Raw genomic sequence first — 72089 nt, forward strand, 5'->3', positions numbered from 1 at the left:
CAAACAAGATAAAACCAAGGTGCTGGTCAGCAAGAATGCGGAAATTCAAAATCATGAGCCAGATGTGGACATAACCCATACCTAACCTAGACCTAAACGGTTTTATCCTCTAAAATATTGATCGAAACCAGGTTTAATTGTCTGTTTCAGTGTGGAACCACATTACTACGTGATTCAAACAAGATAAAACCAAGGATCTGGCAAACAAGAATGCGGAAAAGGCCAAATCATGAGGCAGATGCGGGCATAACTCAGACCTAACCCAGACCTAACCGGTGTTACCGACTAAAATACTGACCGAATCCAGGTTTATTGACTGCTACTGTGTGGTACCACATTACTACGTGATTCAAACCAGAGAAAACCAAGGATCTGGCCAACAAGTATGCGAAGAAGTCAAAATCATGAGCCAGATGCGGGCATAACCCAGACCTAACGCAGACCTAACCGGTTTTACCGACTAAAATACTGACCGAATCCAGGTTTAATTGGCTGTTTCAGTGTGGTACCACATTACTACGTGATTCAAACTCGAAAAAACCCAGGATCTGACCAACAAGTATGCGGAAAAGGCAAAATCATGAGCCAGATACGGGCATAACCCGGACCTAACCCAGACCTAACCGGTGTTATTCTCTAAAATATTGATCGAAACCAGGTTTAATTGTCTGTTTCACTGTGGTACCACATTATTACGTGATTCAAACCAGAGAAAACCAAGGATTTGGCCAACAAGTATGCGGAAAAGGCAAAATCATGAGCCAGATGCGGGCGTAACCCAGACCTAACCCAGACCTAATCGGTTTTATCCTCTAAAATATTTATCGAAAACAAGTTTAATTGTCTGTTTCAGTGTGGTACCACATTACTACCCGATTCAAACAAGATAAAACCAAGGTTCTGGTCAACAGGAATGCGGAAAGGCAAAATTATGAGCGAGATGCGGGCATAACCCAGACCTAACCCAGACCTAACCGGTTTTACCGACTAAAATACTGACCGAATCCAGGTTTAATTGGCTGTTTCAGTGTGGTACCACATTACTACGTGATTCAAACCAGAGAAAACCAAGGATATGGTCTACAAGTATGCGGAAAAGGCAAAATCATGAGCCAGATGCGGGCATAACCCGGACCTAACCCAGACCTAACCGGTGTTGTTCTCTAAAATATTGATCGAAACCAAGTTTAATGGACTGTTTCCGTGTGGTGCCACATTACTACGTGATTCGAACCCGAAAAACCCAGGATCGGGCCAACAAGAATGCGGACAAGGCAAAACCATGAGCCAGATGCGGGCATAACCCAGACCTAACCCAGACCTTACCGGTCTTACCGACTAAAATACTGACCGAATCCAGGTTTAATTGGCTGTTTCAGTGTGGTACCACATTACTACGTGATTCAAACCAGAGAAAACCAAGGATCTGGCCTACAAGTATGCCAAGAAGGCAAAATCATGAGCGAGATGCGGGCATAACCCAGACCTAACCCAGACCTAACCGGTTTTATCCTAGAAAATATTGATCGAAACCAAGTTTAATGAACTGTTTCGCTGTGGTACCACATTACTACGTGATTCAAACCAGAGAAAACCAAGGATCTGGCCAACAAGTATGCCAAGAAGGCAAAATCATGAGCCAGATGCGGGCATAACCCAGAACTAACCCAGACGTGACCGTTGTTATCCTCTAAAATATTGATCGAAACCAGGTTTAGTTGACTGTTTCGCTGTGGTACCACATTACTACGTGATTCCAACCAGAGAAAACGAAGGATCTGGCCTAGAAGTATGCGGAAAAGGCAAAATCATGAACCAGATGCGGGAATAACCTAGACCTAACCCAAACCTAACCGGTTTTATCCTGGAAAATATTGATCGAAACCAAGTTTAATGGACTGTTTCGCTGTGGTACCACATTACTGCGTGATTCAAACCAGAGAAAACCAAGGATCTGGCCAAAAAGTATGCCAAGAAGGCAAAATCATGAGCCAGATGCGGGCATAACCCAGACCTAACCCAGACGTGACCGTTGTTATCCTCTAAAATACTGACCGAATCCTGGCTTAATTGACTGTAACTGTTTGGTACCACGTTGCTACGTGATTCAAACCCGAAAAAACACAGGATCTGGCCAACAAGTATGCAAAGAAGGCAAAATCGTGGGCCAGATGTGGACATAACCCAGACCTAACCCAGACCTTACCGGTGTTACCGACTAAAATACTGACCGAATCCAGGTTTAATTGGCTGTCTCAGTGTGGTACCACATTACTACGTGATTCAAACCAGAGAAAACCAAGGATCTGGCCAACAAGTATGCGAAGAGGGCAAAATCATGAGCCAGATGCGGGCATAACCCGGACCTAACCCAGACCTAACCGGTTTTATCCTCTAAAATATTGACCGAAAACAAGTTTAATTGTCTGTTTCAGTGTGGTACCACATTACTACCTGATTCAAACAAGATAAAACCAAGGTTCTGGTCAACAGGAATGCGGAAAAGGCAAAATCATGAGCCAGATGCGGGCATAACCCAGACCTAACCCAGACCTTACCGGTGTTACCGACTAAAATACTGACCGAATCCAGGTTTAATTGGCTGTCTCAGTGTGGTACCACATTACTACGTGATTCAAACCAGAGAAAATCAAGGATCTGGCCAACAAGTATGCGAAGAGGGCAAAATCATGAGCCAGATGCGGGCATAACCCGGACCTAACCCAGACCTAATCGGTTTTATCCTCTAAAATATTGATCGAAAACAAGTTTAATTGTCTGTTTCAGTGTGGTACCACATTACTACCTGATTCAAACAAGATAAAACCAGGGTTCTGGTCAACAGGAATGCGGAAAAGGCAAAATCATGAGCGTGATGTGGACATAACCCGTACCTAACCCAGACCTAACCAGTGTTATCCTCTAAAATATTGATCGAAACCAGGTTTCATTGACTGTTTCAGTGTAGTACCACAGTACTACGTGATTCAAACCAGAGAAAACCAAGGATCTGGCCTACAAGTATGCGAAGAAGGCAAAATCATGAGCCAGATGCGGGCATAACCCAGACCTAACCCAGACCTTACCGGTGTTACCGACTAAAATACTGACCGAATCCAGGTTTAATTGGCTGTCTCAGTGTGGTACCACATTACTACGTGATTCAATCCAGAGAAAACCAAGGATCTGGCCAACAAGTATGCGGAAAAGGCAAAATCATGAGCCAGATGCGGGCATAACCCAGACCTAACCCAGACCTTACCGGTGTTACCGACTACAATACTGACCGAATCCAGGTTTAATTGGCTGTCTCAGTGTGGTACCACATTACTACGTGATTCAAACCAGAGAAGACCAAGGATCTGGCCAACAGGTATGCGGAAAAGGCAAAATCATGAGCCACATGCGGGCATAACCCAGACCTGACCCAGACCTAACCGGTGTTATCCTCTAAAATACTGACCGAATCCTGGCTTAATTGACTGTAACTGTTTGGTACCACGTTGCTACGTGATTCAAACCCGAAAAAACACAGGATCTGGCCAACAAGTATGCGAAGAAGGCAAAATCGTGGGCCAGATGTGGACATAACCCATTTCTAACCCAGACCTAACCGGTTTTATCCTCTAAAATATTGATTGAAACCAGGTTTAATTGACTGTTTCAATGTGGTACCACATTACTACGTGATTCAAACCAGAGAAAACCAAGGATCTGGCCAACAAATTTGCGAAGAGGGCAAAATCATGAGCCAGATACGGGCATAACCCAGACCTAACCCATACCTAACCGGAGTTATCCTCTAAAATACTGATCGAAACCAGGTTCAATAGTCTGTTTCAGTGTGGTACCACATTACTACGTGATTCAAACCAGAGAAAACCAAGGATCTGGTCAACAGGTATGCGGAAAAGGCAAAATCATGAGCCACATGCGGGCATAACCCAGACCTAACCCAGACCTAACCGGTGTTATCCTCTGAAATATTGATCGAAACCAGGTTTAATTGTCTGTTTCATTGTGGTACCACATTACTACGTGATTCAAACCAGAGAAAACCAAGGATCTGGCCAACAAGTATGCGAAGAAGGCAAAATCATGAGCCAGATGCTGGCATAACCCGGACCTAACCCAGACCTAACCGGTTTTATCCTCTAAAATATTGATCGAAAACAAGTTTAATTGTCTGTTTCAGTGTGGTACCACATTACTACCTGATTCAAACAAGATAAAACCAAGGTTCTGGTCAACAGGAATGCGGAAAAGGCAAAATCATGAGCCAGATGCGGGCATAACCCAGACCTAACCCAGACCTTACCGGTGTTACCGACTAAAATACTGACCGAATCCAGGTTTAATTGGCTGTTTCAGTGTGGTACCACATTACTACGTGATTCAAACCCGAAAAAACCCAGGATCTGGCCAACAAGTATGCGGAAAAGGCAAAATCATGAGCCAGATGCGGGCATAACCAAGACCTAACCCAGACCTAACCGGTGTTATCCTCTAAAATATTGATCGAAAACCAGGTTTAATTGACTGCTTCAGTGTGGTACCACATTACTACGTGATTCAAACCCGAAACAACCCAGGATCTGGCCAACAAGTATGCGAAGAAGGTAAAATCATGAGCCAGATGCGGGCATAAACCAGACCTAACCCAGACCTAACCGGTGTTACCGACTAAAATACTGACCGATTCCAGGTTTAATTGACTGTTTCAGTGTAGTACCACATTACTATATGATTCAAACCCGAAAAAACAAAAGATCTGACCAAGAAGTATATGAAAAAGGCGAAATCATGAGCGAGGTGTGGGCATAACACAGGCCTAAACTAGACCTAATCGGTGTTATCCTCTAAAATATTGATCGAAACCAGGTTTAATTGACTGTTTCACTGTGGTACCACATTACTACGTGATTCGAACCCGAAAAAACCCAGGATCTGGCCAACAAGAATGCGGACAAGGCAAAACCATGAGCCAGATGCGGGTATAACCCAGACTTAACCCAGACCTATCTGGTGTTACCGACTAAAATACTGACCGAATCCAGCTTTAATTGACTGTTACTGTGTGGCACCACATTACTACGTGATTCAAACCCGAAAAAACCCAGGTCCTGTCCAACAAGTATGCGAAGTAGGCTAAATCATGAGCCAGATGCGGGCATAACCCAGACCTAACCCAGACCTAACCGGTGTTATCCTCTAAAATATTGATCGAAACCAGGTTCAATAGTCTGTTTCAGTGTGGAACCACATTACTACGTGATTCAAACCAGAGAAAACCAAGGATCTGGCCAACAGGTATGCGGAAAGGCAAAATCATGAGCCACATGCGGGCATAAGCCAGACCTAACCCAGACCTAACCGGTTTTATCCTAGAAAATATTGATCGAAACCAAGTTTAATGGACTGTTTCGCTGTGGTACCACATTATAACGTGATTCAAACCAGAGAAAACCAAGGATCTGTGCAACAAGTATGCGAAGAAGGTAAAATCATGAGATAGATGAGGGCATAACCCAGACCTAACGCAGGCCTAACCGTTGTTACCGACTAAAATACTGACCGAATCCAGGTTTAATTTACTGCTATTTCGTGGTACCACATTCCTGTGTGATTCAAACCCGAAAAAACCAAGGATCTGGCCAACAAGTATGCGAAGAAGGCAAAATCATGAGCCAGATGCGGGCATAACCCAGACCTAACCCAGAGCTAACCGGTGTTATCCTCTAAAATATTGATCGAAACCAGGTTTAATTGACTGCTTCAGTGTGGTACCACATTACTACGTGATTCAAACCCGAAACAACCCAGGATCTGGCCAACAAGTATGCGAAGAAGGCAAAATCATGAGCCAGATGCGGGCATAACCCGGACCTAACCCAGACCTAACCGGTTTTATCCTCCAAAATATTGATCGAAAAAAAGTTTAATTGTCTGTTTCAGTGTGGTACCACATTACTACCTGATTAAAACAAGATAAAACCATGGTTCTGGTCAGCAAGAATGCGGAAATGCAAAATCATGAGCCAGATGTGGACATAACCCAGACCTAACCGTTGTTATCCCCTAAAATGTGGATCAAAACCAGGTTTAATTGACTGTTTCAGTGTGGTACCCCATTACTCCGTGATTGAAACCAGAGAAAACCAAGGATCTGGCCAACAAGTATGCGAAGAAGGTAAAATCATGAGCCAGATGCGGGCATAAACCAGACCTAACCCAGACCTAACCGGTGTTACCGACTAAAATACTGACCGATTCCAGGTTTAATTGACTGTTTCAGTGTAGTACCACATTACTATATGATTCAAACCCGAAAAAACACAAGATCTGACCAAGAAGTATATGAAAAAGGCGAAATCATGAGCGAGGTGTGGGCATAACACAGGCCTAAACTAGACCTAATCGGTGTTATCCTCTAAAATATTGATCGAAACCAGGTTTAATTGACTGTTTCACTGTGGTACCACATTACTACGTGATTCGAACCCGAAAAAACCCAGGATCTGGCCAACAAGAATGCGGACAAGGCAAAACCATGAGCCAGATGCGGGTATAACCCAGACTTAACCCAGACCTATCTGGTGTTACCGACTAAAATACTGACCGAATCCAGCTTTAATTGACTGTTACTGTGTGGCACCACATTACTACGTGATTCAAACCCGAAAAAACCCAGGTCCTGTCCAACAAGTATGCGAAGTAGGCTAAATCATGAGCCAGATGCGGGCATAACCCAGACCTAACCCAGACCTAACCGGTGTTATCCTCTAAAATATTGATCGAAACCAGGTTCAATAGTCTGTTTCAGTGTGGTACCACATTACTACGTGATTCAAACCAGGGAAAACCAAGGATCTGGCCAACAGGTATGCGGAAAGGCAAAATCATGAGCCACATGCGGGCATAAGCCAGACCTAACCCAGACCTAACCGGTTTTATCCTAGAAAATATTGATCGAAACCAAGTTTAATGGACTGTTTCGCTGTGGTACCACATTATAACGTGATTCAAACCAGAGAAAACCAAGGATCTGGCCAACAAGTATGCCAAGAAGGCAAAATCATGAGCCAGATGCGGGCATAACCCAGACCTAACCCAGACGTGACCGTTGTTATCCTCTAAAATATTGATCGAAACCAGGTTTAGTTGACTGTTTCACTGTGGTACCACATTACTACGTGATTCAAACCAGAGAAAACGAAGGATCTGGCCAACAAGTATGCGGAAAAGGCAAAGTCATGAGCCACATGCGGGCATAAGCCAGACCTAACCCAGACCGATCCGGTGTTATCCTCTAAAATATTGATCGAAACCAGGTCTAATTGTCTGTTTCAGTGTGGTACCACAATACTACGTGATTCAAACCCGAAAAAATCCAGGATCTGGCCAACAAATTTGCGAAGAAGGCAAAATCATGAGCCAGATGCGGGCATTACCCAGACCTAACCCAGACCTAACCGGTGTTATCCTCTAAAATATTGATCGAAACCAGGTTTAGTTGTCTGTTTCAGTGTGGTACCACAATACTACGTGATTCAAACCCGAAAAAATCCAGGATCTGGCCAACAAGTATGCCAAGAAGGCAAAATCATGAGCCAGATGCGGGCGTAACCCAGACCTAACCCAGACCTAACCGGTGTTACCGACTAAAATACTGACCGAATCCAGCTTTAATTGACTGTTACTGTGTGGCACCACATTACTACGTGATTCAAACCCGAAAAAACCCAGGTCCTGTCCAACAAGTATGCGAAGTAGGCTAAATCATGAGCCAGATGCGGGCATAACCCAGACCTAACCCAGACCTAACCGGTGTTATCCTCTAAAATATTGATCGAAACCAGGTTCAATAGTCTGTTTCAGTGTGGTACCACATTACTACGTGATTCAAACCAGAGAAAACCAAGGATCTGGCCAACAGGTATGCGGAAAGGCAAAATCATGAGCCACATGCGGGCATAACCAAGACCTAACCCAGACCTAACCGGTGTTATCCTCTAAAATATTGATCGAAAACCAGGTTTAATGGACTGTTTCAGTGTGGTACCACATTACTACGTGAATCAAACCCGAAAAACCCCAGGATCTGTGCAACAAGTATGCGAAGAAGGTAAAATCATGAGATAGATGAGGGCATAACCCAGACCTAACGCAGGCCTAACCGTTGTTACCGACTAAAATACTGACCGAATCCAAGTTTAATTTACTGCTATTTCGTGGTACCACATTCCTGTGTGATTCAAACCCGAAAAAACCAAGGATCTGGCCAACAAGTATGCGAAGAAGGCAAAATCATGAGCCAGATGCGGGCATAACCCAGACCTAACCCAGAGCTAACCGGTGTTATCCTCTAAAATATTGATCGAAACCAGGTTTAATTGACTGCTTCAGTGTGGTACCACATTACTACGTGATTCAAACCCGAAAAAACCCAGGATCTGGCCAACAAGTATGCGAAGAAGGCAAAATCATGAGCCAGATGCGGGCATAAACCAGACCTAACCCTGACCTAACCGGTGTTACCGACTAAAATACTGACCGATTCCAGCTTTAATTGACTGTTTCAGTGTAGTACCACATTACTATATGATTCAAACCCGAAAAAACTCAAGATCTGGCCTACAAGTACATGAAAAAGGCAAAATCATGAGCGAGATGTGGGCATAACACAGGCCTAAACTAGACCTAACCGGTGTTATCCTCTAAAATATTGATCGAAACCAGGTTTAATTGACTGTTTCACTGTGGTACCACATTATTACGTGATTCAAACCAGAGAAAACCAAGGATTTGGCCAACAAGTATGCGGAAAAGGCAAAATCATGAGCCAGATGCGGGCGTAACCCAGACCTAACCCAGACCTAACCGGTGTTACCGACTAAAATACTGACCGAATCCAGCTTTAATTGACTGTTACTGTGTGGCACCACATTACTACGTGATTCAAACCCGAAAAAACCCAGGTCCTGTCCAACAAGTATGCGAAGTAGGCTAAATCATGAGCCAGATGCGGGCATAACCCAGACCTAACCCAGACCTAACCGGTGTTATCCTCTAAAATATTGATCGAAACCAGGTTCAATAGTCTGTTTCAGTGTGGTACCACATTACTACGTGATTCAAACCAGAGAAAACCAAGGATCTGGCCAACAGGTATGCGGAAAGGCAAAATCATGAGCCACATGCGGGCATAAGCCAGACCTAACCCAGACCTAACCGGTTTTATCCTAGAAAATATTGATCGAAACCAGGTCTAATTGTCCGTTTCAGTGTGGAACCACAATACTACGTGATTCAAACCCGAAAAAATCCAGGATCTGGCCAACAAATTTGCGAAGAAGGCAAAATCATGAGCCAGATGCGGGCATAACCAAGACCTAACCCAGACCTAACCGGTGTTATCCTCTAAAATATTGATCGAAACCAGGTTCAATAGTCTGTTTCAGTGTGGTACCACATTACTACGTGATTCAAACCAGAGAAAACCAAGGATCTGGCCAACAGGTATGCGGAAAGGCAAAATCATGAGCCACATGCGGGCATAACCCAGACCTAACCCAGACCTAACCGGTGTTATCCTCTAAAATATTGATCGAAAACAAGTTTAATTTCTGTTTCAGTGTGGTACCACATTACTACCTGATACAAACAAGATAAAACCAAGGTGCTGGTCAGCAAGAATGCGGAAATGCAAAATCATGAGCCAGATGTGGACATAACCCATACCTAACCCAGACCTAAACGGTTTTATCCTGTAAAATATTGATCGAAACCAGGTTTAATAGACTGTTTCAATGTGGTACCACATTACTACGTGATTCAAACCAGAGAAAACCAAGGATCTGGCCAACAAGTATGCGCAGAAGGCAAAATCATGAGCCAGATGCGGGCATAACCCAGACCTAACCCAGACCTTACCGGTGTTACCGACTAAAATACTGACCGAATCCAGGTTTAATTGACTGTCACTGTGTGGCACCGCATTACTGCGTGATTCAAACCCGAAAAAACCCAGGACCTGTACAACATGTATGCGAAGTAGGCAAAATCATGAGCCAGATGCGGACATAACCCAGACCTAACCCAGACGTGACCGGTTTTATCCTACATAATATTGATCGAAACCAAGTTTAATAGACTGTTTCGCTGTGGTACCACATTACTACGTGATTCAAACCTGAGAAAACCAAGGATCTGGCCAAAAAGTATGCCAAGCAGGCAAAATCATGAGCCAGATGCGGGCATAACCCAGACCTAACCCAGACGTGACCGTTGTTATCCTCTAAAATATTGATCGAAACCAGGTTTAGTTGACTGTTTCGCTGTGGTACCACATTACTACGTGATTCAAACCAGAGAAAACCATGGATCTGGCCTACAAGAATGCGGAAAAGGCAAAATCATGAGCCAGATGCGGGCATAACCCTGACCTAACCCAGACCTTACCGGTGTTACCGACTACAATACTGACCGAATCCAGGTTTAATTGGCTGTCTCAGTGTGGTACCACATTACTACGTGATTCAAACCAGAGAAGACCAAGGATCTGGCCAACAGGTATGCGGAAAAGGCAAAATCAAGAGCCACATGCGGGCATAACCCAGACCTGACCCAGACCTAACCGGTGTTATCCTCTAAAATACTGACCGAATCCTGGCTTAATTGACTGTAACTGTTTGGTACCACATTACTACGTGATTCAAACCAGAGAAAACCAAGGATCTGGCCAACAGGTATGCGGAAAGGCAAAATCATGAGCCACATGCGGGCATAACCCAGACCTCACCCAGACCTAACCGGTGTTATCCTCTGAAATATTGATCGAAACCAGGTTTAATTGTCTGTTTCATTGTGGTACCACATTACTACGTGATTCAAACCAGAGAAAACCAAGGATCTGGCCAACAAGAATGCGGAATAGGCAAAATCGTGAGCCAGATGCGGGCATAACCCAGACCTAACCCAGTCCTAACCGGTGTTACCGACTAAAATAGTGACCGAATCCAGGTATAATAGACTGTTACTGTGTGGTTCCACATTACTACGTGATTCAAACCCGAAAAAACCCAGAATATGGCCAACAAGTATGCGCAGAAGGCAAAATCATGAGCCAGATGCGGGCATAATCCAGACCTAACCCAGACCTAACCGGTGTCATCCTCTATGATATTGATCGAAAACCAGGTTTAATGGACTGTTTCAGTGTGGAACCACATTACTACGTGATTCAAACCAGAGAAAACCAAGGATCTGGCCTATATGTATGCGGAAAAGGCAAAATCATGAGCCAGATGCGGGCATAACCCAGACCTAACCCAGACCTTACCGGTGTTACCGACTACAATACTGACCGAATCCAAGTTTAATTGGCTGTCTCAGTGTGGTACCACATTACTACGTGATTGAAACCAGAGAAAACCAAGGATCTGGCCAACAGGTATGCGGAAAAGGCAAAATCATGAGCCACATGAGGGCATAACCCAGACGTGACCCAGACCTAACCGGGGTTATCTTCTAAAATACTGACTGAATCCAGGCTTAATTTACTGTAACTGTTTGCTACCACGTTACTACGTGATTCATACCCGAAAAAACACAGGATCTGGCCAACATGAATGCGAAGAAGGCAAAATCATGAGCGAGATGCAGGCATAACCCAGACCTAACCCAGACCTAACCGGTGTTATCCTCTGAAATATTGATCGAAACCAGGTTTAATTGTCTGTTTCAGTGTGGTACCACATTACTACATGATTCAAACGAGAGAAAACAAAGGATCTGGCCAACAAGAATGCGGAATAGGCAAAATCGTGAGCCAGATGCGGGCATAACCCAGACCTAACCCAGCCCTAACCGGTATTACCGACTAAAATACTGACCGAATCCAGGTATAATTGACTGTTACTGTGTGGTTCCACATTACTACGTGATTCAAACCCGAAAAAACACAGGATCTGGCCAACAAGTATGCGGAAAAGGCAAAATCATGAGCCAGATGCGGGCATAAACCAGACCTAACCCAGATCTAACCGGTGTTACCCTGTAAAATATTGATCGAACCAGGTTTAGTAGACTATTTCGCTGTGGTACCACATTACTACGTGATTCAAACCAGAGAAAACCAAGGATCTGGCCTATATGTATGCGGAAAAGGCAAAATCATGAGCCAGATGCGGGCATAACCCAGACCTAACCCAGACCTTACCGGTGTTACCGACTACAATACTGACCGAATCCAAGTTTAATTGGCTGTCTCAGTGTGGTACCACATTACTACGTGATTCAAACCAGAGAAAACCAAGGATCTGGCCAACAGGTATGCGGAAAAGGCAAAATCATGAGCCACATGAGGGCATAACCCAGACCTGACCCAGACCTAACCGGGGTTATCCTCTAAAATACTGACTGAATCCAGGCTTAATTTACTGTAACTGTTTGCTACCACGTTACTACGTGATTCATACCCGAAAAAACACAGGATCTGACCAACAAGTATGCGAAGAAGGCAAAGTCATGAGCCAGATGCGGGCATAACCCAGACCTAACCCAGACCTAACCGGTGTTATCCTCTAAAATATTGATCGAAACCAGGTTTAATTGTCTGTTTCGGTGTGATACCACAATACTACGTGATTCAAACCCGAAAAAATCCAGGATCTGGCCAACAAATTTGCGATGAAGGCAAAATCATGAGCCAGATGCGGGCATAACCCAGACCTAACCCAGATCTAATCGGTGTTATCCTCTAAAATATTGATCGAAACCAGGTTCAATTGTCTGCTTCAGTGTGGTACCACATTACTACGTGATTCAAACCAGAGAAAACCAAGAATCTGGCCAACATGAATGCGAAGAAGGCAAAATCATGAGCGAGATGCGGGCAAAACCCAGACCTAACCCAGACCTAACCGGTGTTATCCTCTGAAATATTGATCGAAACCAGGTTTAATTGTCTGTTTCAGTGTGGTACCACATTACTACGTGATTCAAACGAGAGAAAACAAAGGATCTGGCCAACAAGAATGCGGAATAGGCAAAATCGTGAGCCAGATGCGGGCATAACCCAGACCTAACCCAGCCCTAACCGGTATTACCGACTAAAATACTGACCGAATCCAGGTATAATTGACTGTTACTGTGTGGTTCCACATTACTACGTGATTCAAACCCGAAAAAACACAGGATCTGGCCAACAAGTATGCGGAAAAGGCAAAATCATGAGCCAGATGCGGGCATAAACCAGACCTAACCCAGATCTAACCGGTGTTACCCTGTAAAATATTGATCGAACCAGGTTTAGTAGACTATTTCGCTGTGGTACCACATTACTACGTGATTCAAACCAGAGAAAACCAAGGATCTGGCCTATATGTATGCGGAAAAGGCAAAATCATGAGCCAGATGCGGGCATAACCCAGACCTAACCCAGACCTTACCGGTGTTACCGACTACAATACTGACCGAATCCAAGTTTAATTGGCTGTCTCAGTGTGGTACCACATTACTACGTGATTCAAACCAGAGAAAACCAAGGATCTGGCCAACAGGTATGCGGAAAAGGCAAAATCATGAGCCACATGAGGGCATAACCCAGACCTGACCCAGACCTAACCGGGGTTATCCTCTAAAATACTGACTGAATCCAGGCTTAATTTACTGTAACTGTTTGCTACCACGTTACTACGTGATTCATACCCGAAAAAACACAGGATCTGACCAACAAGTATGCGAAGAAGGCAAAGTCATGAGCCAGATGCGGGCATAACCCAGACCTAACCCAGACCTAACCGGTGTTATCCTCTAAAATATTGATCGAAACCAGGTTTAATTGTCTGTTTCGGTGTGATACCACAATACTACGTGATTCAAACCCGAAAAAATCCAGGATCTGGCCAACAAATTTGCGATGAAGGCAAAATCATGAGCCAGATGCGGGCATAACCCAGACCTAACCCAGATCTAATCGGTGTTATCCTCTAAAATATTGATCGAAACCAGGTTCAATTGTCTGCTTCAGTGTGGTACCACATTACTACGTGATTCAAACCAGAGAAAACCAAGAATCTGGCCAACATGAATGCGAAGAAGGCAAAATCATGAGCGAGATGCGGGCAAAACCCAGACCTAACCCAGACCTAACCGGTGTTATCCTCTGAAATATTGATCGAAACCAGGTTTAATTGTCTGTTTCAGTGTGGTACCACATTACTACGTGATTCAAACGAGAGAAAACAAAGGATCTGGCCAACAAGAATGCGGAATAGGCAAAATCGTGAGCCAGATGCGGGCATAACCCAGACCTAACCCAGCCCTAACCGGTATTACCGACTAAAATACTGACCGAATCCAGGTATAATTGACTGTTACTGTGTGGTTCCACATTACTACGTGATTCAAACCCGAAAAAACACAGGATCTGGCCAACAAGTGTGCGGAAAAGGCAAAATCATGAGCCAGATGCGGGCATAAACCAGACCTAACCCAGATCTAACCGGTGTTACCCTGTAAAATATTGATCGAACCAGGTTTAGTAGACTGTTTCGCTGTGGTACCACATTACTACGTGATTCAAACCCGAAAAAACACAGGATCTGGCCAACAAGTATGCGGAAAAGGCAAAATCATGAGCCAGATGCAGGCATAACCCAGACCTAACCCAGATCTAACCGGTGTTACCCTGTAAAATATTGATCGAACCAGGTTTAGTAGACTGTTTCGCTGTGGTACCACATTACTACGTGTTTCAAACAGGAAAAAACCCAGGATCTGGCCAACAAGTATGCGTAGAAGGCAAAATCATGAGCGAGATGCGGGTGTAACCCAGACCTAACCCAGACCTAACCGGTGTTACCGACTAAAACACCGACCGAATCCAGATTTAATTGACTGTTTCAGTGTGGTACCACATTACTATATGATTCAAACCCGAAAAAACTAAAGATCTGGCCTACAAGTATGCGAAGAAGTCAAAATCATGAGCCAGATGCGGGCATAACCCAGACCTAACCCAGACCTAACCGGTGTCATCCTCTATGATATTGATCGAAAACCAGGTTTAATGGACTGTTTCAGTGTGGAACCACATTACTACGTGATTCAAACCAGAGAAAACCAAGGATCTGGCCCAGATGTATGCGGAAAAGGCAAAATCATGAGCGAGATGCGGGTGTAACCCAGACCTAACCCAGACCTAACCGGTGTTACCGACTAAAACACCGACCGAATCCAGATTTAATTGACTGTTTCAGTGTGGTACCACATTACTATATGATTCAAACCCGAAAAAACTAAAGATCTGGCCTTCAAGTACATGAAAAAGGCGAAATCATGAGCGAGGTGTGGGCATAACACAGGCCTAAACTAGACCTAACCGGTGTTATCCTCTAAAATATTGATCGAAACCAGGTTTAATTGACTGTTCCACTGTGGTAACACATTACTACGTGATTCAAACCAGAGAAAACCAAGGATCTGGCCTACAAGTATGCGAAGAAGTCAAAATCATGAGCCAGATGCGGGCATAACCCAGACCTAACCCAGACCTTACCGGTTTTACCGACTAAAATACTGACCGAATCCAGGTTTAGTTGACTGTTTCGCTGTGGTACCACATTACTACGTGATTCAAACCAGAGAAAACCAAGGATCTGGCCAACAAGTATGCGGAAAACGCAAAATCATGCGCCAGATGCGGGCATACCCCAGACCTAACCGTTGTTATCCTCTATAATGTGGATCGAAACCAAGTTTAATGGACTGTTTCAGTGTGGTGCCACATTACTACGTGATTCAAACCCTAAAAAACCCAGGATCTGGCCAACAAGTTTGCGAAGAGGGTAAAATCATGAGCCAGATGCGGGAATAACCTAGAACTAACCCAGGCCTAACCGGTTTTATCCTCCAAAATATTGATCGAAACCAAGTTTAATGGACTGTTTCTCTGTGGTACCACATTACTACGTGATTCAAACCAGATAAAACCAAGGATCTGGCCAACAAGTATGCCAAGAAGGCAAAATCATGAGCCAGATGCGGGAATAACCCAGACCTAACCCAGACGTAACCGTTGTTATCCTCTAAAATATTGATCGAAACCAGGTATAGTTGACTGTTTCGCTGTGGTACCACATTACTACGTGATTCAAACCAGAGAAAACCATGGATCTGGCCTACAAGTATGCGGAAAAGGCAAAATCAAGAGCCACATGCGGGCATAACCCAGACCTGACCCAGACCTAACCGGTGTTGTCCTCTGAAATATTGATCGAAACCAGGTTTAATTGTCTGTTTCATTGTGGTACCACATTACTACGTGATTCAAACCAGAGAAAACCAAGGATCTGGCCAACAAGAATGCGGAATAGGCAAAATCGTGAGCCAGATGCGTGCATAACCCAGACCTAACCCAGTCCTATCCGGTGTTACCGACTAAAATAGTGACCGAATCCAGGTATAATTGACTGTTACTGTGTGGTTCCACATTACTACGTGATTCAAACCCGAAAAAACCCAGGATATGGCCAAATAGTATGCGCAGAAGGCAAAATCATGAGCCAGATGCGGGCATAATCCAGACCTAACCCAGACCTAACCGGTGTCATCCTCTATGATATTGATCGAAAACCAGGTTTAATGGACTGTTTCAGTGTGGAACCACATTACTACGTGATTCAAACCAGAGAAAACCAAGGATCTGGCCCAGATGTATGCGGAAAAGGCAACATCATGAGCCAGATGCGGGCATAACCCAGACCTAACCCAGACCTAACCGGTGTTATCCTCTAAAATATTGATCGAAACCAGGTTCAATTGTCTGCTTCAGTGTGGTACCACATCACTACGTGATTCAAACCCGAAAAAATCCAGGATCTGGCCAACAAATTTGCGAAGAAGGCAAAATCATGAGCCAGATGCGGGCATAACCCAGACCTAACCCAGACCTAACCGGTGTTATCCTCTAAAATATTGATCGAAACCAGGTTCAATTGTCTGCTTCAGTGTGGTACCACATTACTAAGTGATTCAAACCAGAGAAAACCAAGAATCTGGCCAACATGAATGCGAAGAAGGCAAAATCATGAGCGAGATGCGGGCAAAACCCAGACCTAACCCAGACCTAACCGGTGTTATCCTCTGAAATATTGATCGAAACCAGGTTTAATTGTCTGTTTCAGTGTGGTACCACATTACTACGTGATTCAAACCAGAGAAAACAAAGGATCTGGCCAACAAGAATGCGGAATAGGCAAAATCGTGAGCCAGATGCGGGCATAACCCAGACCTAACCCAGCCCTAACCGGTATTACCGACTAAAACACTGACCGAATCCAGGTATAATTGACTGTTACTGTGTGGTTCCACATTACTACGTGATTCAAACCCGAAAAAACACAGGATCTGGCCAACAAGTATGCCGAAAAGGCAAAATCATGAGCCAGATGCGGGTATAACCCAGACTTAACCCAGACCTATCCGGTGTTACCGACTAAAATACTGACCGAATCCAGCTTTAATTGACTGTTACTGTGTGGCACCACATTACTACGTGATTCAAACCCGAAAAAACCCAGGTCCTGTCCAAGAAGTATGCGGAGAAGGCAAAATCATCCACCAGATGCGGGCATAACCCAGACCTAACCCAGACATAACCGGTTTTATCGTCTAAAATATTGATCGAAAGCAGGTTTAATTGTCTGTTTCAGTGTGGTACCACATTTCTCCGTGATTCAAACCCGAAAAAACCAAGGATCTGGCCTACAAGTATGCCAAGAAGGCAAAATCATGAGCGAGATGCGGGCATAACCCAGACCTAACCCAGACCTAACCGGTTTTATCCTAGAAAATATTGATCGAAACCCAGTTTAATGGACTGTTTCGCTGTGGTACCACATTACTACGTGATTCAAAGCAGAGAAAACCAAGGATCTGGCCAACAAGTATGCCAAGAAGGCAAAATCATGAGCCAGATGCGGACATAACCCAGACCTAACCCAGACGTGACCGGTTTTATCCTACAAAATATTGATCGAAACCAAGTTTAATGGACTGTTTCGCTGTGGTACCACATTACTGCGTGATTCAAACCTGAGAAAACCAAGGATCTGGCCAAAAAGTATGCCAAGCAGGCAAAATCATGAGCCAGATGCGGGCATAACCCAGACCTAACCCAGACGTGACCGTTGTTATCCTCTATAATATTGATCGAAACCAGGTTTAGTTGACTGTTTCGCTGTGGTACCACATTACTACGTGATTCAAACCAGAGAAAACCATGGATCTGGCCTACAAGTATGCGGAAAAGGCAAAATCATGAGCCAGATGCGGGCATAACCCTGACCTAACCCAGACCTAACCGGTGTTACCGACTACAATACTGACCGAATCCAGGTTTAATTGGCTGTCTCAGTGTGGTACCACATTACTACGTGATTCAAACCAGAGAAAACCAAGAATCTGGCCAACATGAATGCGAAGAAGGCAAAATCATGAGCGAGATGCGGGCAAAACCCAGACCTAACCCAGACCTAACCGGTTTTATCCTCGAAAATATTGATTGAAACCAGGTTTAATTGTCTGTTTCAGTGTGGTACCACATTACTACGTGATTCAAACCCGAGAAAACACAGGATCTGGCCAACAAGAGTGCGAATTAGGCAAAATCATGACCCAGATGCGGGAATAACCTAGACCTAACCCAGACCTAACCGGTTTTATCCTCCAAAATATTGATCGAAACCAAGTTTAATTGACTGTTTCTCTGTGGTACCACATTACTAAGTGATTCAAACCAGATAAAACCAAGGATCTGCCCAACAAGTATGTCCAGAAGGCCAAATCATGAGCCAGATGCGGGAATAACCCAGATCTAACCCAGACGTAACCGTTGTCATCCTCTAAAATATTGATCGAAACCAGGTATAGTTGACTGTTTCGCTGTGGTACCACATTACTACGTGATTCAAACCAGAGAAAACCACGGATCTGGCCTACAAGTATGCGGAAAAGGCAAAATCATGAGCCAGATGCGGGCATACCCCAGACCTAACCGTTGTTATCCTCTAAAATGTGGATCGAAACCAAGTTTAATGGACTGTTTCAGTGTGGTGCCACATTACTACGTGATTCAAACCCTAAAAAACCCAGGATCTGGCCAACAAGTTTGCGAAGAGGGCAAAATCATGAGCCTGATGCGGGCACTAACCCAGACCTAACCGGTGTTATCCTCTAAAATGTGGATCGAAACCAAGTTTAATGGATTGTTTCAGTGTGGTGCCACATTACTACGTGATTCAAACCCGAAAAAACCAAGGATCTTTCCAACAAGAATGCGAAGAATATAAAATCATGAGTCAGATGGGGGCATAACCCAGATCTAACCCAGGCCTAACCGGTGTCACCGACTAAAATACTGACCGAATCCAGGTTTAATTCACTGTTACTTCGTCGTACCACATTACTACGTGATTCAAACCAGAAAAAACCAAGGATCTGGCCAACAAGTATGCGAAGGAGGCAAAATCATGAGCCACATGCGGGCATAACCCAGACCTGACCCAGACCTACCGGTGTTATTCTCTAAAATACTGACCGAATCCAGGCTTAATTGTCTGTTTCAGTGTGGTACCACATTACTACGTGATTCAAACTCGAAAAAACACAGGATCTGGCCAACAAGTATGCGAATTAGGCAAATTCCTGACCCAGATGCGGGAATAACCTAGACCTAACACAGACCTAACCGGTTTTATCCTCCAAAATATTGATCGAAACCAAGTTTAATGGACTGTTTCTCTGTGGTACCACATTACTACATGATTCAAACCAGATAAAACCAAGGATCTGGCCAACAAGTATGCCAAGAAGGCAAAATCATGAGCCAGATGCAGGAATAACCCAGACCTAACCGTTGTTATCCTCTAAAATGTGGATCGAAACCAAGTTTAATGGACTGTTTCAGTGTGGTGCCACATTACTACGTGATTCAAATCCTAAAAAACCCAGGATCTGGCCAACAAGTTTGCGAAGAGGGCAAAATCATGAGCCCGATGCGGGCACAACCCAGAGCTAACTCAGACCTAACCGGTGTTATCCTCTGAAATATTGATCGAAACCAGGTTTAATTGTCTGTTTCAGTGTGGTACCACATTACTACGTGATTCAAACCAGAGAAAACCCAAGATCTGTCCAACAAGTATGCGAAGAAGGTAAAATCATGAGCCAGATGCGGGCATAATCCAGGCTTAACCCAGACCTAACCGGTTTTATCCTCTAAAATATTCATCGAAACAAGGTTTAATTGTCTGTTTCAGTGTGGTACCACATTACTACGTGATTCAAACCCGAAATAACCAAGTATCTTTCCAACAAGAATGCGAAGAATGTAAAATCATGAGTCAGATGAGGGCAAAACCCAGACCTAACCCAGGCCTAACCGGTGTTACCGACTAAAATACTGACCGAATCCAGGTTTAATTCACTGTTACTTCGTGGTACCACATTACTACGTGATTCAAACCAGAAAAAACCAAGGATCTGGCCAACAGGTATGCGGAAAGTGCAATATCATGAGCCATATGCGGGCATTACCCAGACCTGACCCAGACCTAACCGGTGTTATCCTCTAAAATACTGACCGAATCCAGGCTTAATTGACTGTAACTGTTTGGTACCACGTTACTACGAGTTTCAAACCCGAAAATACACAGGATCTGGCTAACAAGTAGGCGAAGAAGGCAAAATCATGAGCCAGTTGTGGACATAACCCATTTCTAACCCAGACCTAACCAGTTTTATCCTCTAAAATATTAATCGAAACCAGGTTTAATTGACTGTTTCAATGTGGTGCCACATTACTACGTGATTCAATCCCGAAGACACCCAGGATCTGGCCAACAAGTATGCGAAGAAGGCAATATCATGAGCCAGATGCGGGCATAACCCAGGCCTAACCCAGACCTAACCGGTTTTATCCTCTATAATATTCAGCGAAACCAGGTTTAATTGTCTGTTTCAGTGTGGTACCCCATTACTACGTGATTCAAACCAGAGAGAACCAAGGATCTGGCCTACAGGTATGCGGAAAAGGCAAAATCATGAGCCACATGCGGGCATAACCCAGACCTGACCCGGACCTAACCGGTGTTATCCTCTAAAATACTGTCCGAATCCAGGCTTAATTGACTGTAACTGTTTGGTACCACGTTTCTACGTGATTCAAACCCGAAAAAATCCAGGATCTGGCCAACAAATTTGCGAAGAAGGCAAAATCATGAGCCAGATGCGGGCATAACCCAGACCTAACCCAGACCTAGCCGGTGTTATCCTCTAAAATATTGATCGAAACCAGGTTCAATTGTCTGTTTCAGTGTGGTACCACATTACTACGTGATTCAAACCAGAGAAAACCAAGGATCTGGCCAACAAGAATGCGAAGAAGGCAAAATCATGAGCGAGATGCGGGCTTAACCCAGACCTAACCCGGACCTAACCGATGTTATCCTCTGAAATATTGATCGAAACCAGGTTTAATTGTCTGTTTCAGTGTGGTACCACATTACTACGTGATTCAAACCGGAGAAAACCAAGGATCTGGCCAACAAGAATGCGGAATATGCAAAATCGTGAGCCAGATGCGGGCATAACCCAGACCTAACCCAGACCTAACCGGTTTTATCCTCTATAATATTCATCGAAACCAGGTTTAATTGACTGTTTCAGTGTGGTACCCCATTACTCCGTGATTCAAACCAGAGAAAACCAAGGATCTGGCCAACAAGAATGCGGACAAGGCAAAATCATGAGCCAGATGCGGGTATAACTCAGACGTAACCCAGACCTATCCGGTGTTACCGACTAAAATACTGACCGAATCCAGATTTAATTGACTGTTACTGTGTGGCACCACATTACTACGTGATTCAAACCCGAAGAAACCCAGGACCTGTCCAACAAGTATGCGAAGTAGGCAAAATCATGAGCCAGATGCGGGCATAACCCAGACCTAACCCAGACCTAACCGGTTTTATCCTCTAAAATATTGATCGAAACCAGGTTTTATTGACTGTTTCAATGTGGTGCCACATTACTACGTGATTCAAACCCGAAAAAACCCAGGATCTGGCCAACAAGTATGCGCAGAAGGCAAAATCATGAGCCAGATGCGGGCATAATCCAGACCTAACCCAGACCTAACCGGTGTTATCCTCTGAAATATTGATCGAAACCAGGTTTAATTGTCTGTTTCAGTGTGGTACCACATTACTACGTGATTCAAACCAGAGAAAACCAAGGATCTGGCCAACATGAATGCGGAATATGCAAAATCGTGAGCCAGATGCGGGCATAACCCAGACCTGACCCAGTCCTAACCGGTGTTATCCTCTAAAATACTGTCCGTATCCAGGCTTAATTGACTGTAACTGTTTGGTACCACGTTTCTACGTGATTCAAACCCGAAAGAATCCAGGATCTGGCCAACAAATTTGCGAAGAAGGCAAAATCATGAGCCAGATGCGGGCATAACCCAGACCTAACCCAGACCTAACCGGTGTTATCCTCTAAAATATTGATCGAAACCAGGTTCAATTGTCGGTTTCAGTGTGGTACCACATTACTACGTGATTGAAACCAGAGAAAACCAAGGATCTGGCCAACAAGAATGGGAGAAGGCAAAATCATGAGCCAGATGCGGGCATAACCCAGACCTAACCCAGAACTAACCGGTGTTATCCTCTAAAATATTGATCGAAACCAGGTTTAATTGTCTGTTTCAGTGTGGTACCACATTACTACCTGATTCAAACAAGATAAAACCAAGGTTCTGGTCAACATGTATGCGGAAAAGGCAAAATCATGAGGCAGATGCGGGCATTACCCAGACCTAACCCAGACCTATCTGGTGTTACCGACTAAAACACTGACCGAATCCAGCTTTAATTGACTGTTACTGTGTGGCACCACATTACTACGTGATTCAAACCCGAAGATACCAAGGACCTGTCCAACAAGTATGCGAAGTAGGCAAAATCATGAGCCAGATGCGGGCATATCCCAGACCTAACCCAGACCTAACCGGTTTTATCCTCTAAAATATTGATCGAAACCAGGTTTAATTGACTGTTTCAATGTGGTGCCACATTACTACGTGATTCAAACCCGAAAAAAAACAAGGATCTGGCCAACAAGTATGCGAAGAAGGCAAAATCATGAGTCAGATGGGGGCATAACCCAGACCTTACCCAGGCCTAACCGGTGTTACCGACTAAAATACTGACCGAATCCAGGTTTAATTCACTGTTACTTCGTGGTACCACATTACCACGTGATTCAAACCAGAAAAAACCAAGGATCTGGCCAACAAGTATGCGAAGAAGGCAAAATCATGAGCCAGATGCGGCATAACCCAGACCTAACCGGTGTTATCCTCTAGAATATTGATCGAAACCATGTTTAATGGACTGTTTCAGTGTGGTACCACATTACTACGTGATTCAAACTAGAGAAAACCAAGGATCTGGCCAAAAAGAATGCGGAATAGGCAAAATCGTGAGCCAGATGCGGGCATAACCCAGACCTAACCCAGTCCTAACCGGTGTTACCGACTAAAATACTGACCGAATCCAGGTTTAATTCACTGTTACTTCGTGGTACCACATTACTACGTGATTCAAACCAGAAAAAACCAAGGATCTGGCCAACAGGTATGCGGAAAGTGCAATATCATGAGCCATATGCGGGCATTACCCAGACCTGACCCAGACCTAACCGGTGTTATCCTCTAAAATACTGACCGAATCCAGGCTTAATTGACTGTAACTGTTTGGTACCACGTTACTACGTGTTTCAAACCCGAAAATACACAGGATCTGGCTAACAAGTAGGCGAAGAAGGCAAAATCATGAGCCAGTTGTGGACATAACCCATTTCTAACCCAGACCTAACCAGTTTTATCCTCTAAAATATTAATCGAAACCAGGTTTAATTGACTGTTTCAATGTGGTGCCACATTACTACGTGATTCAATCCCGAAAACACCCAGGATCTGGCCAACAAGTATGCGAAGAAGGCAATATCATGAGCCAGATGCGGGCATAACCCAGGCCTAACCCAGACCTAACCGGTTTTATCCTCTATAATATTCAGCGAAACCAGGTTTAATTGTCTGTTTCAGTGTGGTACCCCATTACTACGTGATTCAAACCAGAGAAAACCAAGGATCTGGCCAACAAGAATGCGAAGAAGGCAAAATCATGAGCGAGATGCGGGCTTAACCCAGACCTAACCCGGACCTAACCGATGTTATCCTCTGAAATATTGATCGAAACCAGGTTTAATTGTCTGTTTCAGTGTGGTACCACATTACTACGTGATTCAAACCGGAGAAAACCAAGGATCTGGCCAACAAGAATGCGGAATATGCAAAATCGTGAGCCAGATGCGGGCATAACCCAGACCTAACCCAGACCTAACCGGTTTTATCCTCTATAACATTCATCGAAACCAGGTTTAATTGACTGTTTCAGTGTGGTACCCCATTACTACGTGATTCAAACCAGAGAAAACCAAGGATCTGGCCAACAAGTATGCGGAAAAGGCAAAATCATGAGGCAGATGCGGGCATTACCCAGACCTAACCCAGACCTAACCGGTGTTACCGACTAAAATGCTGGCCGAATCCAGGTTTAGTTGACTGTTACTGTGTGGTACTACAAGATTCAAATCCGAAAAAACCCATAATCAGGCCAACAAGTATGCGAAGAAGGCAAAATCATGCGCCAGATGCGGGCATAACCCAGACCTAACCGTTGTTATCCTCTAAAATGTGGATCGAAACCAGGTTTAATTGACTGTTTCAGTGTGGTACCCCATTACTCCGTGATTCAAACCAGAGAAAACCAAGGATCTGGCCAACAAGAATGCGGACAAGGCAAAATCATGAGCCAGATGCGGGTATAACTCAGACGTAACCCAGACCTATCCGGTGTTACCGACTAAAATACTGACCGAATCCAGATTTAATTGACTGTTACTGTGTGGCACCACATTACTACGTGATTCAAACCCGAAGAAACCCAGGACCTGTCCAACAAGTATGCGAAGTAGGCAAAATCATGAGCCAGATGCGGGCATAACCCAGACCTAACCCAGACCTAACCGGTTTTATCCTCTAAAATATTGATCGAAACCAGGTTTTATTGACTGTTTCAATGTGGTGCCACATTACTACGTGATTCAAACCCGAAAAAACCCAGGATCTGGCCAACAAGTATGCGCAGAAGGCAAAATCATGAGCCAGATGCGGGCATAATCCAGACCTAACCCAGACCTAACCGGTGTTATCCTCTGAAATATAGATCGAAACCAGGTTTAATTGTCTGTTTCAGTGTGGTACCACATTACTACGTGATTCAAACCAGAGAAAACCAAGGATCTGGCCAACATGAATGCGGAATATGCAAAATCGTGAGCCAGATGCGGGCATAACCCAGACCTGACCCAGTCCTAACCGGTGTTATCCTCTAAAATACTGTCCGTATCCAGGCTTAATTGACTGTAACTGTTTGGTACCACGTTTCTACGTGATTCAAACCCGAAAGAATCCAGGATCTGGCCAACAAATTTGCGAAGAAGGCAAAATCATGAGCCAGATGCGGGCATAACCCAGACCTAACCCAGACCTAACCGGTGTTATCCTCTAAAATATTGATCGAAACCAGGTTCAATTGTCTGTTTCAGTGTGGTACCACATTACTACGTGATTGAAACCAGAGAAAACCAAGGATCTGGCCAACAAGAATGCGAAGAAGGCAAAATCATGAGCCAGATGCGGGCATAACCCAGACCTAACCCAGAACTAACCGGTGTTATCCTCTAAAATATTGATCGAAACCAGGTTTAATTGTCTGTTTCAGTGTGGTACCACATTACTACCTGATTCAAACAAGATAAAACCAAGGTTCTGGTCAACATGTATGCGGAAAAGGCAAAATCATGAGGCAGATGCGGGCATTACCCTGACCTAACCCAGACCTATCTGGTGTTACCGACTAAAATACTGACCGAATCCAGCTTTAATTGACTGTTACTGTGTGGCACCACATTACTACGTGATTCAAACCCGAAGATACCAAGGACCTGTCCAACAAGTATGCGAAGTAGGCAAAATCATGAGCCAGATGCGGGCATATCCCAGACCTAACCCAGACCTAACCGGTTTTATCCTCTAAAATATTGATCGAAACCAGGTTTAATTGACTGTTTCAATGTGGTGCCACATTACTACGTGATTCAAACCCGAAAAAAAACAAGGATCTGGCCAACAAGTATGCGAAGAAGGCAAAATCATGAGTCAGATGGGGGCATAACCCAGACCTTACCCAGGCCTAACCGGTGTTACCGACTAAAATACTGACCGAATCCAGGTTTAATTCACTGTTACTTCGTGGTACCACATTACCACGTGATTCAAACCAGAAAAAACCAAGGATCTGGCCAACAAGTATGCGAAGAAGGCAAAATCATGAGCCAGATGCGGCATAACCCAGACCTAACCGGTGTTATCCTCTAGAATATTGATCGAAACCATGTTTAATGGACTGTTTCAGTGTGGTACCACATTACTACGTGATTCAAACTAGAGAAAACCAAGGATCTGGCCAAAAAGAATGCGGAATAGGCAAAATCGTGAGCCAGATGCGGGCATAACCCAGACCTAACCCAGTCCTAACCGGTGTTACCGACTAAAATACTGACCGAATCCAGGTATAATTGACTGTTACTGTGTGGTTCTAAATTACTACGTGAATCAAACCCGAAGAAACCCAGGATCTGACCAACAAGTATGCGAAGAAGGCAAAATCATGAGCCAGATGCGGGCATAACCCAGGCCTAACCCAGACCTAACCGGTCTTATCCTCTAAAATATTCTTCGAAACTAGGTTTAATTGTCTGGTTGAGTGTGGTACCCCATTACTACGTGATTCAAACCAGAGAAAACCAAGGATCTGGCAAACAAGAATGCGGAAAAGGCAAAATCATGAGGCAGATGCTGGCAAAACCCAGACCTAACCCAGACCTAACCGGTGTTACCGACTAAAATACTGACCGAATCCTGGTTTAATTGACTGCTACTGTGTGGTACCACATTACTACGTGATTCAAATCCGGAAAAACCCAGGATCTGGCCAACAATTATGCGAAGAAGGCAAAATCATGCGCCAGATGCGGGCATAACCCAGACCTAACCCAGACCTAACCGGTTTTATCCTCTAAAATATGTATCGAACCCGGTTTAGTTGACTGCTTCGCTGTGGTACCACATTACTACGTGATTCAAACAGGAAAAAACCCAGGATCTGGCCAACAAGTGTGCAAATTAGGCAAAATCATGACCCAGATGCGGGAATAACCTAGACCTAACCCAGACCTAGCCGGTTTTATCCTCGAAAATATCGATCGAAACCAAGTTTAATGGTCTGTTTCGCTGAGGTACCACATTACTACGTGATTCAAACCAGAGAAAACCAAGGATCTGGCCAACAAGTGTGCAAATTAGGCAAAATCATGACCCAGATGCGGGCATAACCCTGACCTAACCCAGACCTAACCGGAGTTATCCTCTAAAATATTGATTGAAAGCAGGTTTAATGGACTGCTTCAGCGTGGTGCCACATTACTACGTGATTCAAACCCGAAAAAACCCAGGATCTGTCCAACAAGTATGCGAAGAAGGTAAAATCATGAGCCAGATGCGGGCATAACCCAGGCCTAACCCAGACCTAACCGGTTTTATCCTCTAAAATATGTATCGAACCCGGTTTAGTTGACTGCTTCGCTGTGGTACCACATTACTACGTGATTCAAACAGGAAAAAACCCAGGATCTGGCCAAAAAGTGTGCAAATTAGGCAAAATCATGACCCAGATGCGGGAATAACCTAGACCTAACCCAGACCTAGCCGGTTTTATCCTCGAAAATATCGATCGAAACCAAGTTTAATGGACTGTTTCGCTGAGGTACCACATTACTACGTGATTCAAACCAGAGAAAACCAAGGATCTGGCCAACAAGTAGGCCAAGAAGGCAAAACCATGAGCCAGATGCGGGCATAACCCAGACCTAACCCAGACGTAACCGTTGTTATCCTCTAAAACATTGATCGAAACCAGGTTTTGTTGACTGTTTCGCTGTGGTACCACATTACTACGTGATTCAAACCAGAGAAAACCAAGGATCTGGCCAACAAGTATGCCAAGAAGGCAAAATCATGAGCCAGATGCGGGCATAACCCAGACCTAACCCAGACCTTACCGGTGTTACCGACTAAAATACTGACCGAATCCAGGTTTAATTGGCTGTCTCAGTGAGGTACCACATTACTACGTGATTCAAACCAGAGAAAACCAAGGATCTGGCAAACAAGTATGCGAAGAAGGCAAAATCATGTGCCAGATGCGGGCATAACCCAGACCTAACCGTTGTTATCCTCTAAAATGTGGATCGAAACCAGGTTTAATTGACTGTTTCAATGTGGTACCCCATTACTCCGTGATTTAAACCTGAGAAAACCATTGATATGGCAAACAAGAATGCGGAAAAGGCAAAATCATGAGTCACATGCGGGCATAACCCAGACCTAACCCAGACCTAACCGGTGTTACCGACTAAAATACTGACCGAATCCAGGTTTAATTGACTGTTTCAGTGTGGTACCACTTTACTATATGATTCAAACCAGAGAAAACCTAGGATCTGGCCAACAAGTTTGCGAAGAAGGCAAAATCATGAGCCAGATGCGGGCATAACCCAGACCTAACACAGACCTAACCGGTGTTAACCTCAAAAATATTGATCGAAACCAAGTTTAATGGACTCTTTCAGTGTGGTACCACATTACTACGTGATACAAACCCGAAAAAACACTGGATCTGGCCAACAAGTATGCGAATTAGGCAAAATCATGACCCAGATGCGGGAATAACCGAGACCTAACCCAGACCTAACCGGTTTTATCCTCGAAAATAATGATCGAAACCAAGTTTAATAGACTGTTTGAGTGTGGTACCACATTACTACGTGATTCAAACCAGAGAAAACCAAGGATCTGGCCATCAAGTATGCGAAGAAGTAAAAAATCATCAGCCAGATGCGGGCATAACCCAGACCTGACCCAGACCTAACCGGTGTTATCCTCTAAAATATTGATCGAAACCAGGTTTTATTGTCTGCTTCAGTGTGGTACCACATTACTACGTGATTCAAACGAGAGAAAACCAAGGATCTGGCCAACAAGAATGCGGAATAGGCAAAATCGTGAGCCAGATGCTGGCATAACCCAGACCTAACGCAGACATAACCGGTTTTATCCTCTAAAATATTAATCGAAACCAGGTTTAATTGACTGCTTCAGTGTGGTACCACATTACTACGTGATTCAAACCAGAGAAAACCAAGGACCTGGCCAACGATAATGCGGAATAGGCAAAATCGTGAGCCAGATGCGGGCATAACCCAGACCTAACCCAGCCCTAACCGGTGTTACCGACTAAAATACTGACCGAAACCAGGTTTAATTCACTGTTACTTCGTGGTACCACAATACTACGTGATTCAAACCCGAAAAAACCCAGGTTCTGGCCAACAAGTATCCGAAGAAGGCAAAATCATGAGCCAGATGTGGACATAACCCAGGCCTAACCCAGACCTAACCCGTTTTATCCTCTGAAATATTGATCGAAACCAGGTTTAATTGTCTGTTTCAGTGTGGGACCCCATTACTACGTGATTCAAACCAGAGAAAACCAAGGATCTGGCAAACAAGAATGCGGAAAAGGCAAAATCATGACGCAAATGCGGGCATAACCCAGACCTAACCCAGACCCAACCGGTGTTACCGACTAAAATACTGACCGCATCCTGGTTTAACTGACTGTTACTGTGTGGTACCACATTACTACGTGATTCATATCCGGAAAACCCCAGGATCTGGCCAACAAGTATGCGAAAAAGGCAAAATCATGCGCCAGATGCGGGCATAACCCAGACCTAACCCAGACCTAACCGGTTTTATCCTCTAAAATATTGATCGAAACCAGGTTTAATTGTCTGTTTCAGTGTGGTACCACATTACTACGTGATACAAACCCGAAAAACACTGGATCTGGCCAACAAGTATGCGAATTAGGCAAAATCATGACCCAGATGTGGGAATAACCGAGACCTAACCCAGACCTAACCGGTTTTATCCTCGAAAATAGTGATCGAAACCAAGTTTAATAGACTGTTTGAGTGTGGTACCACATTACCACGTGATTCAAACCAGAGAGAACCAAGGATCTGGCCAACAAGTATGCGAAGAAGGCAAAATCATCAGCCAGATGCGGGCATAACCCAGACCTAACCCAGACCTTACCGGTGTTACCGACTAAAATACTGACCGAATCCAGGTTTAATTGTCTGTTTCAGTGTGGTACCACAATACTACGTGATTCAAACCCGAAAAAACACAGGATCTGGCCAACAAGTATGCGGAATATGCAAAATCATGAGGCAGATGCGGGCATTACCCAGACCTAACCCAGACCTAACCGGTGTTACCGACCAAAACGCTGGCCGAATCCAGGTTTAAATGACTGATACTGTGTGGTACCACATTACTACATGATTCAAACCCGAAAAAACCCACAATCAGGCCAACAAGTATGCGAAGAAGACAAAATCATGCGCCAGATGCGGGCATAACCCAGACCTAACCGTTGTTATCCTCTAAAATGTGGATCGAAAACAGGTTTAATTGACTGTTTCAGTGTGGTACCCCATTACTCCGTGATTCAAACCAGAGAAAACCAAGGATCTGGCCAACAAGAATGCGGACAAGGCAAAATCATGAGCCAGATGCGGGTATAACCCAGACGTAACCCAGACCTATCCGGTGTTACCGACTAAAATACTGACCGAATCCAGCTTTAATTGTTGTTACTGTGTGGCACCACATTACTACGTGATCCAAACCCGAAGAAACCCAGGACCTGTCCAACAAGTATGCGAAGTAGGCAAAATCATGAGCCAGATGCGGGCATAACCCAGACCTAACCCAGACCTAACCGGTGTTATCCTCTGAAATATTGATCGAAACCAGGTTTAATTGACTGTTTCAATGTGGTGCCACATTACTACGTGATTCAAACCCGAAAAAACCCAGGAACTGGCCAACAAGTATGCGCAGAAGGCAAAATCATGAGCCAGATGCGGGCATAACCCAGACCTAACCCAGACCTAACCGGTGTTATCCTCTAAAATATTGATCGAAACCAGGTACAATTGTCTGTTTCAGTGTGGTTCCACATTACTACGTGATTCAAACCAGAGAAAACCAAGGATCTGGACAACAAGAATGCGGAATAGGCAAAATCGTGAGCCAGATGCGGGCATAACCCAGACCTAACCCAGTCCTAACCGGTGTTACCGACTAAAATACTGACCGAATCCAGCTTTAATTGACTGTTACAGTGTGGCGCCACATTACTACGTGATTCAAACCCGAAAAAACCCAGGACCTCTCCAACAAGTATGCGAAGTAGGCAAAATCATGAGTCAGATGCGGGCATAAACCAGACCTAACCCAGACCTAACCGGTTTTATCCTGTAAGATATTGATCGAAACCAGGTTTAATTGTCTGTTTCAGTGTGGTACCACATTACTACGTGATTCAAACCAGAGAAAACCAAGGATCTGGCCAACAAGAATGCGGAAAGGGCAAAATCATGAGCCAGATACGGGCATAACCCAGACCTATCCCAGACCTAACCGGTGTTATCCTCTAAAATATTGATCGAAACCAGGTACAATTGTCTGTTTCAGTGTGGTACCACATTACTACGTGATTCAAACCAGAGAAAACCAAGGATCTGGCCAACAAGAATGCGGACAAGGTAAAATCATGAGCCAGATGCTGGCATAACCCGGACCTAACCCAGAGCTAACCGGTTTTATGCTCTAAAATATTGATCGAAAACAAGTTTAATTGTCTGTTTCAGTGTGGTACCACATTACTACGTGATTCAAACCAGAGAAAACCATGGATCTGGTCAACAGGAATGCGGAAAATGCTAAATCATGAGCCAGATGTGGACATAACCCATACCTAACGCAGACCTAACCGGTTTTATCCTCTAAAATATTGATCGAAACCAGGTTTAACTGACTGTTTCGGTGTGGTGCCACATTACTACGTGATTCAAACCAGAGAAAACGAAGGATCTGGACAACAAGAATGCGGAATATGCAAAATCGTGAGCCAGATGCGGGCATAACCCAGACCTAACCCAGTCCTAACCGGTGTTACCGACTAAAATACTGACCGAATCCAGGTATAATTGACTGTTACTGGGAGGTTCCAAATTACTACGTGATTCAAACAGGAAAAACCCCAGGATCTGGCCAACAAGTATGCGAAGAAGGCAAAATCATGAGCGAGATGCGGGCATAACCCAGACCTAACCCAGACCAAACCGGTGTTATCCTCTAAAATATTGATCGAAACCAGGTTTAATTAGCTGTTTCAGTGTGGTACCACATTACTACGTGATTCAAACCCGAAAAAACACGCGATCTGGCCAACAAGTATGGGAAGAAGGCAAAATCATGAGTCAGATGCGGGCATAAGCCAGACCTAACCCAGACCTATCCGTTGTTACAGACTGAAATACTGACCGAGTCCAGCTTTAATTGACTGTTACTGTGTGGCACCACATTCCAACGTGATTCAAACCCGAAAAAACCCAGGACCTGTCCAACAAGTATGCGAAGTAGGCAAAATAATGACCCAGATGCGGGAATAACCTAGACCTAGCCCAGGCCTAACCGGTTTTATCCTCGAAAATATTGATCGAAACCAAGTTTAATGGACTGTTTCGCTGTGGTACCACATTACTACGTGATTCAAACCAGAGAAAACCAAGGATCTGGCCAACAAGTATGCGAAGAAGGCAAAATCATCAGCCAGATGAGGGCATAACCCAGACCTAACCCAGACCTTACCGGTGTTACCGACTAAAATACTGACCGAATCCAGGTTTAATTGGCTGTCTCAGTGTGGTACCACATTACTACGTGATTCAAACCACAGAAAACCAAGGATCTGGCCAACAAGTATGCGGAAAAGTCAAAATCATGAGCCAGATGCGGGCATAACCCAGACCTGACCCAGACCTAACCGGTGTTATCCTCTAAAATACTAACCGAATCCAGGCTTAATTGACTGTAACTGTTTGGTACCACGTTACTACGTGGTTCAAACCAGAAAAAACACGGGATCTTGCCAACAAGCATGCGAAAAAGGCAAAATCATGCGCCAGATGCGGGCATAACCCAGACCTAACCGTTGTTATCCTCTAAAATGTGGATCGAAACCAGGTTTAATTGTCTGTTTCAGGGTGGTACCACATTACTACGTGATACAAACCCGAAAAAACACTGGATCTGGCCAACAAGTATGCGAATTAGGCAAAATCATGACCCAGATGCGGGAATAACCGAGACCTAACCCAGACCTAACCGGTTTTATCCTCGAAAATAATGATCGAAACCAAGTTTAATAGACTGTTTGAGTGTGGTACCGTATTACTACGTGATTCAAACCAGAGAAAACCAAGGATCTGGCCAACAAGTATGCGAAGAAGGCAAAATCATCAGCCAGATGCGGGCATAACCCAGACCTAACCCAGACCTAACCGGTGTTATCCTCTAAAATATTGATCGAAACCAGGTTTTATTGTCTGTTACTGTGTGGCACCACATTCCAACGTGATTCAAACCCGAAAAAACCCAGGACCTGTCCAACAAGTATGCGAAGTAGGCAAAATAATGACCCAGATGCGGGAATAACCTAGACCTAGCCCGGGCCTAACCGGTTTTATCCTCGAAAATATTAATCGAAACCAGGTTTAATTGACTGTTTCAGTGTGGTACCACATTACTACGTGATTCAAACCAGAGAAAACCAAGGATCTGGCCAACAATAATGCGGAATATGCAAACTCGTGAGCCAGATGCGGGCATAACCCAGACCTAACCCAGCCCTAACCGGTGTTACCGACTAAAATACTGACCGAAACCAGATTTAATTCACTGTTACTTCGTGATAGCACATTACTACGTGATTCAAACCCGAAAAAACCCAGGTTCTGGCCAACAAGTAACCGTAGAAGGCAAAATCATGAGCCAGATGTGGACATAACCCAGGCCTAACCCAGACCTAACAGGTTTTATCCTCTGAAATATTGATCGAAACCAGGTTTAATTGTCTGTTTCAGTGTCGGACCCCATTACTACGTGATTCAAACCAGAGAAAACCAAGGATCTGGCAAACAAGAATGCGGAAAAGGCAAAATCATGAGGCAGATGCGGGCATAACCCAGACCTAACCCAGGCCCAACCGGTGTTACCGACTAAAATACTGACCGAATCCTGGTTTAACTGACTGTTACTGTGTGGTACCACATTACTACGTGATTCAAATCCGGAAAAACCCAGGATCTGGCCATCAAGTATGCGAAAAAGGCAAAATCATGCGCCAGATGCGGGCATAACCCAGACCTAACCCAGACCTAACCGGTTTTATCCTCTAAAATATTGGTCGAAACCAGGTTTAATTGTCTGTTTCAGTGCGGTACCACATTACTACGTGATACAAACCCGAAAAAACACTGGATCTGGCCAACAAGTATGCGAATTAGGCAAAATCATGACCCAGATGCGGGAATAACCGAGACCTAACCCAGACCTAACCGGTTTTATCCTCGAAAATAATGATCGAAACCAAGTTTAATAGACTGTTTGAGTGTGGTACCACATTACTACGTGATTCAAACCAGAGAAAACCAAGGATCTGGCCAACAAGTATGCGAAGAAGGCAAAATCATCAGCCAGATGCGGGCATAACCCAGACCTAACCCAGACATTACCGGTGTTACCGACTAAAATACTGACCGAATCCAGGTTTAATTGGCTGTCTCAGTGTGGTACCACATTACTACGAGATTTAAACCAGAGAAAACCAAGGATCTGGCCAACAAGTGTGCGGAAAAGGCAAAATCATGAGCCAGATGCGGGCATAACCCAGACCTGACCCAGACCTAACCGGTGTTATCCTCTAAAATACTAACCGAATCCAGGCTTAATTGACTGTAACTGTTTGGTACCACGTTTGGTACTACGTGATCCAAACCCGAAGAAACCCAGGCCCTGTCCAACAAGTATGCGAAGTAGGCAAAATCATGAGCCAGATGTGGGCATAACCCAGACCTTTTCCAGACGTAACCGCTGTTATCCTCTATAATAGTGATCGAAACCAGGTTTAGTTGACTGTTTCGCTGTGGTAGCACATTACTACCTGATTCAAACCGGAAAAACCCCAGGATCTGTCCAACAAGTATGCGAAGGAGGTAAAATCATGAGTCAGAGGGGGGCATATCCCAGACCTAACCCAGGCCTAACCGGTGTTACCGTCTGAAATACTGACCGAATCCAGGTATAATTGACTGTTACTGGGTGGTTCCAAATTACTACGTGATTCAAACCCGAAAAAACCCACAATCAGGCCAACAAGTATGCGAAGAAGGCAAAATCATGCGCCAGATGCGGGCATAACCCAGACCTAACCGTTGTTATCCTCTAAAATGTGGATCGAAACCAGGTTTAATTGACTGTTTCAGTGTGGTACCCCATTACTCCGTGATTCAAACCAGAGAAAACCAAGGATCTGGCCAACAAGAATGCGGACAAGGCAAAATCATGAGCCAGATGCGGGTATAACCCAGACCTAACCCAGATCTAACCGGTGTTACCCTGTAAAATATTGATCCAACCAGTTTTAGTAGACTGTTTCGCTGTGGTACCCCATTACTACGTGATTCGAACCAGAGACAACCATTGATCTGGCAAACAAGAATGCGGAAAAGGCAAAATCATGAGGCAGATGCGGGCATTACCAAGACCTAACCGGTGTTACCGACCAAAATGCTGGCCGAATCCAGGTTTAATTGACTGATACTGTGTGGTCCCACATTACTACATGATTCAAATCCGAAAAAACCCTCAATCAGGCCAACAAGTATGCGAAGAAGGCAAAATCATGCGCCAGATGCGGGCATAACCCAGACCTAACCGTTGTTATCCCCTAAAATGTGGATCGAAACCAGGTTTAATTGACTGTTTCAGTGTGGTACCCCATTACTCCGTGATTCAAACCAGAGAAAACCAAGGATCTGGCCAACAAGAATGCGGACAAGGCAAAATCATGAGCCAGATGCGGGTATAACCCAGACGTAACCCAGACCTATCCGGTGTTACCGACTAAAATACTGACCGAATCCAGCTTTAATTGACTGTTACTGTGTGGCACCACATTACTACGTGATCCAAACCCGAGGAAACCCAGGACCTGTCCAACAAGTATGCGAAGTAGGCAAAATCATGAGCCAGATGCGGGCATAACCCAGACCTAACCCAGACCTAACCGGTTTTATCCTCTAAAATATTGATCGAAACCAGGTTTAATTGACTGTTTCAATGTGGTGCCACATTACTACGTGATTCAAACCCGAAAAAACCCAGGAACTGGCCAACAAGTATGCGCAGAAGGCAAAGTCATGAGCCAGATGCGGGCATAACCCAGACATAACCCAGACCTAACCGGTGTTATCCTCTAAAATATTGATCGAAACCAGGTTCAATTGTCTGTTTCAGTGTGGTACCACATTACTACGTGATTCAAACCAGAGAAAACCAAGGATCTGGTCAACAAGAATGCGGAATATGCAAAATCGCGAGCCAGATGCGGGCATAACCCAGACCTGACCCAGACCTAGCCGGTGTTACCGACTAAAATACTGACCGAATCCAGGTATAATGGACTGTTACTGTGTGGTTCCACATTGCTACGTGATTCAAACCCGAAAAAACCCAGGATTTGGCCAACAAGTATGCGAAGAAGGCAAAATCATGAGCCAGATGCGGGCATAACCCAGGCCTAACCGAGACCTAACCGGTTTTATCCTGTAAAATATTCATCGAAACCAGGTTTAATTGTCTGTTTCAGTGTGGTACCACATTACTACGTGATTCAAACCCTAAAAAACACAGGATCTGGCCAACAAGTATGCGAAGAAGGCAAAATCATGAGCGAGATGCGGGCATAACCCAGACCTAACCCAGACCTAACCGGTGTTATGCTATGAAATATTGATCGAACCCAGGTTTAATTGTCTGTTTCAGTGTGGTACCACATTATTACGTGATTCAAACCAGAGAAAACCAAGGATCTGGCCAACAAGTATGCGGAAAAGGCAAAATCATGAGCCAGATGCGGGCATAACCCAGACCTATCCCAGATCTAACCGGTGTTACCCTGTAAAATATTGATCGAACCCGGTTAAGTTGACTGCTTCGCTGTGGTACAACATTACTACGTGATTCAAACCCTAAAAAACACAGGATCTGGCCAACAAGTATGCGAAGAAGGTAAAATCATGAGCCAGATGCGGGCATAACCCAGGCCTAACCCAGACCTAACCGGTTTTATCCTCTAAAATACTCATCGAAACCAGGTTTAATTGACTGTTTCACTGTGGTACCACATTATTACGTGATTCAAACCAGAGAAAACCAAGGATCTGGCCAACAAGTATGCGGAAAAGGCAAAATCATGAGCCAGATGCGGGCATAACCCAGACCTATCCCAGATCTAACCGGTGTTACCCTGTAAAATATTGATCGAACCCGGTTTAGTTAACTGCTTCGCTGTGGTACCACATTACTACGTGATTCAAACAGGAAAAAACCCAGGATCTGGCCAACAAGTGTGCGAATTAGGCAAAATCATGACCCACATGCGGGAATAACCTAGACCTAACCCAGACCTAACCGGTTTTATCCTCGAAAATATCGATCGAAACCAAGTTTACTGGACTGTTTCGCTGTGGTACCACATTACTACGTGATTCAAACCAGAGAAAACCAAGGATCTGGCCAACAAGTATGCCAAGAAGGCAAAATCATGAGCCGGATGCGGGCATAACACAGACCTAACCAAGACCTAACCGGTGTTATCCTCTAAAATATTGATCAAAACCAGGTTTTATTGTCTGTTTCAGTGTGGTACCACATTACTACGTGATTCAACCAGAGAAAACCAAGGATCTGGCCAACAAGAATGCGGAAAAGGCAAAATCATGAGCCAGATGCGGGCATAACCCAGACCTATCCCAGACCTAACCGGTTTTATCATCTGAAATATTGATCGAAATCAGGTTTAATTGACTGTTTCAGTGTGGTACCACATTACTACGTGATTCAAACCCGAAAAAACCCAGGATCTGGCCAACAATTATCCGAAGAAGGCAAAATCATGAGCCAGATGCGGGCATGAACCAGACCTAACCCAGACCTAACCGGTTTTATCCTCTAAAATATTGATCGAAACCAGGTTTAATTGTCTGTTTCAGTGTGGTAACACATTACTACGTGATTCAAACCCCAAAAACACAGGATCTGGCCAACAAGTGTGCGAATTGGGCAAAATCATGACCCAGATGCGGGAATAACCTAGAACTAACCCAGACCTAAACGGTTTTATCCTCGAAAATATTGATCGAAACCAAGTTTACTGGACTGTTTCGCTGTGGTACCACATTACTACGTGATTCAAACCAGAGAAAACCAAGGATCTGGCCAACAAGTATGCCAAGAAGGCAAAATCATGAGCCAGATGCGGGCATAACCCAGATCTAACCCAGACCTTACCGGTGTTTCCAACTAAAATACTGACCGAATCCAGGTTTAATTGGCTGTCTCAGTGTGGTACCACATTACTACGTGATTCAAACCAGAGAAAACCAAGGATCTGGCCTACAAGTATGCGGAAAAGGCAAAATCATGAGCCAGATGCGGGCATAACCCAGACCTAACCAAGACCTAACCGGTGTTATCCACTAAAATATTGATCGAAACCAGGTTTTATTGTCTGTTTCAGTGTGGTACCACATTACTACCTGATTCAAACAAGAGAAAACCGAGGTTCTGACCAACAGGAATGCGAAAAAGGCAAAATCATGAGCCAGATGCGGGCATAACCCAGACCTAACCCAGACCTAACCGGTGTTATCCTCTAAAGTATTGATCGAAACCAGGTTTAATTGACTGTTTCAGCGTGGTACCACATTACTACGTGATACAATCCAGAAACAGCCCAGGATCTAGCCATGAAGGATGAGAAATATGGGAAAGTATGAGCCTGATGAGGGCAAATCCTAGTTCTAACCCAGACCTAACATGCGTTATCCTGTAAAATATTGATCGAAACCTGGTTTAATCGACTGTCTCAGAGTGGTACCACATTACTATGTGATCCAAACCAGAAAATATCCCAGGATCTGTTCAACGAGTATGTGAAGTGTGCGAAAGTATGAGTCTGATGAGGTCAAATCCCAGACCTATCCCAGACCTAACTTGCGTTATCCTCTAAAATATTGATCGAAACCAGGTTTAGTCGACTGTTTCAGTGTGGTACCACATTACTACGTGATCCAAACCAGAAAAAACCCAGGATTCGTTCAACAAGTATGTGAAGAATGCGAAAGTATGTGTCTGTTGAGTGAAAATCCCAGACCTAACCTAGACCTAACATGCGTTATCCTCTAAAATATTGATCCAAACCAGGTTTAATGGACTCTTTCAGTGTGGTACCACACTACTACGTGATCCAAACCAGAAAAAACCCAGGATCTGTTCAACAAGTATGTGAAAAACGCGAAATTATGAGCCTGATGAGGGCAAATCCCAGACCTAACTTGCGTTGTCCTCTAAGATATTGATGGAAACCAGGTTTAATTGACTGTTTCAGTGTTGTACTTCAATACTACGTGATGCGATCCAGAAAAAGCCCAGGATCTAGCCATCAAGTATGAGAAATATGCGAAAGAATGAGCCTGATGAGAGCAAATCCAAGACCTAACCTAGACCTAACATGAATTATTCTCTAAAATATTGATCGAAACCAGGTTTAATTGACTGTTTCAGTGTTGTACTTCATTACTACGTGATGCAATCCAGAAAAAGCTCAGGATCTAGCCATCCAGTATGGGAAATATGCGAAAGTATGAGCCTGATGAGGGCAAATCCTAGACCTAACCCAGACCTAACATGCGTTATCCTCTAAAATATTTATCAATACCAGGTTTAATTGAATGTTTCAGTGTGGTACCACATTACTACGTGACCCAAACCAGAAAAAACCCAGGATCTGTTCAACAAGTATGTGAAAAACGCGAAAGTATGAGCCTGATGAGGGCAAATCCCAGACCTATCCCAGACGTAACTTGCGTTATCCTCTAATATATTGATCGAAACCAGGTTTAATTAACTGTTTCAGCGTGGTACCACATTACTACGTGATAAAATCCAGAAACAGTCCAGGATCTAGCCATGAAGTATGAGCAATATGCGAAAGTATGAGCCTGATGAGGGCAAATCCTAGACCTAACCCAGACCTAACATGCGTTATCCTCTAAAATATTTATCAAGACCAGGTTTAATTGATTGTTTCAGCGTGGTACCACATTACTACGTGATAAAATCCAGAAACAGCCCAGGATCTAGCCATGAAGTATGAGTAATATGCGAAAGAATGAGCCTGATGAGAGTAAATCCCAGACCTAACCTAGACCTAACATGAATCATTCTCTAAAATATTGGTCGAAACCAGGTTTAATTGACTGTTTCAGTGTGGTCCCACATTACAACGTGATCCAAACCAGAAAAAACCCAGGATCCGTTTAACAAGTATGTGGAGAATGCGAAAGTATGAGTCTGATGAGTGAAAATCCCAGACCTAACCTAGACCTAACATGCGTTATCCTCTAAAATATTGATGGAAACCTGGTTTAATTGACTGTTTCAGTGTTGTACTTCATTACTACGTGATGCGATCCAGAAAAAGCCCAGGATCTAGCCATAAAGTATGAGAAATATGCGAAAGAATGAGCCTGATGAGAGCAAATCCCAGACCTAAACCAGACCTAACATGCGTTATCCTCAAAAATATTGATCGAAACCTGGCTTAATCGACTGTTTCAGTGTGGTACCACATTACTATGTGATCCAAACCAGAAAATAACCCAGGATCAGTTCAACGAGTATGTGAAGTGTGCGAAAGTATGAGTCTGATTAGGGCAAATCCCAGACCTACCCCAGACCTAACATGCGCTATCCTCTAAAATATTTATCAAGACCCGGTGTAATTGATTGTTTCAGTGTGGTCCCACATTACTACGTGATCCTATCCAGAAAATGCCCAGGATCTAGCCATCAAGTATGAGTAATATGCGAAAGAATGAGCCTGATGTGAGTAAATCCCAGACCTAACCTAGACCTAACATGAATCATTCTCTAAAATATTGATCGAAACCAGGTTTAATTGACTGTTTCAGTGTGGTCCCACATTACTACGTGATCCAAACCAGAAAAAACCCAGGATCCGTTCAACAAGTATGTGAAGAATGCGAAAGTATGAGTCTGATGAGGGCAAATCTTAGACCTAACCTTGACCTAACATGCGCTATCCTCTAAAATATTTATCCAGACCAGGTTTCATTGAATGTTTCAGTGTGGTACCACTTTACTATGTGATCCAATCCAGAAATAGCCCAGCATCTAGCCATGAAGTATGACAAATATGCGAAAGTAAGAGCCTGATGAGGGCAAATCCTAGACCTATCCCAGACCTAACTTGCGTTATCCTCTAAAGTATTGATCGAAACCAGGTTTAATTGACTGTTTCAGCGTGGTACCACATCACTACGTGATACAATCCAGAAACAGCCCAGGATCTAGCCATGAAGGATGAGAAATATGGGAAAGTATGAGCCTGATGAGGGCAAATCCTAGACCTAACCCAGACCTAACATGCGTTATCCTCTAATATATTTATCAAGACCAGGTTTAATTGATTGTTTCAGTGTGGTCCCGCATTACTACGTGATACAATCCTGAAACAGCCCAGGATCTAGCCATGAAGTATGAGAAATATGCGAAAGTATGAGCCTGATGAGGGCAAATCCTAGACCTATCCCAGACCTAACTTGCGTTATCCTCTAATATATTGATCGAAACCAGGTTTAATTGACTGTTTCAGCGTGGTACCACATTACTACGTGATAAAATCCAGAAACAGTCCAGGATCTAGCCATGAAGTATGAGCAATATGCGAAAGTATGAGCCTGATGAGGGCAAATCCTAGACCTAACCCAGACCTAACATGCGTTATCCTCTAAAATATTTATCAAGACCAGGTTTAATTGATTGTTTCAGTGTGGTCCCACATTACTACGTGATCCAGAACAGAAAAAACCCAGGGTCTGTTCTACATGTATGAGAAATATGCGAAAGAATGAGCCTGATGAGAGCAAATCCCAGACCTAACCTAGACCTAACATGAATTATTCTCTAAAATATTGATCGAAACCAGGTTTAATTGACTGTTTCAGTGTGGTCCCACATTACTACGTGATCCAAACCGGAAAAACCCCAGGATCCGTTCAAGAAGTATGTGAAGAATGCGAAAGTATGAGTCTGATGAGTGAAAATCCCAGGCCTAACCTAGACCTAACATGAACTTTTCTCTAAAATATTGTTCAAAACCAGATTTAATTGACTGTTTCAGTGTGGTCCCACATTACTACGTGATCCAAACCAGAAAAAACCCAGGGTCCGTTCAACAAGTATGTGAAGAATGCGAAAGTATGAGTCTGATGAGTGAAAATCCCAGGCCTAACCTAGACCTAACATGCGTTATCCTCTAAAATATTGATCCAAACCAGGTTTAATGGACTCTTTCAGTGTGGTACCACACTACTACGTGATCCAAACCAGAAAAAACCCAGGATCTGTTCAACAAGTATGTGAAAAACGCGAAATTATGAGCCTGATGAGGGCAAATCCCAGACCTAACTTGCGTTGTCCTCTAAGATATTGATGGAAAGCAGGTTTAATTGACTGTTTCAGTGTTGTACTTCAATACTACGTGATGCGATCCAGAAAAAGCCCAGGATCTAGCCATCAAGTATGAGAAATATGCGAAAGAATGAGCCTGATGAGAGCAAATCCCAGACCTAACCTAGACCTAACATGAATTATTCTCTAAAATATTGATCGAAACCAGGTTTAATTGACTGTTTCAGTGTTGTACTTCATTACTACGTGATGCAATCCAGAAAAAGCCCAGGATCTAGCCATCCAGTATGGGAAATATGCGAAAGTATGAGCCTGATGAGGGCAAATCCTAGACCTAACCCAGACCTAACATGCGTTATCCTCTAAAATATTTATCAATACCAGGTTTAATTGAATGTTTCAGTGTGGTACCACATTACTACGTGACCCAAACCAGAAAAAACCCAGGATCTGTTCAACAAGTATGTGAAAAACGCGAAAGTATGAGCCTGATGAGGGCAAATCCCAGACCTATCCCAGACGTAACTTGCGTTATCCTCTAAAATATTGATCGAAACCAGGTTTAATTGACTGTTTCAGCGTGGTACCACATTACAACGTGATACAATCCAGAAACAGCCCAGGATCTAGCCATGAAGTATGAGCAATATGCGAAAGTATGAGCCTGATGAGGGCAAATCCTAGACCTAACCCAGACCTAACATGCGTTATCCTCTAATATATTTATCAAGACCAGGTTTAATTGATTGTTTCAGTGTGGTCCCGCATTACTACGTGATACAATCCAGAAACAGCCCAGGATCTAGCCATGAAGTATGAGCAATATGCGAAAGTATGAGCCTGATGAGGGCAAATCCTAGACCTAACCCAGACCTAACATGCGTTATCCTCTAAAATATTTATCAAGACCAGGTTTAATTGATTGTTTCAGTGTGGTCCCACATTACTACGTGATCCAGAACAGAAAAAACCCAGGGTCTGTTCTACATGTATGAGAAATATGCGAAAGAATGAGCCTGATGAGAGCAAATCCCAGACCTATCCTAGACCTAACATGAATTATTCTCTAAAATATTGATCGAAACCAGGTTTAATTGACTGTTTCAGTGTGGTCCCACATTACTACGTGATCCAAACCGGAAAAACCCCAGGATCCGTTCAAGAAGTATGTGAAGAATGCGAAAGTATGAGTCTGACGAGTGAAAATCCCAGGCCTAACCTAGACCTAACATGAACTATTCTCTAAAATATTCATCAAAACCAGATTTAATTGACTGTTTCAGTGTGGTCCCACATTACTACGTGATCGAAACCAGAAAAAACCCAGGGTCCGTTCAACAAGTATGTGAAGAATGCGAAAGTATGAGTCTGATGAGTGAAAATCCCAGGCTTTACCTAGACCTAACATGCGTTACCCTCAAAAATATTGATCGAAACCTGTTTTAATCGACTGTTTCAGTGTGGTACCATATTACTATGTGATCCAAACCAGAAAATAACCCAGGATCTGTTTAACGAGTATGTGAAGGGTGCGAAAGTATGAGTCTGACGAGGTCAAATCCCAGACCTATCCCAGACCTAACTTGCGTTATCCTCTAAAATATTGATCGAAACCAGGTTTTATCGACTGTTTCAGTGTGGTACCACATTACTACGTGATCCAAACCAGAAAAAACCCAGGATCAGTTCAACAAGTATGTGAAAAACGCGAAAGTATGAGCCTGATTAGGGCGATTCCCAGACCTATCCCAGACCTAACTTGCGTTGTCCTCTAAAATACTGATCCAAAGCAGGTTTAATGGACTGTTTCAGTGTGGCACCACTTTACTACGTGATCCAAAGCAGAAAAAACCCTCGATCAGGTTAACATGTATGTTAAAACTGCGAAAGTATGACCCTGATGAGGGCAAATCCCAGGCCTAACCCAGACCTATCATGCGTTATCCTCTAAAATATTTATCAAGACCAGGCTTAATTGAATGTTTCAGTGTGGCACCACATTACTACGTGATGCAATCCAGAAAAAGCGCAGGATCTAGCCATCAAGTTTGAGAAATATGCGAAAGAATGAGCCTGATGAGAGCAAATCCTAGACCTAACCCAGACCTAACATGCGCTATCCTCTAGAATATTGATCGCAACCAAGTTTAATGGGCTGTTTCAGTGTGGTACCACATTACTACGTGATCCAAACCAGAAAAAACCCAGGATCAGTTCAACAAGTATGTGAAAAACGCGAAAGTATGAGCCTGATGAGGGCAAATCCTAGACCTAACCCAGACCTAACATGCGTTATCCTCTAAAATATTTATCAAGACCAGGTTTAATTGATTGTTTCAGTGTGGTCCCACATTACTACGTGATCCAAACCAGAAAAAACCCAGGATCTAGCCATCAAGTATGAGAAATATGCGAAAGAATGAGCCTGATGAGAGCAAATCCCAGACCTAACTCAGACCTAACATGCGTTATCCTCTAAAATATTTATCAAGACCAGGTTTAATTGAATGTTTCAGTGTGGTCCCACATTACTACGTGATCCAAACCAGAAAAAACCCAGGATCTGTTCAACAAGTATGTTAAAACTGCGACAGTATGAGTCTGATGAGTGAAAATCCCAGACCTAACCTAGACCTAACATGCGTTATCCTCTAAAATATTGATGGAAACCTGGTTTAATTGACTGTTTCAGTGTTGTACTTCATTACTACGTGATGCGATCCAGAAAAAGCCCAGGATCTAGCCATCAAGTATGAGAAATATGCGAAAGAATGAGCCTGATGAGAGCAAATCCCAGACCTATCCCAGACCTAACTTGCGTTATCCTCTAAAATATTGATCGAAACCAGGTTTAATTGACTGTTTCAGCGTGGTACCACATTACTACCTGATACAATCCAGAAACAGCCCAGGATCTAGCCATGAAGTATGAGAAATATGCGAAAGTATGAGCCTGATGAGGGCAAATCCTAGACCTAACCCAGACCTAACATGCGTTATCCTCTAATATATTTATCAAGACCAGGTTTAATTGATTGTTTCAGTGTGGTCCCGCATTACTACGTGATACAATCCAGAAACAGCCCAGGATCTAGCCATGAAGTATCAGAAATATGCGAAAGTATGAGCCTGATGAGGGCAAATCCTAGACCTAACCCAAACCTAACATGCGCTATCCTCTAAAATAATTATCAAGACCAGGTTTAATTGAATGTTTCAGTGTGGTACCACATTACTACGTGATCCAAACCAGAAAAAACCCAGGATCAGTTCAACAAGTATGTGAAAAACGCGAAAGTATGAGCCTGATTAGGGCGAATCCCAGACCTATCCCAGACCTAACTTGCGTTATCCTCTAAAATATTGATCGAAACCAGGTTTAATTGACTGTTTCAGCGTGGTACCACATTACTACCTGATACAATCCAGAAACAGCCCAGGATCTAGCCATGAAGTATGAGAAATATGCGAAAGTATGAGCCTGATGAGGGCAAATCCTAGACCTAACCCAAACCTAACATGCGCTATCCTCTAAAATAATTATCAAGACCAGGTTTAATTGAATGTTTCAGTGTGGTACCACATTACTACGTGATCCAAACCAGAAAAAACCCAGGATCCGTTCAACAAGTATGTGAAGAATGCGAAAGTATGAGTCTGATGAGTGAAAATCCCAGACCTAACCTAGACCTAACATGCGTTATCTTCTAAAATATTGATGGAAACCTGGTTTAATTGACTGTTTCAGTGTTGTACTTCATTACTACGTGATGCGATCCAGAAAAAGCCCAGGATCTAGCCATCAAGTATGAGAAATATGCGAAAGAATGAGCCTGATGAGAGCAAATCCCAGACCTAACCCAGACCTAACATGCGTTATCCTCAAAAATATTGATCGAAACCTGGTTTAATCGACTGTTTCAGTGTGGTACCACATTACTATGTGATCCAAACCAGAAAATAACCCAGGATCAGTTCAACGAGTATGTGAAGTGTGCGAAAGTATGAGTCTGATGAGTGAAAATCCCAGACCTAACCTAGACCTAACATGCGTTATCCTCTAAAATATTGATGGAAACCTGGTTTAATTGACTGTTTCAGTGTTGTACTTCATTACTACGTGATCCAAACCAGAAAAAACCCAGGATCAGTTCAACAAGTATGTGAAAAACGCGAAAGTATGAGCCTGATTAGGGCGAATCCCAGACCTATCCCAGACCTAACTTGCGTTATCCTCTAAAATATTGATCGAAACCAGGTTTAATTGACTGTTTCAGCGTGGTACCACATTACTACCTGATACAATCCAGAAACAGCCCAGGATCTAGCCATGAAGTATGAGAAATATGCGAAAGTATGACCCTGATGAGGGCAAATCCTAGACCTAACCCAAACCTAACATGCGCTATCCTCTAAAATAATTATCAAGACCAGGTTTAATTGAATGTTTCAGTGTGGTACCACATTACTACGTGATCCAAACCAGAAAAAACCCAGGATCCGTTCAACAAGTATGTGAAGAATGCGAAAGTATGAGTCTGATGAGTGAAAATCCCAGACCTAACCTAGACCTAACATGCGTTATCCTCTAAAATATTGATGGAAACCTGGTTTAATTGACTGTTTCAGTGTTGTACTTCATTACTACGTGATGCGATCCAGAAAAAGCCCAGGATCTAGCCATCAAGTATGAGAAATATGCGAAAGAATGAGCCTGATGAGAGCAAATCGCAGACCTAAACCAGACCTAACATGCGTTATCCTCAAAAATATTGATCGAAACCTGGTTTAATCGACTGTTTCAGTGTGGTACCACATTACTATGTGATCCAATCCAGAAAATAACCCAGGATCAGTTCAACGAGTATGTGAAGTGTGCGAAAGTATGAGTCTGATTAGGGCAAATCCCAGACCTACCCCACACCTAACATGCGCTATCCTCTAAAATATTTATCAAGACCCGGTGTAATTGATTGTTTCAGTGTGGTCCCACATTACTACGTGATCCTATCCAGAAAAAGCCCAGGATCTAGCCATCAAGTATGAGTAATATGCGAAAGAATGAGCCTGATGAGAGTAAATCCCAGACCTAACCTAGACCTAACATGAATCATTCTCTAAAATATTGATCGAAACCAGGTTTAATTGACTGTTTCAGTGTGGTCCCACATTACTACGTGATCCAAACCAGAAAAAACCCAGGATCCGTTCAACAAGTATGTGAAGAATGCGAAAGTATGAGTCTGATGAGGGCAAATCTTAGACCTAACCTTGACCTAACATGCGCTATCCTCTAAAATATTTATCCAGACCAGGTTTCATTGAATGTTTCAGTGTGGTACCACTTTACTATGTGATCCAATCCAGAAATAGCCCAGCATCTAGCCATGAAGTATGACAAATATGCGAAAGTAAGAGCCTGATGAGGGCAAATCCTAGACCTATCCCAGACCTAACTTGCGTTATCCTCTAAAGTATTGATCGAAACCAGGTTTAATTGACTGTTTCAGCGTGGTACCACATTACTACGTGATACAATCCAGAAACAGCCCAGGATCTAGCCATGAAGGATGAGAAATATGGGAAAGTATGAGCCTGATGAGGGCAAATCCTAGTTCTAACCCAGACCTAACATGCGTTATCCTGTAAAATATTGATCGAAACCTGGTTTAATCGACTGTCTCAGAGTGGTACCACATTACTATGTGATCCAAACCAGAAAATATCCCAGGATCTGTTCAACGAGTATGTGAAGTGTGCGAAAGTATGAGTCTGATGAGGTCAAATCCCAGACCTATCCCAGACCTAACTTGCGTTATCCTCTAAAATATTGATCGAAACCAGGTTTAGTCGACTGTTTCAGTGTGGTACCACATTACTACGTGATCCAAACCAGAAAAAACCCAGGATTCGTTCAACAAGTATGTGAAGAATGCGAAAGTATGTGTCTGTTGAGTGAAAATCCCAGACCTAACCTAGACCTAACATGCGTTATCCTCTAAAATATTGATCCAAACCAGGTTTAATGGACTCTTCCAGTGTGGTACCACACTACTACGTGATCCAAACCAGAAAAAACCCAGGATCTGTTCAACAAGTATGTGAAAAACGCGAAATTATGAGCCTGATGAGGGCAAATCCCAGACCTAACTTGCGTTGTCCTCTAAGATATTGATGGAAACCAGGTTTAATTGACTGTTTCAGTGTTGTACTTCAATACTACGTGATGCGATCCAGAAAAAGCCCAGGATCTAGCCATCAAGTATGAGAAATATGCGAAAGAATGAGCCTGATGAGAGCAAATCCAAGACCTAACCTAGACCTAACATGAATTATTCTCTAAAATATTGATCGAAACCAGGTTTAATTGACTGTTTCAGTGTTGTACTTCATTACTACGTGATGCAATCCAGAAAAAGCTCAGGATCTAGCCATCCAGTATGGGAAATATGCGAAAGTATGAGCCTGATGAGGGCAAATCCTAGACCTAACCCAGACCTAACATGCGTTATCCTCTAAAATATTTATCAATACCAGGTTTAATTGAATGTTTCAGTGTGGTACCACATTACTACGTGACCCAAACCAGAAAAAACCCAGGATCTGTTCAACAAGTATGTGAAAAACGCGAAAGTATGAGCCTGATGAGGGCAAATCCCAGACCTATCCCAGACGTAACTTGCGTTATCCTCTAAAATATTGATCGAAACCAGGTTTAATTGACTGTTTCAGCGTGGTACCACATTACTACCTGATACAATCCAGAAACAGCCCAGGATCTAGCCATGAAGTATGAGAAATATGCGAAAGTATGAGCCTGATGAGGGCAAATCCTAGACCTAACCCAGACCTAACATGCGTTATCCTCTAATATATTTATCAAGACCAGGTTTAATTGATTGTTTCAGTGTGGTCCCGCATTACTACGTGATACAATCCAGAAACAGCCCAGGATCTAGCCATGAAGTATGAGAAATATGCGAAAGTATGAGCCTGATGAGGGCAAATCCTAGACCTATCCCAGACCTAACTTGCGTTATCCTCTAATATATTGATCGAAACCAGGTTTAATTAACTGTTTCAGCGTGGTACCACATTACTACGTGATAAAATCCAGAAACAGTCCAGGATCTAGCCATGAAGTATGAGCAATATGCGAAAGTATGAGCCTGATGAGGGCAAATCCTAGACCTAACCCAGACCTAACATGCGTTATCCTCTAAAATATTTATCAAGACCAGGTTTAATTGACTGTTTCAGTGTGGTCCCACATTACTACGTGATCCAGAACAGAAAAAACCCAGGGTCTAGCCATGAAGTATGAGAAATATGCGATAGTAAGAGCCTGATGAGGGCAAATCCTAGACCTATCCCAGACCTAACTTGCGTTATCCTCTAAAATATTGATCGAAACCAGGTTTAATTGACTGTTTCAGCGTGGTACCACGATACTACGTGATCCAAAGCAGAAAAAACCCTCGATCAGGTCAACATGTATGTTAAAACTGCGAAAGTATGACCCTGATGAGGGCAAATCCCAGGCCTAACCCAGACCTATCATGCGTTATCCTCTAAAATATTTATCAAGACCAGGTTTAATTGAATGTTTCAGTGTGGCACCACATTACTACGTGATGCAATCCAGAAAAAGCGCAGGATCTAGCCATCAAGTTTGAGAAATATGCGAAAGAATGAGCCTGATGAGAGCAAATCCTAGACCTAACCCAGACCTAACATGCGCTATCCTCTAGAATATTGATCGCAACCAAGTTTAATGGACTGTTTCAGTGTGGTACCACATTACTACGTGATCCAAACCAGAAAAAACCCAAGATCAGTTCAACAAGTATGTGAAAAACGCGAAAGTATGAGCCTGATTAGGGCGAATCCCAGACCTATCCCAGACCTAACTTGCGTTATCCTCTAAAATATTGATCGAAACCAGGTTTAATTGACTGTTTCAGCGTGGTACCACATTACTACCTGATACAATCCAGAAACAGCCCAGGATCTAGCCATGAAGTATGAGAAATATGCGAAAGTATGAGCCTGATGAGGGCAAATCCTAGACCTAACCCAGACCTAACATGCGCTATCCTCTAATATATTTATCAAGACCAGGTTTAATTGATTGTTTCAGTGTGGTCCCGCATTACTACGTGATACAATCCAGAAACAGCCCAGGATCTAGCCATGAAGTATGAGAAATATGCGAAAGTATGAGCCTGATTGGGGCAAGCTGGCCGCCTTCCGGGAGGAGCTCCTCGCCGGAAGAGCGGTCAGCAGGAAGGCGGTGCCTCCCCGACCTGTTCCGGTACAGTCGGCGAAGGCAAAGAAGGGCGGAGTGAAGGCTCCGCCCAGCGTTGCGGCACCAGGGCCCCGGGTCGCGACCCCCAAGGGGGGTGGTGTACCCGTGGTCGCGGTGGTCGCGTCCTCCACGGCACCCTCCCAAGGGGGGGTGGCGTGGAGTGAGGTGGTGGGGCGGAAGGCGAAGCGGGCGGCGAGGAAGGCCTCGCAACCGCAGCCTCCGCCTCCGCCGCCGGCGGCCAAGGTAAAGGCCGCGAAGGTCGGGAAGGCACGACCAGGTCGTCCCCCAAAAACGGCAGCGGTGACGCTGACCGTTGCGCAGGGGGGCGACCTGACCCTCGCGGAGGCGATGCGGCTCGCCAGGGAGAATATCTCCCTGGAAGAGCTGGGCATCGCCTCCGTGAGGGCGAAGAGGGCCGTGACCGGGGGTCTCTTGCTGGAGATCCCCGGTGCAGAAGGCGGCGCGAAGGCGGATCGTCTCGCCCAGAGGCTCCGGGAGCAGCTGGGCGAGCGAGGTGTCCGTGTCGCCCGGCCCACGAAGCGCACGGAGATGCGCGTTTGTGGGCTGGACGACTCGGTCAGCGCACAGGATGTGTCCCGTGCCCTTGCGAGGGCGGGGGACTGTCCTGTGGAGGACCTGCGGATCGGAGAGATCCGCAGGTCGCCCTCCGGCCTCGGGTCGGTGTGGGCCCGGTGCCCCCTCTCCGCCGCCCGTAAGGTGGCGGAATCCGGGAGGGTGTTGGTGGGGTGGGTTTCGGCGCGAGTGGAAATCCTCGCGCCGCGCCCGCTCCAGTGTCACCGCTGCCTCGAATTGGGCCACGTGAGGCAGTGGTGCACCTCGCCGGTGGACCGCAGCGGTCAGTGTTACCGCTGCGGTGCCAAAGAGCACCGTGCGAGCCAGTGCTCGGCGGCCCCCCACTGCCCGCTGTGTGCGGACATGGGGAGGCCAGCCGATCACAGGGTGGGGAGCAAGAAGTGCTCCCCCCCCTCCCGGAAGGAGAGGAAGAGGCGGGCTGCACCGGCTCCGGTGCCGAGGGCGGTGGCATCGTCCTCCATGGAGGTGGACGGTGCTACGGGGACGGACGGCCGGGAGGAGGCTGGCGCGGCCATTAATTAATGCCGCCCCGCCTCCTCCTCCAGGCCAACCTCAACCACTGCCGCGCGGCACAGGACTTGATGTCCCAAGTCCTCGCGGAGTGGGGGGTTGGCCTGGCGGTCGCCGCCGAGCCGTACCGCGTCCCTGATCACCCTCATTGGGTGGGCGACGCGGACGGCTTGGTGGCGACGGTATGGGGAGGGGGCGACGGGTCCCCACCGTTCTCCTTGTTGGAGCGCGGTCGGGGATTCGTCGCCGTGGACTGGGGGGGAGTCGCTGTGGTGGGGTGCTACATTTCGCCCCGTAGCGGTCACGCTGCGTTCGAGCTGTACTTGGCCGAGGTCGCGGCATGCGTGCAGCGCTACGCGGCCCGGCCGGTGCTGGTCCTGGGGGATTTTAATGCCAAGTCGGTGGCTTGGGGATCCCCCAGGACCTCCGTTCGCGGCGGGATCCTGGGCGATTGGGCGGCGGGGCTCGACCTCCGGGTATTGAACCGGGGGTCGGAGCACACATGCGTGCGGCGATATGGGGGGTCCATCGTGGATGTTGGATTCGCGACCCCCAACGCCGTGCGCATGGTGTCGGGTTGGCACGTGGTCGCGGGGGCAGAGACACTCTCCGATCACCGGTACATCCGGATGGAGGTCTCTGCCGCCGCGAGTGCATCCCGACACGGCCGCCTGCGTGGCACCCCACCACGCCGCTGGGCGCTTCGGCGCCTGGACAAGGACGCCCTGATGGCAGCTGCCCTCGCTGCAACTTGGCCGCAGGGAGCGGCCGAGTTGCCGAGCATAGAGGGGGAGGTCGCCCGGCTCGGTGCATTGGTCGCGGGTATTTGCGACGCGGCGATGCCTCGGGTCGGGCGGGCTTCTCCTCGCCGGACGGTGTACTGGTGGTCGGATGCGATCGCGGAGTTGCGAGTCGCGACTGTCCGCGCCCGACGCCAGTACACCCGCGCGCGCCGTCGTCAACGTACAGGCGACGGCGTGGCGCGAGCGAGGGCAGCTGATGACCTGTATGGAGCATACCGCGTGGCGCGGGTTGCTCTGCAGGTCGCCATCAAACGGGCCAAGACCCAGGCATGGAAGGAGCTCCTCCAGACCCTTGATGACGATCCATGGGGGCGCCCATATAAGGTGGTGCTGAATAAGCTCCGCCCGTGGGCGCCCCCCGTCACCGAGGGTCTTGACCCCCGGCTGCTGGAGGACGTGGTCAATACACTCTTCCCAATTGGGGAGAGGGGACCGCGTCCTCCGGCGGCGGCGGCTGTCCCAGTGGAGTGGACGGCCGAGCTGGGGGTCACGCAGGAGGAGCTGGCAGCGGCCATCAGACGGCTCGGGGTTCGTAATACGGCCCCGGGTCCGGATGGTGTGCCCGGCCGGGTTTGGGTCTTGACCCAGGGCGTCCTTGGGGCCGACCTCAGGCGGTTGTTCGACCGCTGCCTGAGGGACGGGCGATTCCCCCCCAGTTGGAAGGTGGCGAGGATGGTCCTCCTCCGGAAGGAGGGTCGGCCCGCGGAGTCTCCCTCCGCATACCGGCCCATTTGTCTCCTCGACGAGGTGGGCAAGCTCTTCGAGCGTGTGATTGCTGCCCGCCTCGTCGAGCACCTGTCGCGGGGTGATCCCGGTCTGGCCGACTGCCAGTTCGGTTTCCGGGGGGGCCGATCGACTATCGACGCGATAGGTCGTGTGAGGGCCCTCTCGGAGGCGGCCGTCTCTCGGGGAGGGGTGGCATTGGCAGTATCCTTGGATATTGCCAATGCCTTTAACACCCTCCCCTGGGAAGAGATAAGGAGGGGACTCGAATATCATCGAGTCCCCCCTTGTCTCAGGGCGGTCGTCGGGGATTATCTCCGCGGCAGGTGGATCGAGTATCCGGGCCGGGATGGTGATATGCGGAGGGAGGTGTACTGCGGTGTTCCGCAGGGGTCGGTCCTCGGGCCACTCCTGTGGAACATCGCGTACGACTCGGTGTTGCGGGCCGGCCTCCCCGACGGCGTCAGCACGGTGTGTTATGCGGATGACACACTGGTGCTGGCCGTCGGGGCGCACTGGGGGACGGCCATGCGTCGCGCGGAGGAGGGCTCGCAACGCGTCGTCGACCGGATCAGGGGGATGGGGATGACGGTGGCGGTCCATAAGACCGAGGTGATTGCGTTTCATTCACCTCGGCAGGATCCGCCACCCCCTCTGATTCGGGTGGGTGGGGCTGACATCGAGGTGAAGCCCCAGATCAGGTATCTAGGGCTGATCCTCGATAGCCACTGGCGTTTCGAGAAGCATTTCCGCTGCCTGGTCCCCCGGTTGGAAAGGATGGTTGCGGCTCTGGGCCGGATCCTGCCCAACCTGGGGGGCCCGGCGGGCCGAGTTCGTCGCCTCTATGTGGCAATGGTCCAGTCGGTGGCCCTATACGGGGCCCCCGTCTGGGCGGACGACCTGGCTGCCTCCCGGCGCAGCATGACTATGCTGCGTCGGGTGCAGAGGCGCATGGCGCTCAGGGTCGTCCGCGGGTATCGGACCATGTCACATGAGGCGGCGACGGTTCTAGCGGGGATGCCGCCCATGGACCTGCTCGCGCGGTCGCACGCGGTGATGTATCGGCACCGCGTCGACCGTCGCGCGGGGGTGGGGGCGGTCCCGGGCGGGCAGGAACCTGCTTGGGGCGATTTGAAGCGCCAGGCCCGGCAGTCCGTGTTCCTCGCGTGGCAGGAGCGGCTGGCTCTGCCAACAGCGGGGCACCGGACTGTCGGGGCTGTTCGGCCACTCCTGAAGGAGTGGCTGGACAGAGGCCATGGCAGCCTCACCTACCGGCTGGCACAGGTATTTTCCGGGCATGGCAGCTTCGGAAGATACCTGTGCCGGATAGGGAAGGAGCCGACGGCGCGTTGCTGCCACTGCGACGCTGAGCAGGACACGGCGGATCATACCCTGGAGGTATGCCCCGCGTGGGAGGGGGAGCGCCGTGTCCTGGTCGGCGTCGTCGGGCGGGATGTCTCGCTGCCGGGCGTGGTGCGCGCCATGCTCGGCAGCGAGGAGAAGTGGAGGGCCGTGGCCTCCTTCTGCGAGAACGTAATGTTGCAGAAGGAGGCCGCGGGGAGGGAGCGCGAGCTTCAGCGGCGTGCTGAAGCGCGCGCTCGTGCGGTGGCCCGAGGTCGTCGCCCGGTCGCGAGGCGTCGCGGGCGGCCGCCTCGGCGTGGCGGATGACCTAGGCTGGGAGGGGGGTCCTGAGGGGACCCTCCTCCCGCCAGGCGGCGCCGGGTCGGACCGGTTGGGGGTAGGAGTGCCTTCCCCTACCGGTCCGACGCAAGGGGAGGCACCCTCGGCGGTCTGGTGCGGCCATGAACGCCCGGCCGCCGAGGGGTGGAAACGGGGTCGCGGGCGGTTGCGAGTTGGGGCTCGCAGCCGCCACTAAACGCGGCCCCGGGACGGATAGCGGCGGGATGGAGTGGCCCCGTCCCGCCGCTATGAGGCAGTGTGTCTACTGGGGGGACCGATTGTCCCCCCGGGGGATGGGCGCGAAAGCGCGGGCACGGGGAGGATACCGGAAGAATGCTTCGAGCGATTCCCGGTATCCTCCCAAAGCGTGCCGAAGGGTCACCGTGGGGTTTTTAGTGGGTAGGTCCCGCGCCTGTCGTTGTACGGGCGCGGGGAATCCCACACACCCCTCCCACCTCTCCCCAAGGAGGTGGGAGGGAGTCTTTCGAAGATTTTCCCCACGACAAAAAAAAAAAAAAAAAAAAAAAGTATGAGCCTGATGAGGGCAAATCCTAGACCTATCCCAGACCTAACTTGCGTTATCCTCTAATATATTGATCGAAACCAGGTTTAATTAACTGTTTCAGCGTGGTACCACATTACTACGTGATAAAATCCAGAAACAGTCCAGGATCTAGCCATGAAGTATGAGCAATATGCGAAAGTATGAGCCTGATGAGGGCAAATCCTAGACCTAACCCAGACCTAACATGCGTTATCCTCTAAAATATTTATCAAGACCAGGTTTAATTGACTGTTTCAGTGTGGTCCCACATTACTACGTGATCCAGAACAGAAAAAACCCAGGGTCTGTTCTACATGTATGAGAAATATGCGAAAGAATGAGCCTGATGAGAGCAAATCCCAGACCTAACCTAGACCTAACATGAACTATTCTCTAAAATATTGATCGAAACCAGGTGTAATTGACTGTTTCAGTGTGGTCCCACATTACTACGTGATCCAAACCGGAAAAACCCCAGGATCCGTTCAAGAAGTATGTGAAGAATGCGAAAGTATGAGTCTGATGAGTGAAAATCCCAGGCCTAACCTAGACCTAACATGAACTATTCTCTAAAATATTGATCAAAACCAGATTTAATTGACTGTTTCAGTGTGGTCCCACATTACTACGTGATCCAAACCAGAAAAAACCCAGGGTCCGTTCAACAAGTATGTGAAGAATGCGAAAGTATGGGTCTGATGAGTGAAAATCCCAGGCCTATCCTAGACCTAACATGCGTTACCCTCAAAAATATTGATCGAAACCTGTTTTAATCGACTGTTTCAGTGTGGTACCATATTACTATGTGATCCAAACCAGAAAATAACCCAGGATCTGTTCAACGAGTATGTGAAGGGTGCGAAAGTATGAGTCTGACGAGGTCAAATCCCAGACCTATCCCAGACCTAACTTGCGTTATCCTCTAAAATATTGATCGAAACCAGGTTTTATCGACTGTTTCAGTGTGGTACCACATTACTACGTGATCCAAACCAGTAAAAACCCAGGATCAGTTCAACAAGTATGTGAAAAACGCGAAAGTATGAGCCTGATTAGGGCGATTCCCAGACCTATCCCAGAACTAACTTGCGTTGTCCTCTAAAATATTGATCCAAAGCAGGTTTAATGGACTGTTTCAGTGTGGCACCACTTTACTACGTGATCCAAAGCAGAAAAAACCCTCGATCAGGTCAACATGTATGTTAAAACTGCGAAAGTATGACCCTGATGAGGGCAAATCCCAGGCCTAACCCAGACCTATCATGCGTTATACTCTAAAATATTTATCAAGACCAGGTTTAATTGAATGTTTCAGTGTGGCACACATTACTACGTGATGCAATCCAGAAAAAGCGCAGGATCTAGCCATCAAGTTTGAGAAATATGCGAAAGAATGAGCCTGATGAGAGCAAATCCTAGACCTAACCCAGACCTAACATGCGCTATCCTCTAGAATATTGATCGCAACCAAGTTTAATGGACTGTTTCAGTGTGGCACCACATTACTACGTGATCCAAACCAGAAAAAACCCAGGATCAGTTCAACAAGTATGTGAAAAACGCGAAAGTATGAGCCTGATTAGGGCGAATCCCAGACCTATCCCAGACCTAACTTGCGTTATCCTCTAAAATATTGATCGAAACCAGGTTTAATTGACTGTTTCAGCGTGGTACCACATTACTACCTGATACAATCCAGAAACAGCCCAGGATCTAGCCATGAAGTATGAGAAATATGCGAAAGTATGAGCCTGATGAGGGCAAATCCTAGACCTAACCCAAACCTAACATGCGCTATCCTCTAAAATAATTATCAAGACCAGGTTTAATTGAATGTTTCAGTGTGGTACCACATTACTACGTGATCCAAACCAGAAAAAACCCAGGATCCGTTAAACAAGTATGTGAAGAATGCGAAAGTATGAGTCTGATGAGTGAAAATCCCAGACCTAACCTAGACCTAACATGCGTTATCCTCTAAAATATTGATGGAAACCTGGTTTAATTGACTGTTTCAGTGTTGTACTTCATTACTACGTGATGCGATCCAGAAAAAGCCCAGGATCTAGCCATCAAGTATGTCAAATATGCGAAAGAATGAGCCTGATGAGAGCAAATCCCAGACCTAACCCAGACCTAACATGCGTTATCCTCAAAAATATTGATCGAAACCTGGTTTAATCGACTGTTTCAGTGTGGTACCACATTACTATGTGATCCAAACCAGAAAATAACCCAGGATCAGTCCAACGAGTATGTGAAGTGTGCGAAAGTATGAGTCTGATTAGGGCAAATCCCAGACCTACCCCAGACCTAACATGCGCTATCCTCTAAAATATTTATCAAGACCCGGTGTAATTGATTGTTTCAGTGTGGTCCCACATTACTACGTGATCCTATCCAGAAAAAGCCCAGGATCTAGCCATCAAGTATGAGTAATATGCGAAAGAATGAGCCTGATGAGAGTAAATCCCAGACCTAACCTAGACCTAACATGAATCATTCTCTAAAATATTGATCGAAACCAGGTTTAATGGACTGTTTCAGCGTGGTACCACATTACTACCTGATACAATCCAGAAACAGCCCAGGATCTAGCCATGAAGTATGAGAAATATGCGAAAGTATGAGCCTGATGAGGGCAAATCGTAGACCTAACCCAAACCTAACATGCGCTATCCTCTAAAATAATTATAAAGACCAGGTTTAATTGAATGTTTCAGTGTGGTACCACGTTACTACGTGAACCAAACCAGAAAAACCCCAGGATCCGTTCAACAAGTATGTGAAGAATGCGAAAGTATGAGTCTGATGAGTGAAAATCCCAGGCCTGACCTAGACCTAACATGCGTTATCCTCTAAAATATTGATCGAAACCAGGTTTTATCGACTGTTTCAGTGTGGTACCACATTACTACGTGATCCAAACCAGTAAAAACCCAGGATCAGTTCAACAAGTATGTGAAAAACGCGAAAGTATGAGCCTGATTAGGGCGATTCCCAGACCTATCCCAGAACTAACTTGCGTTGTCCTCTAAAATATTGATCCAAAGCAGGTTTAATGGACTGTTTCAGTGTGGCACCACTTTACTACGTGATCCAAAGCAGAAAAAACCCTCGATCAGGTCAACATGTATGTTAAAACTGCGAAAGTATGACCCTGATGAGGGCAAATCCCAGGCCTAACCCAGACCTATCATGCGTTATCCTCTAAAATATTTATCAAGACCAGGTTTAATTGAATGTTTCAGTGTGGCACACATTACTACGTGATGCAATCCAGAAAAAGCGCAGGATCTAGCCATCAAGTTTGAGAAATATGCGAAAGAATGAGCCTGATGAGAGCAAATCCTAGACCTAACCCAGACCTAACATGCGCTATCCTCTAGAATATTGATCGCAACCAAGTTTAATGGACTGTTTCAGTGTGGCACCACATTACTACGTGATCCAAACCAGAACAAACCCAGGATCAGTTCAACAAGTATGTGAAAAACGCGAAAGTATGAGCCTGATTAGGGCGAATCCCAGACCTATCCCAGACCTAACTTGCGTTATCCTCTAAAATATTGATCGAAACCAGGTTTAATTGACTGTTTCAGCGTGGTACCACATTACTACCTGATACAATCCAGAAACAGCCCAGGATCTAGCCATGAAGTATGAGAAATATGCGAAAGTATGAGCCTGATGAGGGCAAATCCTAGACCTAACCCAAACCTAACATGCGCTATCCTCTAAAATAATTATCAAGACCAGGTTTAATTGAATGTTTCAGTGTGGTACCACATTACTACGTGATCCAAACCAGAAAAAACCCAGGATCCGTTAAACAAGTATGTGAAGAATGCGAAAGTATGAGTCTGATGAGTGAAAATCCCAGACCTAACCTAGACCTAACATGCGTTATCCTCTAAAATATTGATGGAAACCTGGTTTAATTGACTGTTTCAGTGTTGTACTTCATTACTACGTGATGCGATCCAGAAAAAGCCCAGGATCTAGCCATCAAGTATGTGAAATATGCGAAAGAATGAGCCTGATGAGAGCAAATCCCAGACCTAACCCAGACCTAACATGCGTTATCCTCAAAAATATTGATCGAAACCTGGTTTAATCGACTGTTTCAGTGTGGTACCACATTACTATGTGATCCAAACCAGAAAATAACCCAGGATCAGTTCAACGAGTATGTGAAGTGTGCGAAAGTATGAGTCTGATTAGGGCAAATCCCAGACCTACCCCAGACCTAACATGCGCTATCCTCTAAAATATTTATCAAGACCCGGTGTAATTGATTGTTTCAGTGTGGTCCCACATTACTACGTGATCCTATCCAGAAAAAGCCCAGGATCTAGCCATCAAGTATGAGTAATATGCGAAAGAATGAGCCTGATGAGAGTAAATCCCAGACCTAACCTAGACCTAACATGAATCATTCTCTAAAATATTGATCGAAACCAGGTTTAATGGACTGTTTCAGCGTGGTACCACATTACTACCTGATACAATCCAGAAACAGCCCAGGATCTAGCCATGAAGTATGAGAAATATGCGAAAGTATGAGCCTGATGAGGGCAAATCCTAGACCTAACCCAAACCTAACATGCGCTATCCTCTAAAATAATTATCAAGACCAGGTTTAATTGAATGTTTCAGTGTGGTACCACGTTACTACGTGAACCAAACCAGAAAAACCCCAGGATCCGTTCAACAAGTATGTGAAGAATGCGAAAGTATGAGTCTGATGAGTGAAAATCCCAGGCCTGACCTAGACCTAACATGCGTTATCCTCTAAAATATTGATCGAAACCAGGTTTAATTGACTGTTTCAGTGTGGTCCCACATTACTACGTGATCCAAACCAGAAAAAACCCAGGATCCGTTCAACAAGTATGTGAAGAATGCGAAAGTATGAGTCTGATGAGGGCAAATCTTAGACCTAACCTTGACCTAACATGGGTTATCCTCTAAAATATTTATCCAGACCAGGTTTCATTGAATGTTTCAGTGTGGTACCACTTTACTATGTGATCCAATCCAGAAATAGCCCAGCATCTAGCCATGAAGTATGACAAATATGCGAAAGTAAGAGCCTGATGAGGGCAAATCCTAGACCTATCCCAGACCTAACTTGCGTTATCCTCTAAAGTATTGATCGAAACCAGGTTTAATTGACTGTTTCAGCGTGGTACCACATTACTACGTGATACAATCCAGAAACAGCCCAGGATCTAGCCATGAAGGATGAGTAATATGGGAAAGTATGAGCCTGATGAGGGCAAATCCTAGTCCTAACCCAGACCTATCATGCGTTATCCTCTAAAATATTTATCAAGACCAGGTTTAATTGAATGTTTCAGTGTGGCACCACATTACTACGTGGTGCAATCCAGAAAAAGCGCAGGATCTAGCCATCAAGTTTGAGAAATATGCGAAAGAATGAGCCTGATGAGAGCAAATCCTAGACCTAATCCAGACCTAACATGCGCTATCCTCTAGAATATTGATCGCAACCAAGTTTAATGGACTGTTTCAGTGTGGTACCACATTACTACGTGATCCAAACCAGAAAAAACCCAGGATCAGTTCAACAAGTATGTGAAAAACGCGAAAGTATGAGCCTGATTAGGGCGAATCCCAGACCTATCCCAGACCTAACTTGCGTTATCCTCTAAAATATTGATCGAAACCAGGTTTAATTGACTGTTTCAGCGTGGTACCACATTACTACCTGATACAATCCAGAAACAGCCCAGGATCTAGCCATGAAGTATGAGAAATATGCGAAAGTATGAGCCTGATGAGGGCAAATCCTAGACCTAACCCAAAGCTAACATGCGCTATCCTCTAAAATAATTATCAAGACCAGGTTTAATTGAATGTTTCAGTGTGGTACCACATTACTACGTGATCCAAACCAGAAAAAACCCAGGATCCGTTCAACAAGTATGTGAAGAATGCGAAAGTATGAGTCTGATGAGTGAAAATCCCAGACCTAACCTAGACCTAACATGCGTTATCCTCTAAAATATTGATGGAAACCTGGTTTAATTGACTGTTTCAGTGTTGTACTTCATTACTACGTGATGCGATCCAGAAAAAGCCCAGGATCTAGCCATCAAGTATGAGAAATATGCGAAAGAATGAGCCTGATGAGAGCAAATCCCAGACCTAGCCCAGGCCTAACATGCGTTATCCTCAAAAATATTGATCGAAACCTGGTTTAATCGACTGTTTCAGTGTGGTACCACATTACTATGTGATCCAAATCAGAAAATAACCCAGGATCACTTCAACGAGTATGTGAAGTGTGCGAAAGTATGAGTCTGATTAGGGCAAATCCCAGACCTACCCCAGACCTAACATGCGCTATCCTCTAAAATAGTTATCAAGACCCGGTGTAATTGATTGTTTCAGTGTGGTACCACTTTACTACGTGATCCAATCCAGAAATAGCCCAGGATCTGTTCAACGAGTATGTGAAGGGAGCGAAAGTATGAGTCTGATGAGTGAAAATCCCAGGCCTGACCTAGACCTAACATGCGTTATCCTCTAAAATAATGAGCGAAACGAGGTTTAATGGACTGTTTCAGTGTGGTACAACACTACTACGGGATCCAAACCAGAAAAAACCCAGGATCTGTTCAACAAGTATGTGAAAAACGCGAAAGTATGAGCCTGATGAGGGCAAATCCCAGACCTATCCCAGACCTAACATGCGTTGTCCTCTGAAGTATTGATGGAAACCAGGTTTAATTGACTGTTTCAGTGTTGTACTTCATTACTACGTGATGCAATCCAGAAAAAGCCCAGGATCTAGCCATCAAGTATGAGAAATATGCGAAAGACTGAGCCTGATGAGAGCAAATCCCAGACCTAACCTAGACCTAACATGAATTATTCTCTAAGATATTGGTCGAAACCAGGTTTAATTGACTGTTTCAGTGTGGTCCCACATTACTACGTGATCCAAACCAGAAAAAACGCAGGATCCGTTCAACAAGTATGTGAAGAATGCGAAAGTATGAGCCTGATGAGTGAAAATCCCAGGCCTAACCTAGACCTAACATGCGTTATCCTCAAAAATATTGATCGAAACCTGGTTTAATCGACTGTTTCAGTTTGGTACCACATTACTATGTGATCCATACCAGAAAATAACCCAGGATCTGTTCAACGAGTATGTGAAGGGAGCGAAAGTATGAGTCTGATGAGGTCAAATCCCAGACCTATCCCAGATCTAAACATGCGTTATCCTCTAAAATATTTATCAAGACCAGGTTTAATTGATTGTTTCAGTGTGGTCCCACATTACTACGTGATCCAAACCAGAAAAAACCCAGGATCTAGCCATCAAGTATGAGAAATATGCGAAAGAATGAGCCTGATGAGAGCAAATCCCAGACCTAACCCAGACCTAACATGCGTTATCCTCTAAAATATTTATCAAGACCAGGTTTAATTGAATGTTTCAGTGTGGTCCCACATTACTACGTGATCCAAACCAGAAAAAACCCAGGATCTGTTCAACAAGTATGTTAAAACTGCGACAGTATGACCCTGATGAGGGCAAATCCCAGGCCTAAACTAGACCTAACATGAATTATTCTCTAAAATATTGATCAAAACCAGGTTTATTTGACTGTTTCAGTGTGGTACCACATTACTACGTGATCCAATCCGGAAATAGCCCAGGATCTAGCCATGAAGTATGAGAAATATGCGAAAGTATGAGCCTGATGAGGGCAAATCCTAGACCTAACCCAGACCTAACATGCGTTATTCTCTAAAATATTTATCAAGACCAGGTTTAATTGAATGTTTCAGTGTGGTACCACAATACTACGTGATCCAATCCAGAAAAAACCCAGGATCCGTTCAACAAGTATGTGAAGAATGCGAAAGTATGAGTCTGATCAGTGAAAATCTCAGGCCTTACCTAGACCTAACTTGCGTTGTCCTCTAAAATATTGTTGGAAACCAGGTTTCATTGACTGTTTCAGTGTGGTACTACATTACTACGTGATGCAATCCAGAAAAAGCCCAGGATCTAGCCATCAAGTATGGGAAATATGCGAAAGTATGAGCCTGATGAGGGCAAATCCTAGACCTAACCCAGACCTAACATGCGTTATCCTCTAAAATATTGATCGAAACCAGGTTTAATTGACTGTTTCAGCGTGGTACCACATTACAACGTGATACAATCCAGAAACAGCCCAGGATCTAGCCAAGAAGTATGAGCAATATGCGAAAGTATGAGCCTGATGAGGGCAAATCCTAGACCTAACCCAATCCTAACATGCGTTATCCTCTAAAATATTCATCAAGACCAGGTTTAATTGAATGTTTCAGTGTGGTACCACATTACTACGTGAACCAAACCAGAAAAAACCCAGGATCTAGCCATCAAGTATGAGAAATATGCGAAAGAATGAGCCTGATGAGAGCAAATCCCAGACCTAACCTAGAGGTAACTTGCGTTATCCTCTAAAATATTGATCGAAACCAGGTTTAATCGACTGTTTCAGCGTGGTATCACATTACTACGTGATACAATCCAGAAACAGCCCAGGATCTAGCCATGAAGTATGAGAAATATGCGAAAGTATGAGCGTGATGAGGGCAAATCCTAGACCTATCCCAATCCTAACATGCGTTATCCTCTAAAATATTTATCAAGACCAGGTTTAATTGATTGTTTCAGTGTGGTCCCACATTACTACGTGATCCAATCCAGAAACAGCCCAGGATCTAGCCATGAAGTATGAGAAATATGCGAAAGTATGAGCCTGATGAGGGCAAATCCTAGACCTAACCCAAACCTAACATGCGCTATCCTCTAAAATAATTATCAAGACCAGATTTAATTGAATGTTTCAGTGTGGTACCACATTACTACGTGATCCAAACCAGAAAAAACCCAGGATCCGTTCAACAAGTATGTGGAGAATGCGAAAGTATGAGTCTGATGAGTGAAAATCCCAGACCTAACCTAGACCTAACATGCGTTATCATCTAAAATATTGATGGAAACCTGGTTTAATTGACTGTTTCAGTGTTGTACTTCATTACTACGTGATGCGATCCAGAAAAAGCCCAGGATCTAGCCATCAAGTATGAGAAATATGCGAAAGAATGAGCCTGATGAGAGCAAATCCCAGACCTAGCCCAGGCCTAACATGCGTTATCCTCAAAAATATTGATCGAAACCTGGTTTAATCGACTGTTTCAGTGTGGTACCACATTACTATGTGATCCAAACCAGAAAATAACCCAGGATCACTTCAACGAGTATGTGAAGTGTGCGAAAGTATGAGTCTGATTAGGGCAAATCCCAGACCTACCCCAGACCTAACATGCGCTATCCTCTAAAATAGTTATCAAGACCCGGTGTAATTGATTGTTTCAGTGTGGTCCCACATTACTACGTGATCCAAACCAGAAAAAACCCAGGATCCGTTCAACAAGTATCTGAAGAATGCGAAAGTATGAGTCTGATGAGGGCAAATCTTAGACCTAACCTTGACCTGACATGCGTTATCCTCTAAAATATTTATCCAGACCAGGTTTCATTGAATGTTTCAGTGTGGTACCACTTTACTATGTGATCCAATCCAGAAATAGCCCAGCATCTAGCCATCAAGTATGAGTAATATGCGAAAGAATGAGCCTGATGAGAGTAAATCCCAGACCTAACCTAGACCTAACATGAATTATTCTCTAAGATATTGGTCGAAACCAGGTTTAATTGACTGTTTCAGTGTGGTCCCACATTACTACGTGATCCAAACCAGAAAAAACCCAGGATCCGTTCAACAAGTATGTGAAGAATGCGAAAGTATGAGCCTGATGAGGGCAAATCTTAGACCTAACCCAGACCTAAGATGCGTTATCCTCTAAAATATTTATCCAGACCAGGTTTCATTGAATGTTTCAGTGTGGTACCACTTTACTACGTGATCCAATCCAGAAATAGCCCAGGATCTGTTCAACGAGTATGTGAAGGGAGCGAAAGTATGAGTCTGATGAGTGAAAATCCCAGGCCTGACCTAGACCTAACATGCGTTATCCTCTAAAATAATGAGCGAAACGAGGTTTAATGGACTGTTTCAGTGTGGTACAACACTACTACGGGATCCAAACCAGAAAAAACCCAGGATCTGTTCAACAAGTATGTGAAGAATGCGAAAGTATGAGCCTGATGAGTGAAAATCCCAGGCCTAACCTAGACCTAACATGCGTTATCCTCAAAAATATTGATCGAAACCTGGTTTAATCGACTGTTTCAGTTTGGTACCACATTACTATGTGATCCATACCAGAAAATAACCCAGGATCTGTTCAACGAGTATGTGAAGGGAGCGAAAGTATGAGTCTGATGAGGTCAAATCCCAGACCTATCCCAGATCTAACTTGCGTTATCCTCTAAGATATTGATCGAAACCAGGTTTAATCGACTGTTTCAGTGTGGTACCACATTACTACGTGATCCAAACCAGAAAAGACCCAGGATCAGTTCATCAAGTACGTGAAAAACGCGAAAGTAAGAGCCTAATGAGGGCAAATCCCAGACCTATCCCAGACGTAACTTGCGTTATCCTCTAAAATATTGATCGAAACCAGGTTTAATTGACTGTTTCAGCGTGGTACCACATTACAACGTGATACAATCCAGAAACAGCCCAGGATCTAGCCAAGAAGTATGAGCAATATGCGAAAGTATGAGCCTGATGAGGGCAAATCCTAGACCTAACCCAATCCTAACATGCGTTATCCTCTAAAATATTCATCAAGACCAGGTTTAATTGAATGTTTCAGTGTGGTACCACATTACTACGTGAACCAAACCAGAAAAAACCCAGGATCTAGCCATCAAGTATGAGAAATATGCGAAAGAATGAGCCTGATGAGAGCAAATCCCAGACCTAACCTAGAGGTAACTTGCGTTATCCTCTAAAATATTGATCGAAACCAGGTTTAATCGACTGTTTCAGCGTGGTATCACATTACTACGTGATACAATCCAGAAACAGCCCAGGATCTAGCCATGAAGTATGAGAAATATGCGAAAGTATGAGCGTGATGAGGGCAAATCCTAGACCTAACCCAATCCTAACATGCGTTATCCTCTAAAATATTTATCAAGACCAGGTTTAATTGATTGTTTCAGTGTGGTCCCACATTACTACGTGATCCAATCCAGAAAAAGCCCTGGATCTAGCCATCAAGTATGAGAAATATGCGAAAGAATGAGCCTGATGAGAGCAAATCCCAGACCTAACCCAGACCTAACATGCGTTATCCTCTAAAATATTTATCAAGACCAGGTTTAATTGAATGTTTCAGTGTGGTCCCACATTACTACGTGATCCAAACCAGAAAAAACCCAGGATCTGTTCAACAAGTATGTTAAAACTGCGACAGTATGACCCTGATGAGGGCAAATCCCAGGCCTAAACTGGACCTAACATGCGTTGTCGTCTAGAATATTGATGGAAACCAGGTTTAATTGACTGTTTCAGTGTTGTACTTCATTACTACGTGATGCAATCCAGAAAAAGCCCAGGATCTAGCCATCAAGTATGAGAAATATGCGAAAGAATGAGCCTGATGGGAGCAAATCCCAGACCTAACCTAGACCTAACATGAATTATTCTCTAAAATATTGATCAAAACCAGGTTTATTTGACTGTTTCAGTGTGGTACCACATTACTACGTGATCCAATCCGGAAATAGCCCAGCATCTAGCCATGAAGTATGAGAAATATGCGAAAGTATGAGCCTGATGAGGGCAAATCCTAGACCTAACCCATACCTAACATGCGTTATCCTCTAAAATATTTATCAAGACCAGGTTTAATTGAATGTTTCAGTGTGGTACCACATTACTACGTGATCCAAACCAGAAGAAACCCAGGATCCGTTCAACAAGTATGTGAAGAATGCGAAAGTATGAGTCTGATCAGTGAAAATCTCAGGCCTAACCTAGAGGTAACTTGCTTTATCCTCTAAAATATTGATCGAAACCAGGTTTAATCGACTGTTTCAGCGTGGTATCACATTACTACGTGACACAATCCAGAAACAGCCCTGGATCTAGCCATGAAGTATGAGAAATATGCGAAAGTATGAGCCTGATGAGGGCAAATCCTAGACCTAACCCAATCCTAACATGCGTTATCCTCTAAAATATTTATCAAGACCAGGTTTAATTGAATGTTTCAGTGTGGTACCACATTACTACATGACCCAAACCAGAAAAAAACCCAGGATCTGTTCAACAAGTATGTGAAAAACGCGAAAGTATAAGTCTGATGAGGTCAAATCCCAGACCAATCCCAGACTTAACTTGCGTTATCCTCTACAATATTGATGGAAACCAGGTTTAATGGACTGTTTCAGTGTGGCACCACATTACTATGTGATCCAAACCAGAGAATAACCCAGGATCTGTTCAACGAGTATGTGAAGGGTGCGAAAGTATGAGTCTGATGAGGTCAAATCCCAGACCTATCCCAGATCTAACTTGCGTTATCCTCTAAAATATTGATCGAAACCAGGTTTAATCGACTGTTTCAGTGTGGTACCACATTACTACGTGATCCAAACCATAGAATAACCCAGGATCTGTTCAACGAGTATGTGAAGTGTGCGAAAGTATGAGTCTGATGAGGGCAAATCCCAGGCCTAAACTAGACCTAACATGCGTTGTCCTCTAGAATATTGATGGAAACCAGGTTTAATTGACTGTTTCAGTGTTGTACTTCATTACTACGTGATGCGATCCAGAAAAAGCCCTGGATCTTGCCATCAAGTATGAGAAATATGCGAAAGAATGAGCCTGATGAAAGCAAATCCCAGACCTAACACAGACCTAACATGCGTTATCCTCAAAAATATTGATCGAAACCTGGTTTAATCGACTGTTTCAGTGTGGTACCACATTACTATGTGATCCAAACCAGAAAATAACCCAGGATCAGTTCAACGAGTATGTGAAGTGTGCGAAAGTATGAGTCTGATGAGGGCAAATCCCAGGCCTAAACTAGACCTAACATGCGTTGTCCTCTAGAATATTGATGGAAACCAGGTTTAATTGACTGTTTCAGTGTTGTACTTCATTACTACGTGATGCAATCCAGAAAAAGCCCAGGATCTAGCCATCAAGTATGAGTAATATGCGAAAGAATGAGCCTGATGAGAGTAAATCCCAGACCTAACCTAGACCTAACATGCGTTATATTCTAAATTATTTATCAAGACCAGGTTTAATTGAATGTTTCAGTGTGGTACCACATTACTACGTGATCCAAACCAGAAAAAACCCAGGATCCGTTAAACAAGTATGTGAAGAATGCGAAAGTATGAGTCTGATGAGTGAAAATCCCAGGCCTGGCCTAGACCTAACATGCGTTATCCTCTAAAATATTGAGCGAAACCAGGTTTAATCGACTGTTTCAGTGTGGTACCACTTTACTACGTGATCCAATCCAGAAATAGCCCAGGATCTAGCCATGAAGTATGAGAAATATGAGAAAGTATGAGCCTGATGAGGGCAAATCCTAGACCTAACCCAGACCTAACATGCGTTATATTCTAAAATATTTATCAAGACCAGGTTTAATTGAATGTTTCAGTGTGGTACCACATTACTACGTGATCCAAACCAGAAAAAACCCAGGATCCGTTCAACAAGTATGTGAAGAATGCGAAAGTATGAGTGTGATGAGTGAAAATCCCAGGCCTGACCTAGACCTAACATGCGTTATCCTCTAAAATATTGAGCGAAACCATGTTTAATGGACTGTTTCAGTGTGGTACCACATTACTACGTGATCCAAACCAGAAAAAACCCAGGATCTGTTCAACAAGTATGTGAAAAACGCGAAACTGTGAGCCTGATGAGGGCAAATCTTAGACCTAACCCAGACCTAAGATGCGTTATCCTCTAAAATATTTATCCAGACCAGGTTTCATTGAATGTTTCAGTGTGGTACCATTTACTACGTGATACAATGCAGAAACAGCCCAGGATCTAGCCATGAAGTATGAGAAATATGCGAAAATATGAGCCGGATGGGGGCAAATCCTAGACCTATCCCAGACCTAACTTGCGTTATCCTCTAAAATATTGATCGAAACCAGCTTTAATTGAGTGTTTCAGCGTGGTACCACATTACTACGTGATACAATGCAGAAACAGCCCAGGATCTAGCCATGAAGTATGAGAAATATGCGAAAATATGAGCCTGATGAGGGCAAATCTTAGACCTATCCCAGACCTAAGATGCGTTGTCCTCTAAAATATTTATCCAGACCAGGTTTCATTGAATGTTTCAGTGTGGTACCACTTTACTACGTGATCCAATCCAGAAATAGCCCAGGATCTAGCCATGAAGTATGAGAAATATGCGAAAGTATTAGCCTGATGAGGGCAAATCCTAGACCTAACCCAGACCTAACATGCGTTATCCTCTAAAATATTTATCAAGACCAGGTTTATTTGAATGTTTCAGTGTGGTACCACATTACTACGTGATCAAACCAGAAAATAACGCAGGATCTGTTCAAGGAGTATGTGAAAAACGCGAAACTGTGGGCCTGATGAGTGATTATCCCAGGCCTGACCTAGACCTAACATGCGTTATCCTCTAAAATATTGAGCGAAACCAGGTTTAATGGACTGTTTCAGTGTGGTACCACACTACTACGTGATCCAAACCAGAAAAAACCCAGGATCCGTTCAACAAGTATGTGAAGTGTGCGAAAGTATGAGTCTGATGAGTGAAAAAACCAGGCCTGACCTAGACCTAACATGCGTTATCCTCTAAAATATTTATCCAGAACAGGTTTCATTGAATGTTTCAGTGTGGTACCACTTTACTACGTGATCCAATCCAGAAATAGCCCAGGATCTAGCCATGAAGTATGAGAAATATGCGATAGTAAGAGCCTGATGAGGGCAAATCCTAGACCTATCCCAGACCTAACTTGCGTTATCCTCTAAAATATTGATCGAAACCAGGTTTAATTGACTGTTTCAGCGTGGTACCACATTACTACGTGATACAATGCAGAAACAGCCCAGGATCTAGCCATGAAGTATGAGAAATATGGGAAAGTATGAGCCTGATGAGGGCAAATCCTAGACCTAACCCAGACCTAACATGCGTTATCCTCTAAAATATTTATCAAGACCAGGTTTAAATGAATGTTTCAGTGTGGTACCACATTACTACGTGACCCAAACCAGAAAAAACCCAGGATCCGTTCAACAAGTATGTGAAGAATGCGAAAGTATGAGTGTGATGAGTGAAAATCCCAGGCCTGACCTAGACCTAACATGCGTTATCCTCTAAAATATTGAGCGAAACCATGTTTAATGGACTGTTTCAGTGTGGTACCACATTACTACGTGATCCAAACCAGAAAAGACCCAGGATCAGTTCATCAAGTACGTGAAAAACGCGAAAGTAAGAGCCTGATGAGGGCAAATCCTAGACCTAACCCAGACCTAACATGCGTTATCCTCTAACATATTTATCAAGACCAGGTTTAATTGATTGTTTCAGTGTGGACCCACATTACTTCGTGATCCAAACCAGAAAAAACCCAGGATCTTTTCAACAAGTATGTGAAAAACGCGAAACTGTGAGCCTGATGAGTGATTATCCCAGGCCTGACCTAGACCTAACATGCGTTATCCTCTAAAATATTGATCGAAACCAGGTTTAATCGATTGTTTCAGTGGGGTACCACATTACTATGTGATCCAAACCAGAAAATAACCCAGGATCTGTTCAGCGAGTATGTGAAGTGTGCGAAAGTATGAGTCTGATGAGGGCAAATCCCAGACCTATCCCAGACCTAACTTGCGTTATCCTCTAAAATATTGATCG

This window comes from Colletes latitarsis, unplaced genomic scaffold (genome assembly GCF_051014445.1).
Source record: "Colletes latitarsis isolate SP2378_abdomen unplaced genomic scaffold, iyColLati1 scaffold0006, whole genome shotgun sequence".
NCBI lineage: Eukaryota > Metazoa > Arthropoda > Insecta > Hymenoptera > Colletidae > Colletes > Colletes latitarsis.